The sequence below is a fragment of the Stylophora pistillata genome, chromosome 14 (genome assembly GCF_964205215.1).
Source record: "Stylophora pistillata chromosome 14, jaStyPist1.2, whole genome shotgun sequence".
Lineage (NCBI taxonomy): Eukaryota > Metazoa > Cnidaria > Anthozoa > Scleractinia > Pocilloporidae > Stylophora > Stylophora pistillata.
In genome coordinates, this window is record NC_142532.1 from 22,944,345 (window position 1) to 23,014,569 (window position 70,225).

The 70,225-nt window shown below is 43.0% G+C and overlaps 6 protein-coding genes across 6 annotated transcripts in view; 2 read left to right on the top strand and 4 right to left on the bottom strand.

Annotated features, from left to right (window-relative positions):
- Positions 1–1,763, top strand: part of LOC148717117 (uncharacterized) — a 4,531-nt gene extending 2,768 nt beyond the window's left edge. The window contains exon 1 of the mRNA XM_088744749.1: positions 1–1,763. This exon is cut by the window's left edge and continues 2,768 nt beyond it. Coding sequence (XP_088600875.1) covers positions 1–1,238 — 1,238 coding nt within the window. The 3' untranslated portion in view covers positions 1,239–1,763.
- Positions 1,764–12,127: 10,364 nt separating this feature from the next.
- LOC148717118 (sterol 26-hydroxylase, mitochondrial-like) lies at positions 12,128–14,172 on the bottom strand. Its single transcript, XM_088744751.1, has one exon. The coding sequence runs from the start codon at positions 13,804–13,806 to the stop codon at positions 12,688–12,690; it is 1,119 nt and encodes a 372-aa protein (XP_088600877.1). The 5' UTR covers positions 13,807–14,172; the 3' UTR covers positions 12,128–12,687.
- Positions 14,173–17,922: 3,750 nt separating this feature from the next.
- Positions 17,923–19,668, bottom strand: LOC148717119 (uncharacterized). Its single transcript, XM_088744752.1, has 3 exons — positions 19,153–19,668; positions 18,814–18,838; positions 17,923–18,358 (listed from the first exon to the last, which is right to left on the bottom strand). Exons 1-3 carry the CDS (start codon positions 19,244–19,246, stop codon positions 18,004–18,006), a joined length of 474 nt encoding a protein of 157 aa, XP_088600878.1. The 5' UTR covers positions 19,247–19,668; the 3' UTR covers positions 17,923–18,003.
- An 8,416-nt stretch (positions 19,669–28,084) lies between these two features.
- LOC148717120 (tetratricopeptide repeat protein 28-like) lies at positions 28,085–31,203 on the top strand. The gene has a single exon (XM_088744748.1). The coding sequence runs from the start codon at positions 28,536–28,538 to the stop codon at positions 30,822–30,824; it is 2,289 nt and encodes a 762-aa protein (XP_088600874.1). The 5' UTR covers positions 28,085–28,535; the 3' UTR covers positions 30,825–31,203.
- Positions 31,204–49,794: 18,591 nt separating this feature from the next.
- On the bottom strand, positions 49,795–51,703 carry LOC148717121 (cytochrome P450 10-like). Its single transcript, XM_088744754.1, has one exon. It carries the CDS (start codon positions 51,570–51,572, stop codon positions 49,941–49,943), a length of 1,632 nt encoding a protein of 543 aa, XP_088600880.1. The 5' UTR covers positions 51,573–51,703; the 3' UTR covers positions 49,795–49,940.
- Positions 51,704–53,240: 1,537 nt separating this feature from the next.
- LOC111325620 (histone-lysine N-methyltransferase SETD2) overlaps positions 53,241–70,225 on the bottom strand; it is an 18,774-nt gene continuing 1,789 nt past the window's right edge. The window contains exons 3-23 of the mRNA XM_088744753.1: positions 69,741–69,829; positions 69,586–69,644; positions 69,095–69,155; positions 68,961–69,012; positions 66,547–66,623; positions 66,063–66,186; positions 64,687–64,764; positions 64,064–64,161; positions 63,794–63,891; positions 62,426–62,508; positions 60,973–61,107; positions 60,431–60,541; positions 59,418–59,924; positions 58,407–58,442; positions 58,048–58,096; positions 57,711–57,735; positions 55,875–57,269; positions 55,300–55,423; positions 54,989–55,195; positions 54,656–54,757; positions 53,241–53,996 (exon numbers count right to left, since the gene is read on the bottom strand). Coding sequence (XP_088600879.1) covers positions 53,853–53,996; positions 54,656–54,757; positions 54,989–55,195; positions 55,300–55,423; positions 55,875–57,269; positions 57,711–57,735; positions 58,048–58,096; positions 58,407–58,442; positions 59,418–59,924; positions 60,431–60,541; positions 60,973–61,107; positions 62,426–62,508; positions 63,794–63,891; positions 64,064–64,161; positions 64,687–64,764; positions 66,063–66,186; positions 66,547–66,623; positions 68,961–69,012; positions 69,095–69,155; positions 69,586–69,644; positions 69,741–69,829 — 3,654 coding nt within the window. The 3' untranslated portion in view covers positions 53,241–53,852. The remainder of the gene's footprint in view (positions 53,997–54,655; positions 54,758–54,988; positions 55,196–55,299; positions 55,424–55,874; positions 57,270–57,710; positions 57,736–58,047; positions 58,097–58,406; positions 58,443–59,417; positions 59,925–60,430; positions 60,542–60,972; positions 61,108–62,425; positions 62,509–63,793; positions 63,892–64,063; positions 64,162–64,686; positions 64,765–66,062; positions 66,187–66,546; positions 66,624–68,960; positions 69,013–69,094; positions 69,156–69,585; positions 69,645–69,740; positions 69,830–70,225) is intronic.

A 70,225-nucleotide genomic window follows, 5' to 3' on the forward strand; every position in this document is an offset into this window, starting at 1 on the left:
CAGGCAATCCACAATCTTGGTGTGGCATTCAAGAGATTATCGCAAGAGAAGCAGACAGCGCATGCCTGTATATTTCGGTTAGTGAAGAGGAGATACGATTTTGGATTCTCAAAGCAATGGGAACTATTCATTTTTCAAAGGAGAAAGTGAGCCTTGAAGCAAACGATGTGACCGGATTAGTCCCTGATTTAGATGAGTTTTTTAAAGAAACCTTTCGCAGCTTCGCCATGTTACCGGCCGAACAGAAATGCGAAGATCGATCTTTGGATGAAACCGAACTGATCTCACTTCACGACGACAACCGTGCAATCTTACGTGACTACGATGCCAAAGATTTTAAACCAAATCTGCACTTGTGTTACAAGATACTCATCGCTCCTGTGGCTAGTTTACTGAAGCAGCCCGAGATCATCATTGTTCCTGATTCCTGCGTGTACCAAGTGCCATTTGCAGCCTTGGCTGACGAAGGAGGAAAGTTTTTATCAGAGACATGCAGGATTCGGATTGTTCCCTCACTGACCACTCTAAGGCTTGTGCAAGACAGTCCTCTAGACTACCACAGCCATACTGGGGCACTAATAGTGGGTGATCCTAAGGTTGGAGTGGTGATTTACAAGGACAAACGCAAGAACATAACACCATTGCCGTGCGCTAGAAAGGAAGCAGATATGATTGGAAGACTTCTTGGTGTAACGCCTTTGACTGGAGATTCCGTGAAAAAGCATGCTGTACTCCAAGCGATAAGTTCAGTGAGTCTCATACATATTGCTGCACATGGTGATGCCGAAAGAGGGGAGATTGCTCTTTCTCCTAAGCACCCTACACTAACCCCACCTTTTCCACGAGATGAAGATTATCTCTTGACCATGGCGGATATTTCAAAAACTCGGTTGCGAGCTAAACTAGTGGTACTTAGCTGCTGTCACAGTGCTCGTGGACAGATTAGAACCGAGGGAGTCATTGGAATCGCCCGAGCGTTCTTAGGATCCGGAGCTCGCTCAGTGTTAGCGGCACGATGGGCCCTGGATGACAACGCCACAGAGCAGTTCATGACTTGTTTCTACAAACATTTGTTTCGCGGTGAAAGTGCCAGTGAATCCCTCCACAAGGCCAGGAAGTGGATGCGAAATAACGGCTTTGACAAAATTTCTCAATGGGCACCATTTATGCTCATGGGTGACAACGTGACATTTGATTTTACCAATTGGCCAGTGCCCAGTGCACCTCAAGAACCATGACTTTAATTAATAAAACCCTTGTGGTGGAATAAACGGACTTCGTGAAGCTCGGAACTTTATAATAATTATTAGCCCTGTAGTAAGTCGGATACATACAAAAAGGAAAGCATTTCTGTAAAGAGCTCATTGGACATCTAAGTTTAATAATCTGAGACAAGGCAGTGTAAAGTTCTCTCTTACTAAGAATTGAAAAGTTAAAAAGCCTTAGGAGCCATTTTTTTTTAGCCATTATGGTCCAGCTAAGTTAACGACCCAAGCAGATTTTGACAATTTTTCAGTTTTCGAAAGAGATTTCTTCGTCAAGCGAAGAAAATTTTGATCCTTTTCCAAAGGTGATTGATTAGTTAGTCAATTCAAGGAAACTTTAATAAATTGTATGGAGCGGAATAGGATTTTTACTTCAATCATAAATTTCTTGGAGATTTTTGCAAAGCTTTTGACAAGAAATAATGTGGTTCAACATTCCAAAATAAAAATAACTTTCTTAAAACAGAAACATTTGTAATACTTATACAAACCCGTGTATTCTCATCAGTAGCTTATGTACTTATTGACTGAATTAGAGGGCTGGACGGCAAAATATTTGCCTCAAGGTCAGGACATAAGGACCGGGCGCAGCGAGGTCCATGTGTCATGAACGAGAACCAACTGCACATTTTCCTGTTCAGCCCGACCTCATTCAGTCAATAAGCATTTTATCATATGACCTCTGACTAAGTTTTGAACAATTCAATAAGGTTTGTTTTAGCTTAACAGGACGGGATTGACTGGCGCGCACGAGTAAACTAAAAAAAAAAATTCTACGATAAAATTTTCCCAATATTTTTTCGAGTCGGAACAAGAAACTCATAATTCATCGAAAACCGTGATTTGCTTTCTCTTTTTTTTCACTGCTTTTACTCGTTTTTTTGTAACGGAAGTGAGCAGTGTCGCGTTACAGGTACACTACAGCCGGACGGCTTTTTCTAGACCGGCTTACGTCAACCCGTCCGGCCCTTCACACGTGAGCTTTCCCTACGGTTTTCTATGGGATTGCGCGAGCGCAGCCGAACAGGTTGTATGATAAACCCTTGTAAATACCTGTAATTGTCTTGGTTTTGTTGATACCCTTAGATATAGATGCCCTTGAATGCATCCTCACACAGCCCCTTGGACGTTCATAGATACCCCTGTAATGTTATGAGCTTTGTTGATACCCTTTGTTTTTTATGTCCAAATCGAGCACTCTATTAGGATCACTCATGTCTTGCAATAGTGCGAAGCTCACTAGTTTCTAGTTTGAGCACTCTGGCATGGCCTAAATGGTACCACAGATGTGGAATCATTTGGGGTGACTTTATAGCTTGACCCCATACTAGAATCAGCACTGCACTGATGAGGCCCAGGATTTACTCCTTCACCTCCACAGTATTCACTCTACTTTGGGATTCTGCGCAGGATCACTCTTGGGGCACGGACTCTTGTGAGTATTTGTCTTTTGGTTGATTTTAGTCCTCTTTCGCCTTTTTATCTTTCGGCGTTTTTCGGACTTCTTCGGCAACCCTGCCGATTTCCGGCTTCGTGCCGATTTCGGAGGGTTTTTTCGGTCCTTTCTTCGGCCTTTCTCGACCGTGGTTTCCGGGTGTTCGGCGTTTTCCGATTTTTCCGGTGTGTTTTCGGCGAAACAAAATTTTTCGGTCGCCCATCCAGTTTTGGGCTGTGTTGCGTGGGGCCGAACTCACGTTTCTTGTTGAGTTCTGGGCACTACAAAATCTTAATTATGGTTGGTTTCCAAAGAACCATTGGCATACGTTGTAATTTGTTCCCTAATGGGACAAGTTCCACACAAATAATTAGTTATATAGATGCCCACTTCCAAGAGCAAACTGGGCATGTTGCTAAAGTTGTGTCTATCCAGCAGTGCCCCGGTTTTATTGCCAGGGTGACTTTTGATGATGAAAAGGGTGCGTTAGCTATGTTCCACTATCAGGAATGTGGGTCGGTTGTTCTTAATGGGGTCGAATGTGAGGTCATTTCTCCCCCCACCCCCACCACCCCCTCAAGTTAGTATGGTCGTCGTCCACTGGTTTCCTTATGAGGGCCCAGTGGAATCAGTTAAGAACGCGCTTTCAAGCTATGGTGAGATCAAGTCTGTCCGCCATCAAATGTGGCCTGGCAAGCCGTCAGTCTCTACTGGCTGCCGTCTTGTCAGAATGGTTGTAAAAAAGGAAATCCCTTGTTTCATTTCCATCGGGGGTATTCGCTGCAAGGTGTGGTACCGTGACCAGCCTTTGCGATGCGATATTTGTAGACAAGTTGGACACGCGGCAAAACAGTGCCCTGATAAGGGTAAGTGCCGCCGCTGCCACAAGGCGGGGCATTTTGCTAGAGAGTGTACATCTGCATGGAACCTTCCCCAGGCCCCCCCGGTGGCCCCTGGGGCCCCGGTTGGTAGCACTGGTGGGGAGGAAGGGGCTGGCGATGATGGGGGTGACATTGATGAGGGCGATGCTGCTGAGGCGGCTGGTGATATTGAGTGCGAAGACGCTGTCGATGGTGATAGTGAGGCCGAACCCTTGCTGGGTGAAGCGGCCTCCCAGCTGTCAGGCATGGAGTTGGGCACCCCTGTTTTGGACTCCAGCGGCCAACTGGTGCAGGCACAGATTCCTGTCGTCCCCCCGGCCAGTGGTGACCCTGTGGCCGATGGGATAGCGGCTAGTACCCAGGCCTCGGTGTCGGGTGCTCCTCTCTTTGAGGATGAGACTTATGCTACCCAGGCAGTCCAAATGCTGTCTGTTGCCGCTAATAGTTTCGTTAGACAACTTGCTGATAGTGCCCCACAAGAGGTTGAGCTCGCTGAGTATCTAGCCAATGCCAGCGCTAATACTGATCTTTCTCCTCGGACTGGGTCAGAGAGTAAAGTCAGTAATTGTAAAGGAAATAGTGAGGCTCCGAATGATGAGCAAACTAGAGGGGCAGACGCCTCGGGTAAGACCCCTTCTGGGTCAACTGAAAATAATGATAGAGAACTAGTGTCTAGTAATGAAGTAAATGGTGGTACTGACAGTGCCCCTAATTCAATTAGTGTAGTTAACGTTAATCACGGTAGCGCTACTGATAATTTATCTAGCAAAGGGGAAACTGCAAGTGTGGTCCCTGCTAAAGTAAATAGTAAAGAGGATAAGAATGCCAAAAAAGGCTCTACTAGTGGTAAAGGTACCAGTAAGAATAATGTTAGCTCTTTGGCCCTGGCCGACGAGCTTTCCGAAATGGATACAGCTCCGGCCATGGCTACTCGTAAGAGGCCTGCATCGGACGCTGGTTCTGAGTCAACCCCCCAAGACCCGGATCCAGAACCTCCGGCTACGTCGGCTTTGTCCCGGCGTAAGAAGCTTGCAAAACCATCTGCAGCAGCATTGGGTAAGGCTGGCAAGAGGTCCTCGGGCAGTAAGAAGAAGACCTAAGCATGATGGCTTCCCTTTTGTGCTGAGTGATGGCTCTTTCCATCCTTACCTTAAACTGTAATGGTCTGCGGGACCAGTCTAAAAGGTTTGGCTTTTTGCAGTGGTTGCGTTCCCTCCCCGTGAAGGTTGATGTTGTCTGCCTGCAAGAAACTCATTGTGTCACTCTGGCTGAGTGTTCTTTGTGGTTTTCATCGTCCGGCTTTTCGTCTGTGTTGGCTCCTGGTTCTGTTCACTCGTGTGGTTGTGTTATTCTCTATCGTTCTTCTTTATCTCTTCTAAACTCCTGGTCTGCCGATGGTCGTTATCTGCAATGTGAATTCTCTCTCTTTGGCAAAGTCTTCCGTGTGGTCTGTGTCTATGCCCCTAACTGCAACCCTGCGCGGAATAAATTCCTTGATGACCTCCATTCGAAAGTCGATCCATCTGTCCCTACTGTGCTTACTGGGGATTTCAACGCCGTCTTTGACCGAGCCCTTGACCGGCGTGGTTCTGAACCTGCAAGTTCATGCATAGACAGTTCCTCTTCGCTGGCCCAGCTTTTCGAGGCATGTTGTGTTATGGATGTGTGGCGTTACCTCCATCCCTCCTCCTCGGGTTTCACCTGGACCAGGTGGGATGGCAGTTTGGCGTCGCGCATTGATCTGTTTGGGGTGCCCTTTGCGTGGCTCCCATCGGTGTCCTCTTGCGCTATGTACTGCTGCCCCTTTTCGGACCACAGTGCAGTAGTGCTGTCTGTCTCTGTTCCCGACGTCGTCCCACCTGGGCCAGGCTACTGGAAACTGAACACATCCATGTTAGATGACCCGGAATATTGCCAGCTCGTTAGAGAAGAGTGGATTTCGTGGCGTCGTACCCTTCCTGGCTTCCCCTCTCTCGCCAAATGGTGGGACCGCGGGAAAGGTCGGATAAAAGGCCTTACCATCAGGTACTGTCGCAAAAAGTCATCTCAAACAACTGCATCGAGGGCTGCCCTCGTTCGCTTGATCGATCATCTTCGGGCCAAGCTGGATGCTGGCATGACCTCCTGCGCGGGCCCTTACCGATCTGCGCTGGCGGATCTGGCAGCTATGGACACCTACGTTGCCAAGGGTGCTCAAGTGCGATCAAGAGTTAAGTGGGTTGAGGAGGGAGAGTCCTCCTCGGCCTATTTCTCCCGCCTGGCTTCTCCTACTGACACTTTGACACGGCTTCTCCTACTGACACTTTGATCCAATCTTCTCTTTTGGGTAATCTGTCTTCTGTCCTTCCGCGAGATCGGGCTGATAGTTGTGAGGGCCTCCTCACCCCCCTCGAGGTCTATGAGGCTCTCAAGGGCATGAAGCGGAACAAGGCTCCTGGACTGGATGGCCTTCCAGCGGAGTTCTATCTTCGTTTCTGGGACGTAGTTGGTGCTGATCTCGTAGCTGTTCTTAACGACTGTTTTTCCTCCGGTTCTTTGTCTCTCTCTCAGCGTAGAGGTGTGATCTCGTTGTCTTTTAAAAAGGGGGATCGTCTTGATCCAAAGAATTGGCGTCCCATTTCGCTGTTGAATGTCGACTATTAACTGGCATCACGAACCATTGCTGGCCGGCTCCTCCGTGTCATTCACCTGGTCGTGCACCGGGACCAGACGTGTGGAGTGCCGGGTCGGCTCATAGGGGAGAATGTCACCTTTCTCCGTGATGTTGTGAGTTATGCTGAGTCTGCGGGCACCGCGGTTGCAATCTTATCCCTCGACCAAGAAAAGGCCTTCGACCGGGTGGATTGGGACTTTTTGCGATCTACCCTTGTCACCATGGGTTTCGGCCCCCAATTCATTGCTTGGGTAGACTTGTTCTACAGGCAGGTCCAAAGTGCCATTAATGTAAATAGTCATCTGACACCGTTTTTCGGTCTCTCGCGAGGTGTCCGGCAGGGGTGTCCCCTGTCTCCTCTGCTGTACGTTTTGGTTTCGGAGGTCCTTGCCTGTAGTACTCGCTCCAACCCCCGTATCGTTGGCCTTTCCCTCCCGGGGTGTCCCCCACTATCCCCCATATCTCAGTATGCTGACGACACGTCGTTAATTTTAACATCCGACGATGGGATCAAAGCTGCTCTGGAAGTTTATCATCAGTATGAGCGGGCGTCCGGGTCAAAGATCAATTTCGGAAAGTCCAAGGGCCTTTGGTTGGGCGGCTGGCGGGGCCGTACGGACTCCCCCGTCCCTTTCGATTGGACACCTTCGAAACTCAAGGTCCTTGGAGTGTTTATCGGTCCTGGTAACCTGGAAGAGGATAATTGGCGCCCGCGCATTTCTGCAGTGGACCATGTTCTCAAATCCTGGCGTTCACGTGTTCTGACCTTTCGCGGCAAGGCTCTCGTGTTTATGCTCTCGCCCTCTCCCGGGTCTGGTATGTGGCGTCACTCATCCACATGCCGGCTTGGGTGGAGACGGAGCTTACTCGACTTGTGTTTTCATTCTTTTGGTCTGGCAAGCGGGAGCTCGTCGCCCGCGCTGCAGTAGTGCAGCCAGCTCTTTTTGGTGGTTTTTCAGTGGTCAGTGTTCGCTTCAAGGTGTGGGCTCTTCTGGGTCAATGGGTGAGGAGGTTTGCCTCCTCTCCCTCCAGTTGGGTCACACCGATGTCGTTTTGGTTTCAATCTGCCCTTGGTGTCTCTCCTCTCGTTGCGTTTTCCCGCCCTTTTTCTGTTGACTCTAGAGCCTTGCCACCATTCTACCAGTCTCTGATCCTGGCGTGGCGGAAACTTGATGGGTCTTTTGCCACGTCCAGAGATTGCCTTGTTTATGCTTCTTCGTCTCCTTTGGTCTGTTCCCCTGTTGTCAGCATGTCTTCTAAGTCATGCTATTTGTATCTCCTTTCTGAGAACATGGTCCAGCCCCTTTGTGTGTACAAGTATGAACTTCAATTCCCTAATCTTGATTGTCCTGCCAGGTGGCGTACCCTGTCTATGTTCGACCTGGATCGTCGTGTCACCGACCTTAACTGGAAGATTGCGCATGGCGTTCTGTACACCGCTCGGCGTCTCTCTCTTTTTGGTTTGTCGGTTTCTCCGTTCTGTTTTTGCGGTCCCCAGGTTGAGTCACTTGAGCATCTGTTTTACTATTGTCCGCTTGCTCAGAGTGTTCTCTCCTGGGTCCAGTCTTTGTTGTTCGTTTTCTCCCCTATGAGTCCTGTCATTCTTTTACGTCATGTTCTTTTCGGGTTTAAAACGAGTGAATTGATTTCTGTCCCTTGGGGTTTCGTCTACCTTCTTAATGTTTCTAAGTACTATATTTGGTTGTGTAGGAACGATTACCGGTTCCGTAATGTTCGTCCTGGTGCCGTTGCGGTGATTGCGTCCATTAAAGCCCGCTTGAAGTTTTATCTACCTCTAGCCTTCAGGCGGTGCAAATCTAGCAGACGTCGTCGCTTCTTCCACAGACAGTGGTGCGCTCGTGGCGTTATTGCTTCTGTCTCAGGCAACTCTCTGGTCTTCAATCTTTAGTTCTCCCCCTTCTCCCCCGTGTGCTCCTGTGTCCGTCATGTTGCCTTTTGTGCTGGGTCTCCTTCATTGGTGTACTGCACAGGGGTTTTGTTCCGTCTCAGTCCTGTTGTGTCTGTCATGTAGCCACTTGTGCTGGGTCTCCTTCATTGGTGTACTGCACAGTGGTTCTGTTCTATTCATGTTTTGTCCATGTTTTTGTTTGCTTTTGTCCCTACTGTTGTAGGTAAGTGTGTCAGCGGGTATGCGTGAGTGTGGTATTTTGGTGCTTTGACTAACCATTATCACTAATCTGAGCATGGGAGTTTAATCTTTGAAAGTGTGTGATTAACCTGGGAGGTGGGGTTCGATCCCCCAGCGAGTTTGGCGTCCTGGTGGGCCCTCCGTTTATGGCGGTCCCAACCCTCAAGCCCTTGCACTCTGGCGGCGGGTTTGGATTAGACATTTAGGTCGGCAGGCATTGCACCGCCCTCACGGGAGCCTGGCCGTCCGCCTTAAACATAAAAAAAAACTGCACTGATGAGGCCCAGAAGGCCGAAACAGTGCAAAGTTGGTCGTGGTTTTTGGATTACCAAGCCAATATTCAAACTAGAGGTTAGTTTGCCCTTTGGGCCTTCATTTATTTGTTTTTGATTATGGAATCTACTGAGAATTTAGAGGGGATTGTCGAAGATATTTTGAACGCCGCGGATGAAAATGCCGAAAACTCGTCTATTGTCAATGGGGAATCATATGCATCGAGAGCTGCCCGTACTTCGGGCACAAGTTCCATAATTAGAGAACAACACGTGTGGCCTGTAGAGAATAACATGCCGCCTTCTTTACTCCCAACAAATTAACGACCGCCCGCTCTGTATTGGACGCGCTGGCATTTTACGAAGGTCGAACCGACTGACATCCAATGTCTACAAAGAAAACTCAATGGCGAAGGGGTTGTTACGTTTAAGTCCATCACTGCCGAGGAAAACTTCCTCCGTCTAAAGTCTCTACACATTAACTCGGAAAACTACCCCATTCAAGACGTGGACAAGCCCTTAACTTTCCTGGAAATTTACGATGCACCTTTTGAGCTGTCAGATTTGGCTATTATCAAACGACTTTCACCTTACTGCGAAGTGCTACATTATCGCCGTGGTAAACATTCCTACGCCCCGAATATCTATAACGTCATTATCGTGTGCGTGTGTGCAAGCCCATCCCTAGTTTTCTTCGCTTCGGCAAATTTCAAATCTTTGTCAATTACAGCAGCCAGATTCCTACCTGCCGTAAATGCAATTGCCCCGGTCATTTTGCTAATGTCTGCCCGAATAAGATATGCTTCAATTGCGATGTTACCGGACACGAAGCGTGGGAGTACCCACGCCCAACTCTTTGTTGTATTTGCAAGCAAGAAGGACACTATGGTGTTAATTGCCAATACTCATGGGTCTCTCCAGCGGTCCATGGCACCGCAACGGATGAATTGAAAGACGTACACATCGACACGTCTGATGACCAACAATGAATTGATGAAAATCTTCCACTCGCTTCCGCTCTTCCGCCCTTCCGCTCAGGAAATCCAGTAACGAAAATCTTACGCCCGAGAATCTTCCATCCACCGACGAAAATCTTACACCCGAAAATCTACCATCCACCGACGGCCCTTCATCTAGTGACGAAAACCTTACGATCGACCAATCTACCGATTCTTTGCCTGCCTCTTCTGAATTGTCACCAACACCACCTATTTCCTCTGATTCGCCGATCCTTGACCCTCAAGGCCTTACTACCTCAACTAAACCCGTACAGCTGCCCGTCTCACCGAACTATCTCTCGCCTGTTCCAGAAAACCAACTACACCTACTCTTGTCACCGGAAAACCTCGCTCAGAGATACCTGTTCCAACCTCAACACCCATCTCTTCTTTAGACACCCCTGAAAACGACATGGAAACTACACACGACCTGAGACGAACATCCTTTGACCTCTCTCTATCTCTGCACTTACGGGCAGATGATAGTTTGCTACCGACACTACATTTGTGAGTTCGGCCACTCAAGTACGACGAGAACCACTTAATAGCTGCCAGATCGACACCCAAGTGTGACATCTTGCGCAAGATTATTTCATGATCAATGGTGTCCGAATGCTTTAGTGAGGTCAATAAGGACAACGCCGTTTAAGATATCATTGTCGATATTTACCGACCAAGTAAGTCGAATGACCTGCCATCAGCCTTTTAACAAAGGTGGCCTCGGAATTTTCAATTTCCAAATCAAAGGTGACTCCTTAAAGCTAGCCCCTCTAGTGTCTAATCTCTCTAACTCCGAATCAAAGCCTTTTACCTAACCAAATACTTACTGGGATTTAGGCTTGCTTCGTTTCGGCTGGAGTGGCATTTTGTTTGCGTCAATTCCACTCCGAGTTTGCATGACTCTACACCATATTACGAAAAATGTTTTTCGGCGCTTACCACTCTTCGCGGGATTGTGTCCCGCAAAGATCTAGAGTTGCAAGACTTTGATTTTACCTCTAAGAAATGCTATCAGGCCCTGTTAAGAGAGAATTCTGCTTCCCCGATTCTTCACCGTTTTTGGTCCCCCTTTCTTCCTATCGATTTCAAACTTGACAATCTCTGGAAATTGCCTCGAGATGACTTTTCTGAAAACTACAAGAATGATTTGTTGCGGTCAATTGTCCTACGGGCCATTAAAGTCCGCGATTCCCTAAAACATTGGGGCTATATCAATTCTGATAAATGTGCCTACTGCTCTCGAAAAGAAACAATTGATCATTGTTTTATTAATTGTTCCCGTGCCAAAAAAGCGTGGTCCCATTTTTCTCCTGTGATCTCCTCTCCCTTAGTAATTTCTTCCCCTCTTGTACTTCTATTTTCTTCTTTCAGTGGGCTCCAGCCAACCCAAAAAATGCGCGACTGGCCCGTTTCCTTATCAGAACGATCTTGTATGGCATTCGGAAGTTTCGTAGTAATGCTACTTTTCGCAGTAGAAAGGAAAATCCTGTGAGTATAATCCGTTATATCCTCAATGAAATTAAGAAGAGAATTCTCTGTGACCACTTTCGTCTCCTTTTATCTGACTTTAAAAATTTGTGGGAAGCTCCAGCACTGTGTCAAGTAGACAATACTACTATTAAAATTCTCGTGTAAATAATTAATAGTTGATTTAGTAACTAATTTAATAAATAGATTAAATTTTTAACAGTTAGTTCCTTTTAAGTTTCTTTAAATTATCCCTAGCATCACTACATTAGTTTATTAGTAGCATTAATATTGTATTACTAGAAAATTACATTTATTGAACAGACCATTAGCATCACTACATTAGTTAACACTAAATAGATAAATATTAGCTCTACCTCGTCTTCTTTGATTATTAACTAGCCTATTAGCCGTACTTTACATTTGCGGAATATTGATAATAATCTCATTAGCATATTATATTAACGACCATTATAGACTGAACTTTTCCGAACTACTTAGTTAGTTGGGGCCAAGCCCACGTGCGTTAGCATTTTTATTTTGTAACCTAGGTGGTTTGTTCTGAATAAACCCTTTTCAAAACTGAAAAAAACTGACTGCAGTTACATAGAGATATATACTTTATTAGACGTTTTGATGTGTAGTATCGCTGAGTATTTTTACGTGTTGTGCCGTAGTTTGACGAGCCAGTTGGACCCATGGGGCTCGCCAAAATACGCAAAAATACTCAGCGACACTGCAAAACAAAACTTCTATTAAAAAATTTATCATCCAATACGCCAAGCTGTTATTTCAGTGCGGGCGAATTTTGCGGATATTTCTGGAGTACACTTATCTTGCGATATTTGTACACGTTTCGCGCTTCATTGGTACTCTACGAAACACAGTTGGATAATAAATCCTTCTATGCTTACTCAGACCCTTGTATGCTCATTGATACTTTTGTATTTCAAGTTCCTTTGCTTTCTCTCTATCACTACGATCGCGCTTTTCACCATTTCTCTCCATTTTACCGACTAAACGCCTGGAAAAGGCTTCTTTATTATCAAACGAAAATTCATCGGCACAGGATTTCTTTTGGTGACCAGAGAAACACTACAATAAATATATACAATGAAAACCGAAAGAATACGAGATACATGTATAAGACAAACATTTGCAAGCAAGAGAGAAATCCTTCATAAAACCATTAAAATGTATTTGAAATACACACATATTTACATGTAGTTTTGCGAGTCTACTTTTCTAGTTCGTCAAATCACCGAATAGCGAACTAGTGATAGGAATACACTAACCGTTGAGGGGAAGGTGTGACCTTCAAATAACATTATTGAATAATTCTGAAGAGAAATGAAATGTAAAACGATTGGCAGCCAGCGGTGAATATTGTTTATAAGATTTAGGGAATCACTGAAATTGTTGACACTTACTTATTAAACGTGACTTATTGAACATCTTCGATCCAAAAAGTGAGGTTTATTTAACGAGTTGTCATCAGAATTTGTCCTACTTTCAGCTGAAAACAGTCTTACAGTGCAAGGTGAACTTGGCCACAAGAAAATGGAACTCATTGTCTGTCAACGAACTGCACTCTAACAGGTCTGTCAGGAATGGTAACCCCTCTCATAAACGGCTCCACATCCTCTGCCTCCGGTGGGTAAGAGATGTCAAACTGCTGCACGATTCTGGCTATCAACAGATGAAGTTCTAACTCGGCAATACGTCGACCGAGGCACATACGTGTGCCGAATCCAAATGGAAGGGAAGCGAAGGCTTCTGTTGCTTCGATCAAAGCACTATCTTTGCTTCGCAGCCATCTCTCTGGTTTAAAGGCTTCAGCGTCTTCAAAAATACTCTCATCTCGCCCCATTTGGTGAACAAGGAACTCAACTTGAGCAGTGCCCCCAGGAATATGGTAGCCTCCTAATACTATATCTTCTTTTGGTCTTCTCGGAACGGCGGATAGAACAGGGTATAGGCGGAGGGTCTCTCGTAAGCAGGCCTTCAGGTATGGCATTCGAGCGAGAGTTTCCGGCGTTGCAAAGGTTGAATTTCCTACCACTGAGAGCACTTCCTGTCGAAGAATTTTCTGTTTCTCCGGGTTTTTGGCCAACATATAGAGAACCCATTGCATCGTATTGGACGTAGTATCAACTCCGGCAAACAGGACGTCGATTACGCTCGCCAACAGGTCATCCTTCGTCAGCTTTCCGCTCGACAGGAGGAACTCAAAGAAGCCAGCTCTGTCACGCTCGGTTTCCTTTGATGGTTTGCGTGACTTTTCTTCCAGTTCCTTGATTCGTCTACCGATAAATAGTTCGGCGTAATCGTACATCGTGTCGAAATTATCGAAAAATTTTTTAAATGTGTGTGTCTCGTAGATCCTGTAGAACCAAACAGGTAGTAAGCCAACCTCTACTGCAACCGCCAGAAAATCTCCGACAGCTGTTATGAAGGTCTGTGCCTCTTTGTTTACGTCCTCCTCAAGACAACCAAACCTTTTGTCAAACAACATCTCTGCCACGGACTCAAACGACCATTTGAAAAGTTCATTATCGAGTACACAGACTTCGTTCCCTTTCTCTGACCCTCTGGGCTCTCGAACTGATCGTAGTCGGTGAATAAAATCACTGATGATTTCATTGAAACCCGGAGAATAGTCGGCGACTTCTTTCGGTCGCAGCATTCGTTTGCTCAGGACGCTTCGTAACTCGTACCATTCTGCACCATCGGCAAAAAAAACACCAGGAATTTACTTTCTTTTTTCTCGGTAGAAGTTCAGAGACGGAAAGTCCAGTCTTTCTGGATATTTGGGTTCCGTTCGGAGTAACTTTGCAACATCGACAGGATCAGATAAACTAATAATATCGACGCCTGGCACTTTGTTGCGGAATACTTTCCCATATTTCTTGACATTTTCTGCTTGGATGTCATAAAATCGCTTTCCAAGGGGCTGGCCTTTCCTTCCCACGAAGAACGTCCAAACTGTTCCGAAAACAGGGATACAGAGCGGACCTGGGATTTCTGAAAAAGGTTTTGGTTTTGGTACATCTTCGACTGAAATGGACGAAAGAGAACTCATCGACGTCGATGGCACGAAACCACGGAGACCATGGTGTTGTTTACGCATGAAACGAATGGTTCGACCAGATGAGACAACGAGAGAGTGTGCAGTTTTCGTTTAAACAGTAAACGCCATTTTAAAGAACTTCAGCTAATCCAGGAAATGAATGATTCGCACGGTTTCGATTTCGATGTCTCACATGACCTTGACAACTATGGTTAGCCAAATGTTGGAAAATTCAACAACTTGCATATTTATATTTAACAACTTATATTTATGCTCAACAGAATATATTTTTATTCAGCAGTTTACAGTTATATTCAACATTTTATATTTGTGTTCAACGACACGTATTTTCTTTTCATATTCAACCAAAATTATTTTCATTCAACAACAATATTTATCCAACTTCAATAACTATCTTTATTTTACTCAACAAAATTAATTGTTCAACTCCAGTCCAAACTTTTTACTCAACAAAAAACAATTATTCAACTTCTACCATGCATAGTTATTTAATGACATACCTTCTATTATGACTAAGTGTTTGAAAGTTCCCGGACATTCAAAATATCGTCATTCAACAAAATTCCCCGCCCCTACCCCCGAACTACCCCCAAACATGAAACCCATTCCCTTCCATGATACGAAGATCATGGACTGGAACCCGATCATTCAATTTGCGCCAAAAATCACTGAAAATGGCAGCCATAACACTGAACGAAGATTCATTCTTCAATTGCTTTGAGGATATGAGCTTGTTAAGTGTTTGAGAAGAGGGAGAAGAGAGTATTTCCCGACCATTTATAGAGAGGGCGATCAGTGGTAAAATTTGTCGAGAACGTGTTACTGATTGCAAACGAGTGCAAAGGAGAGTTGACTGAGGTTGCTACTAATTTAAGGGTTTTTTTCCACAGTTGGTGCCGAAAACTGACAGAACTGGGGTTAAGGAATACTCCAAACCGTACTCACTTAGCAGTATATCTGGTACTTAATTTGGTCACTTAATTCATCTGGATATTTGAGATACTCTCTAACTATCGCTGGTGTCAGCTCAACAGGGTTAAAGGTGAACACACTCTCAAACAAAAGTGGGTGCTTTGACATCTCATCAAGAGCACCAAGGGTAATCAATCCTTTTCTCAACTGATCCAAAGCCATTTTACGTTTTGAAATGACCTCATACATGACCATTGATTGGATCATTTTCCCTTTGGTAGACATCTGAAATAAAATAATGTATTAACAGCAATGCCCGAATAGAATGGTCGGGAAATACTGTCTTCTCCCTCTTCAAAAACATTTAACAAGCTTATAACATCCTCAAAGTAATTGAAGAATGAGTCTTCGTCCAGTGTTATGGCTGCCATTTTGATTCTTGGCGCAAATTGAATGATCGGGTTCCAGTCCATGATCTTCGTATCATGGAAGGGAATGGGTTTCATGTTTGGGGGTAGTTCGGGGGTAGGGGCGGGGAATTTTGTTGAATGACGATATTTTGAATGTCCGGGAACTTTCAAAGACTTAGTCATAATAGAAGGTATGTCATTAAATAACTATGCATGGTGGAAGTTGAACAATCATTTTTGTTGGGTAAAAAGTTTGGACTGAAGTTGAACAATTAATTTTGTTGAGTAAAATAAATATAGCTATTGAAGTTGAATAAATATTGTTGTTGAATGAAAATAATTTTGGTTGAATATGAAAAGAAAATGCGTGTCGTTGGACATCAATATAAAATGTTGGATGTAACTGTAAACTGTTGAATAAAAATATATTTTGTTGCGCATAAATATAAGTTATTGAATATAAATATGCAAGTGGTTGAGTTTTGCAACATTTGGCTAACCATAGACAACGAGGGAACAATTCACCTTGATAAAAACAACAACAAAAATTCGTGACGTAATGATGACGCGACTTCATGGTTTGTTAGCCAATCAGAGGCGAGTATGTAAGAAACGAGGAAATCCTTATGTTTAGCAGAGTGCCTTCGTGTATCGACCGAGTGAAGTTGTGCGCTTCATGATCATCATAGTTAATAGAGTCCCCTCTATTAACTATGGTGATCATTTGTAATTTTTTCTAATGAGAGATGTCTGTTACTATTAGAATAACGTCTAGTTGTGAATGTACTAGCGTTTGTTTTTCAGTAACCAGCTGTTAAAAAGCCTTCAGCGATGCCGCTTGCTGCGAAGAGAACTAATCTGATCAAGTTTGTGAGCGAGGTTATTCATCCGTAGTTTTGAGAAACTGGAGTGTGTTATCGGTGGGAAAGTAAAACACTTGGGTGATTATCTAAAACTGCGTACGTTACAGCGAATATTTGAACGCCGAGTGATTTCGAACGTCAGTGGTATCGAAAAATTACCTTGAACGACAGACGATTGCGTTACGTCTGTTTTTCAAATGGTTTCGTTTGAATACTCACAATGTTCGTTTAAAGCCCTGATTTCGACTAGAAACAAAAAGAGAATATTACATAAAAAATGTCATGGAAAATAAAAGATTCACTTGCGTTCAGTTTCGATGGTCTTGGTGAAACATTCGGCCATCTGAATAAACTTTGAGAGTTAAAACCACGTGTACATTACGATACACTGCACCAAATCAGCTTTCATTTCACTGGTCAGAGTTAAATTTTTGAGGACTTCAAGTTAAGCATGATATGAGAGCCTTAAGTTTATATTGCTAAATATCTTCTGCTTGAAAGGTGTCACACTAGAACTTGTAGCCTGCGGCGCAGGCGTAATTTGGGAGGCGAGTGCTCATAACCTGCTTGGACGGAGGCGGTAGTTCCTGTTTTTTGAAAGCACGAAGTGCAGCACGGCGAGTATTCGGTCAGCATATCGGACCAAAAAATCTTCTACCCGTCCATTATGGCGACCTAATATTAGCCGTGCTGAATCTTGCGCTTAAAAATACAAACTACCGCCTGCAAACAGGCTAAAGTGCTCAGTGCTCTTTGAGTTTTACTGCAGAAGGCTGGGGAGAGTTGGGAGAGTCGGGAAAGCCTTCTAGTGGTGCTACTTACTGGCTTTCACGAGAATAATCACACACCAGGGTTTGACTCACAGTCTTAATTAAAGTAAAACCTCTTGGGACCGAAGAATAAACGGTGGCGAATGAAAGAGCAGCTAAGTTTCCTTCGCGTAAATGTGAACGGTGTTATCCGCAGAGGTTAATTAAAGGAAGACTCACCTTCTACAGCAGAATAACCAGTCCCACATGAAAGGGCTTCTCTGTAGCTTTCATTTAAATGGTCAAACAATAAAAGGTTCTAGTTTAAACAAAGAGCCTAACCCTGCAGGAGACGGGCCCTCCATTTATTCGTCCCTATCCCAGAAGACTAGAATATTTAACCGTTTCTTGATGTTTTAGAAAGGTAGCATATTCTTCTTAATTATTTTAAGACCTTTAGTGTTGGTCCTGCCGAAGCTCGAACCCTCGAGGTAATGGTGGAGGCTGTTGAAAGAAATTTCCCAAAAATTTCCTGAAACTATGTTCTGTGCCCTTGGTCCTTGATCTTGCCAGCTGTTGGTCCGCTGCTGCAAAAGAATTGGTTTCCAACTTGGAAATTTGCGGGTGGGTTTTGCGACTGACCTCTCGACTGGGTTGCCGCAGCTTACTGCGGTCTTAAGTTTGTTTCAGGGTTTATGTTAAAATTCCCACTGTTTTTATCTACCATTCCTTGAGGATTTCTCCCTGTTGCTGAAAAATGTTATGCAGTTCATTCCATTTTGTCTTTTTCTTTTTGCTGCGGCTAAGTTTATGTTGGAACGCGCCCAGCCCATGCTCCACACTGACGCTCATGCGCTGTTAATAACCGGAAGTTTGCATCGTGTTCTGTGACTTCGAATCTTGTTTCTGAGGTACTTCAACAGAATCCGACACCTGTGAGCTTGGTTGAGCTCCTTCTCCTTTATCAGGAGTTGAATCCGCTTGGATATCCACGTCTTCTCCGAATTCCAAAGCACTGAAGTCGCCAGTTTTTGACGGAGGGGTAGCACTGGAAGAGTCTTGAGGCATTTCAGTGTCTTCACTAAAGATAGAGAATGCCTGAGAAAAGGGCGGAGTTCTGGATTCAGAAGGAGACAGGGACCTGGAGGAGTCTTCCAAACTCTTCATTATGGCATGTAATTTTCCTGAAGAACCGATATTCTCAATAGGAGTCCTACAAGAATACAAGCAGAAATCAGATCACAGATTCAAAGACCATTAATACAGAAACTTTCAACTGAATGTCAAAAGTAACCCGGGATTGCATTGCTTTTGCCTTACTCCGCTGTGATTGGTCCAAACAACTCGCGTCACTGTCTCGACCAATCAGATGCAAAACCAAAATCAAGCACGACTTGGTCGCCCGCGTTTTCCCACGCCTTAGGCGGTTTGCTTGTTTTTGTTCTGAGTTCTCATTGGCTCTTCGGAATTTTTTTCTGTCTTCTGACTGGCCGTTACGATTATACTTTGGTTTTGGTTGAACGACACTCAATTTAAAAACGCACTAACAATGGAAAACCATTATCTCTAAGCCTGGAAAGTACCAAATTTCATCCTTTCAATTTAGAAATTCTGAAAACCTGTTTTTTTTTTATGATCAATGTTTACTTTATAAGAATCTTCTCTTACCTGGCATGATCACCGTCACCACTTCCTGCAAAAGAAAATCAAATCAGCCAAATCAATCTCGTGTTATAATCAATTTCTGAATAGTACACAATTATTTTGAAACAATATTCAGAGGTTTCGCGATAGGCATGGCAATGGAAATGAAAGGGTATGAGGTTCAAATTCCTCATGGAAGTCAATTTTTCGGTGGTCCCGAGCTCGTGACACGACAAATTACATCTGAAAAAACACCTTGTCGCACGCACGCGGTTTAAATAAAATTCACCCTCTGAAGGATATGTTTAACTATATCGGTTCCATGGTCAAAAACTGAACAATCAAGTTTATCATGAGATTTACCTGCTGGGCTGGCTGCGACTAACAATTCGGCAACACGGTCTTGCTTGGCCTGAACATAGAGGATCGGACGATCATGCAATCCAATGTTAAACATCAACAACACCAACCATTGAGACCATCTCCCAAATTGCAAAACTTAAAAGTAGCAACATTTCCGTGCAATGTGATACCACTCTAGCTAACTAAAAATAGACCCTTTTTAACTGAAACGGAGACTTTCACCCTCTCTCTATACGAAGACTTTTGAAAAGACACCAATTAATTGTTATCACAATCTCCCTCCACTTCTCCCGTAACCAGCCGTGAACATATCTTGTTCCGAAAAGTATCTGGTTGGCAAAAATGTCATCACCTTCAGCAAACTCCATGTTTTCAACAGCTCATTCGCCATCAGCACGATGCCGATTTTAGGCAATCGCTCGTCCTCAGACTTGAGGTCGTCTACTGAAAGGTTATGAGAAGACTTCTCAAAGTTCTCTGATAGCAGTTTGTTCTTCATGGCCCTGCTGTCTAGAGTCTTACCGACAACAAAACTGGCCACTTTTGCATCCAATGATTCATCATCTGACTGATCCTTGTCAGAGCTTTGCCGTTCAAATAGGGACACTGGGATATAATTAGCTTTCTTGTCCCCATTAATGGATTTGGATAACTGCTGGCTTTCCTCATCATTATCTTCTGTTCCTGCCGTACATTCTGAATCCGCCGGACTGTTGCCATGCGACTCCTATCCGCTGCTGGACCCTGCTTCGACGGTTGGACAGAATGATGACGCCCATTTCCTAACCACTTTTATTACCTTGCTGTCCTCGAGCTGGTTCTTTGTTGCAATAGGAAAGCATTTCATTGTCTCTAGCAACTAGAAATCAGAATATTTGAAAATAACAGTTTAGTTGTTCCTTGAAATAATAATAATAATAATAGGCTTTATTTATTGAGGGTGCATATAATAGTGTGAACTGATAAATTAATGGCCCTTAACAAAAAGAGTATATAAAAAACATTTGTATAAAACAGTTGACATTGAATAATACTATACATATAGCAAAAAAATATGACTCTATAAACACTCTTCAAGAATACTACTCCACAATCTTGCATTTGTGACTTCAAAGGTTCTTTCCCCCAAATATCATTATATATGTATATTATGCATGTTAATAGTTGCAACATTAACAAATCCTTGCTGTGTATACAATTCTTACAACACTAGTGTAGCAAATATGCTCTCTTGTTGAGCAATTTTCCTGCCCATGCATGATCACTTCTGCAATTCTCATGTACAGCTGTACTTAATACATCTAATAGGAGAGAGTACATATTGATCATCACCTCTAATTGAAGTTTCGTTTTCTTTCCTTCACCATCCACCATCCATCTCCAAAGCAGAGACAGTCCCTGATACCTGAGCTACCCTTTTAAACATAACTGGTCTGTGGTGTGCTATATAACAAAAAAAAAAACCAAAAAAACAATTAAAGAAACTTGCGAAGAAACAGCTCAAAATTATAGAATTGAATAAACCACAGCTATAAGCTGCAAAACGTTTTGATTGTATTCCTTTATCTGATAAATACTGGTCACTCCCAGTGTTTTGCCGTCATGTTCAGCGGGTCTGGGGTAGAATAGTCAGTTGAACAGACTCCACGTAAGAAACAGGTAACGAGATTTTATTGGCTGCCCGATATGACTAACGCATGACGTAGGCAAAAAAACACTCGAAGGACGAGAAGAGATTGTTAACTTTACTTTTAAAGCAGGACACTGAAGGCTATAGGTCGTGGTAAGTATTGTCTGTTAAAAGAACTGATTCACTTGCAATAATTTTTTACTGTTGCTTTGACAATATATGATATGATATGATTAATAACTTGGCATGGCGAAAGAAAATTCTGATATGTGAGATAAAAATTGAAAGAAAGTCATGAACGGCGAGGTCGGTTTGACGTTTCGAACTTCATCTTTTCCAGATCTTCTTTTTCAAATTTCCACCACTCAGGGTGAGGTTGAGGATATTTTAGTTAATCTGGACGCTAACAAGGCAACTGGTGTCGATGGCATCCCTGCAAGAATTTTGAAATCATGTGCCCGAGAGTTATCGATACCCCTGACCAAGTTGTTTAACCTGTCATTTAGTTTGGGTGTAGTCCCCATGACTAGGAAAAGAGCCAATGTTACACCAATTTTTAAAGACAATGCTAAGGAGAATGTTGGGAACTATAGATCCATTTCCCTACTATCGATCTTAGGAAAATGTCAGGAAAGAATTGTCCATCGTGCCATCTACTCTAGTCTCGCACCTTTTCTTACTGATTGGCAGCACAGCTTTGTGAAAGGGCGTTCCTGTTTAACCCAGCTGGTCCTCACTAACCATATGTGGAGCAAAGCGCTGGATGATGGTCTCCAGGTTGATGCTGTGTTTTTGGACTTTGCTAAGGCGTTCGATCGCGTAAACCATAAGATTCTTCTGCATAAACTGCGTAACTTTGCAATAGTAGGGTCACTGCTAGCCTGGTGTGGTGATTATTTATCGTGTCGTAAGCAGACAGTTGGGATGGATGGCAAAAGTTCTAGCTGGCTGAATATCACATCTGGCGTGCGCAGGAGTCCATTTTGGGCCCCTTGTTTTTTTTTTATTTTCATCAGTGATTTGCTTGAGGCAGTCCAAGAAAGCTCTGTGGCACTTTATGCAGATGACTGCAAGGTGTCTAGGGTGGTAAATTGTCCAAATGACCAACTGATGTTTCAAGACGATCTAGATAGTCTGTGCGCTTGGAGTCAACGGAACAGAATGACCTTCAATGTTAAGAAATGCAAGATGATGCGCATTACCCTGAAGAAACAACCATTTAAATCTAGCTTCACCCTAAACGGATCGGACATAGAAGAAGTTTATGAGTTTCGCGACCTAGGTTTGCTTATGAACCAACATCTTTCCTGGAACTCTCATGTTGATGCTATTACAAATAAAGCTAATAGAATCTTGGGCCTGCTAAGAAGAACCTGTAGAGGCTGGAAGGACACCGAAACTCTGAAGATGCTGTACTGCACGTTGGTTAGATCGCAAGTGGAATATGGAACAATTGTGTGGTCGCCACATACCAAGAAAGAAACACTGAAAAGCTTGAGCGCATACAGCGGAGGGGAAAAAAATTTATTATCGGAAAAAGGAATTTTACTTATGACGAGCGCCTGAAATGTCTCAATTTGCTTTCACTTGAAAAGAGACGTTATCTTTTTTATGTTACATTTTTGTATGGATGCTTAAATGGGGATGCTTTTCCGTTTTTGAGTTTTTATTCTCGGGACGATCCGTACAGATTTAGACATGTTAATGACTATTCCTTGAAGATGAATTTTGCGACAACGACTAATTTGAAATCCACTTATTTTAATAGAATTGTTGAAATGTGGAGTTCGATACCCTTAGATATTAGATTATCTCCTAGTCTTGCAGTTTTTAAGTCTAGAGTGAGGAAGTTTTTAAGTGAGGAACATTGACGTTTTTAATGTTTTTATTTTTGATCTAAAATTTTTCTGTCCCTCATTATATTTGACTTATTTAGATTAGCTACACGGTGATCTGTCTTGCATGGAGTGTTCCATTCTTTTACAGATTATCCTTATGGCTTTGTTTGTTTGTACATTTAGATTTATTTATTTGTCATCATTGCCATTAAATTATAATAAATAAATAAATAAATAAGTAAATAAATCTTGACCTACCAAACACTGAGTAAATTCGATGAATTGACTAGTATGTTAACCAGCATTGGATATGATGATTTCTTTAAAGCTACCTTCTCGGAGGATTATATTCCGTCATCCTCTGAGTTAGCCGAAGGGCTATCTGCTAACGCATCAATCTCGAGCATGATTCCGACCGTTGCGCGGAAATTTTTAATACCAAATGTCCATTACAAAAGCTTAACGGAAAATCATCTTGTTCCCTCCACTGAAGGAAAATTAAAAGGAGACGGATATTTGTTACCCTTCTTTTCAAGCACCATCTGATGTACATACATGTATTTCGGTTTTGCACGTCCAATCTTTTTTTATCGATGATGGATTTGAGCATGCAAAAATGAAACAATTTACTTTTTTTACAGGTAACATCCGGTCTCAGTACATACTGTTTTGCAAGAACTGTTGGATTTTTATCACAAAATCACATTTAAGACTTGTTACAGCGCAATTAGAGCCTCTATCTTGTAACGGTAAGCTATCTGTGCGTGACGATCCACTCTTCATGAGCTATTCATTTTCCACTTACGGTGGCTGACAAAGTTGGTAAATAAGAGAAAAGGCTTTGTTTGATCAGTGTTGTACTCCTTGCAGACAGTACATTACTATCTACGTTTATTTCTTTGGGATATTAATCTAATTAAACGGTAATATTGTAAGAATTACGTGATTGGAAGATCAAGAGGCTTCGTGCAAGTGATGATCAACAAATGATACCTCTTTTAGGGAGGGGAGAGAAAGGGGGATAACGACCCTAAATGAATTTGACTTAAAAAGACTGCATTCTCATCAGGTCCAATTTATTTTTGTTTAGTCTTTCTGCATCTTATCGAAAATTCCTTTAAAGAACGGGTTATTTTTCTCCTTTTGCTGCCAGAAAAATCTGATTTCTCGGAAGTTACTTTGAGGTTTCACTTTCCCAGGCTGTCATAAACTTTTAAAATCGGATGAGCGGCGTTTTGGGAATGAGGGATTTTCTGATAACTCGGCCGAGTAAAAGATTGTTTTCTGTGTTCCATCATAACACTTACAAAATTCATGTACCGTCAAATTCCTTAGGGGTGGGCAGGTTTTCTCGAATGTGGGATTGGTCAGGCGTTCAAAAACATTGTCTTATAACAGCATCCCAGTATTAGGAGAAAAGTGGAATGTGTTCTTCACATGACATCGTGATTTGTGGGGGAGGTGGTTACACCAAACACCGCTTAATACAGGTTCGACTGAACGGAAAACTGAAAATCGCGATCAAAGGTATTCAACAAAAACAGTGAAAACAGGAACTGATAAATTATCAGATAATGATGAAAGGAGTTGATCTTTTTTATTCTAAACTGATGCATGATGTACGGGCCGTTAATATGAATACAACAGAACTGAGAAAAAGCGATTTTAGAGTTTATCATCACGCGAACACTCAACGGAAGATTGCGCCGGTCGAAATCCTTTGTTTTCGCTTGACGCCATAAATTCCAAAAATTAAAAATATTACGGAATACAAGAGCATTGACGGTTTACCTAGAAAGGAAAAGACCTTTGAAAAATGAAACTTTTTGCTACTCGTTAACATGACCTCCAATGCTATTCCTAGATATCAAAATGGCGGACCGAGAAAGCTATCTTGAATGTATAAAAATGATGGTTTCAAGTGACTGTTGTCTCTTGATCATTTTCAGTACGCAATTGGTATCTTATCGTTTTTTAAGGCGAAAAGAAAAAATATACGTTTTCCGTATGGTAATCATATTTGCAGTCTAGCGTTGAAAGGGACCAACATTAGCCTCCACAAACTACACTCAGTAATTTTTTTGGGCGAATATCTTATCGTCGGAAAATATTTGACTCTGACAAAAGACTCAGGCAGGTTCTTATTTCTCAATGTCCTAAATTATCTCAACGATTCTTGGCCTCAAGCTAATTCAATGGGCTTGCTTTCAGTTTGAGGGCGTGACAAGGAAGAGCAAAAATGTCCTTTTGATGATTTTCCAAATTTTTTACTTTGGAAATTTTTTCTTCTTTTCCAGGTGAAAAGTTGACCTCCATCACAGGATCGTAAACAAGTTGCTATGCCTTCATAAAAACGAACAAGGAACGTTTCTAACGTTAGAAGGTGAGTTGTACCGGTGCTGTTTTCAAGATAAAGTTAACATAATTATACCGTTGAGAAAGCTACAGGAAAAAATTCAGAAAGAATAAATACATTTTCAGAGTACAAAAAGAAAAAATTTGTCCATGGAACGAGATATAAAAAGAAATAAGGATGGTTTTTTTTCATTATGATACCCTAAAATTAATTAATAATAGGAATCTAATTGTTTTCTACAACAAAGAAGCTCTGAAAACAGTAAAGTCAACTCTATTTCTTTCCTCCGATAGATCATGAGTAAGAACCAATCAAAATCGGTGTAAGATTCATTTTATCATATAGATAACTACTTTTTTGATGGGTCTGGAATGGAAACTTCTTGTCGCAAATCGTCTCCTCTGATTTTAAGAATACTTTTCATGCTTAGAACGGAACTAACCAGGTTCAATTGAGCACCAACCAAAAAAGGATATGAAATTTCAGCTCCCTTTTGTTGTTAGGGCTCTTTGTTGAGAGATTGCGACAATTGCAATATCTGTCGGAAATTGAAAACAATAATAAGCGCCCACTGAAACAACATCGGGTAGTCACAGACATGGCTGAAATATAAAATCTCCTTTTTACCTAGTATTGCTATCGAAAAGACAAAGCAAAACAAAACAAAAGCAGCAATGAGGACAAAATCTCTCAAATTTCCTATCTCGTTTCAAATGTAAGATTTCAATTACTGTGATCTACCTACCGATCAGCACATATTGAGAAATTGAAAAGAGAATCACATTTGAAATATAAGTTGTGTCGCCCGAAACTTTTAGTCATGTCCGATTTTTATTACATGTAAAAACACAACAATGGAAAATTAAGACAAAGCCCTGAAGCTACCAATCGATTGGACAACTCTTCTGGTGCATTTCCTTACGTCACCGGACTTTCCACAGTGAGATTTCGCTGTAAATACTGCCTGATTCAAGCGTTACGTTCAGTTTCGAACTTAAGACCTTCTCTATTCCTGTTAGAATCTCATGTCTTTAGACCGAAAGGAAGCTTCGTCGAGCAATACTATTAATCATTAATTAATTAAAGTTTGAATCGCTTATCTGTGGTAAATGAAGTTTTTTTTTATTTCAAATGACAACCAAGAAGATCAACATGGACAGCAGAGAAGTTCTAATTACCGTTTACATGGGTTTGACAATCGCACTCTTCCTTCTCAACACAAGTCGTGGGTTACAAGCCGTCGATTTATGTATAGAATGCTTGAGAGTACTAAACAATAAGGCGTTAAACATCAATAGTTCATTGGCAAACTTGATGTTCGGAGGCATTTACAATATAATGCTCCATGCTTACCATGTCATGGGAGATTACAAAAGTGAAGAAGTATGTCTCAGGAAACTTCTCCTGTACCACTCTGATGACACTAAAAAAAGGGTGGGTTAATTTAAGGCTGGCAGAAACACTTCACGCACAAAGTAAGTTTATACAGGCCAGGACATTCTATGAGCAAGCAATAAAAATTATGGAATCAATTGGCGACAGAAAAGGCAAAGCACAATGTTACGGTAACCTGGGAGTGTTATTCCAATTACTTGGTCAATATGACAAGGCCCGAGAATATCAGGAGAAAGCACTCGCTATCAGAATAGAAATTGGCAACAGGAAGGGAGAAGCAAGAAGCTACGGAAACCTAGGAACATTGTTCCAATCGCTTGGTCAATATGACAAGGCCCGAGAATATCAGGAGAAAGCACTCGCTATCAGAATCGAAATTGGCAACAGGAATGGAGAAGCAACAAGCTACGGAAACCTAGGAACATTGTTCCAATCGCTTGGTCAATATAACAAGGCCCGAGATTATCAGGAGAAAGCACTCGCTATCAGAATCGAAATTGGCGACAGGTATGGAGAAGCAAGAGGCTACGGAAACCTAGGAACATTGTTCAAATCGCTTGCTCAGTATGACAAGGCCCAAGAATATCAGGAGAAAGCACTCGCTATCAGAATCGAAATTGGCGACAGGTATGGAGAAGCAACAAGCTACGGAAACCTAGGAACATTGTTCAAATCGCTTGCTCAGTATGACAAGGCCCGAGAATATCAGAAGAAAGCGCTCGCTATCAGAATAGAAATTGGCGACAGGCATGGGGAAGCAACAAGCTACGGAAACCTAGGAACATTGTTCCAATCGCTTAGTCAATATGACAAGGCCCGAGAATATCAGGAGAAAGCACTCGCTATCAGAATCGAAATTGGCGACAGGTATGGAGAAGCAAGAAGCTACGGAAACCTAGGAACATTGTTCAAATCGCTTCCTCAGTATGACAAGGCCGGAGAATATCAGGAGAAAGCACTCGCTATCAGAATAGAAATTGGCGACAGGTATGGAGAAGCAAGAAGCTACGGAAACCTAGGAGCATTGTTCCGATCGCTTGGTCAATATGACAAGGCCCGAGAATATCAGGAGAAAGCACTTGCTATCAGAATAGAAATTGGCGACAGGGATGGACAAGCAACAAGCTACGGAAACCTAGGAACATTGTTCGAATCGCTTGGTCAATATGACAAGGCCCGAGAATATCAGGAGAAGGCACTCGCTATCACAATAGAAATTGGCGACAGGGACGGAGAAGCAACAAGCTACGGAAACCTAGGAGCATTGTTCCAATCGCTTGGTCAATATGACAAGGCCCGAGAATATCAGGAGAAAGCACTCGCTATCAGAATAGAAATTGGCGACAGGCATGGAGAAGCAACAAGCTACGGAAACCTAGGAACATTGTTCCAATCGCTTAGTCAATATGACAAGGCCCGAGAATATCAGGAGAAAGCACTCGCTATGACAATAGAAATTGGCGACAGGAATGGAGAAGCAACAATCTACGGAAACCTAGGATCAGTGTTTCAATCGCTTGGTCAATATGACAAGGCCCGAGAATATAAGGAGAAAGGACTCGCTATGGAAATAGAAATTGGCGACAGGGATGGAGAAGCAACAAGCTACGGAAACCTAGGAACATTGTTCCAATCGCTTGCTCAGTATGACAAGGCCCGAGAATATCAGGAGAAAGCACTCGCTATGACAATAGAAATTGGCAACAGGGATGGAGAAGCAACAAGCTGCGGAAGCCTAGGAACGTTGTTCAAATCGCTTGCTCAGTATGACAAGGCCCGAGAATATCAGGAGAAAGCACTCGCTATCAGAATAGAAATTGGCGACAGGGATGGAGAAGCAACAAGCTACGAAAACCTAGGAGCATTGTTCCAATCGCTTGGTCAATATGACAAGGCCCGAGAATATCAGGAGAAAGCACTCGCTATCACAATAGAAACTGGCGACAGGGATGGAGAAGCAACAAGCTACGGAAACCTAGGAACATTGTTCGAACTGCTTGGTCAATATGACAAGGCCCGAGAATATCAGGAGAAAGCACTCGCTATCAGAATTGAAATTGGCGACAGGGATGGAGAAGCAACAAGCTACGGAAACCTAGGAACATTGTTCCAGTCGCTTAGTCAATATGACAAGGCCCGAGAATATCAGAAGAAAGCACTCGCTATGAAAATAGAAATTGGCAACAGGGCTGGAGAAGCAACAAACTACGGAAACCTAGGAACATTGTTCCAATCGCTTGGTCAATATGACAAGGCCCGAGAATATCAGGAGAAGTCACTCGCTATCAGAATAGAAATTGGCGACAGGGCTGGAGAAGCAGCAAGCTACGGAAACCTAGGAGCATTGTTCCAATCGCTTGGTCAATATGACAAGGCCCGAGAATATCAAGAGAAAGCACTCGCTATCCGAGTAGAAATTGGCAACAGGGATGGAGAAGCAGTAAGCTACGGAGAGCTAGGACAATTGTTCCGATTGCTTGGTCAATATGACAAGGCCCGAGAGTATCAGGAGAAAGCACTCGCTATCAAAATAGAAATTGGCGACAGGGATGGAGAAGCAGCTTGTTATAGAAACTTAACAGCCTTGTTTTTTTGCCTGAAAAAGTATGCAAAGGCCGACGGCTATCGAGAGAAGGCAAGGGAAATTGGATTGGATATCGGTGACAGAGGCGGAGAAGCAACAGATTACGGACACCTTGGGGAAATTTGTGTTCGGCGAGGCGAATTTGACAAGGCTCTAAAACATTACGAGAAAGCCCTTGCAATTCACATGGAAATCGGTTACAGAGAAGGAGCAGCAGTCGATTACGTAAATTTAGGATTTTGTTTCCGATCCCTTGGTAACTATTCTATGGCCGAAGAATACCTCAAGAGGGCTCTCCTATTAAGCAGGGACATTGGACATCACTTGAACGAGTTTCAAACCCTTTGTGATCTATCGGTGTTGAAGGTGTCACAATCTCATCTTGAAGAAGCCTCCTCGTATCTTTTTCAAAGCATCGATAAATTCGACACTTTGAGAGGTTCTCTCAAAGACAACGATGGGTTTCAAATATCTCTTTTAGAAGAGCACGGCGCCTTTCCCTACAAGTTGCTAAGTCACTTGCTCTCTTTCACCGGAAAGTCACAAGACGCCCTTTACGTCGAAGAGCTGAGACGGGCAAGAGGCCTAGCTGACTTGATAGCAGCTCGGTACTCTGTTCAAGAGCATATCTCAGGAAATCCACAATCTTGGTGTGGCATTCAAGAGATTATCGCAAAAGAAGCAGACAGTGCATGCCTATACACTTCGGTTGGTAAAGATGAGGTACGGTTTTGGATTCTCAAAGCAATGGGAGCTATTCATTTTTCAAAGGAGAAAGTGAGCCTTGAAGCAAACGATGTGACCGGATTAGTCCCTGATTTAGATGAGTTTTTTAAAGAAACCTTTCGCAGCCTCGCCATTTTACCGGCCGAACAGAAATGCGAAGATCGATCTTTGGATGAAACCGAACTGATCTCACTTCACGACGACAACCGCGCAATCTTACGTGACTACGATGCCAAAGATTTTAAACCAAATCTGCACTTGTGTTACAAGATACTCATCGCTCCTGTGGCTAGTTTACTGAAGCAGCCCGAGATCATCATTGTTCCTGATTCCTGCGTGTACCAAGTGCCATTTGCAGCCTTGGCTGACGAAGGAGGCAAGTGTTTATCAGAGACATGCAGGATTCGGATTGTTCCCTCACTGACCACTCTAAGGCTTGTGCAAGACAGTCCTCTAGACTACCACAGCCATACTGGGGCACTAATAGTGGGTGACCCTCAGGTTGGAGAGGTGATTTACAAGGGAAGACGCAGAAACATAACATCATTGCCGTGCGCTAGAAAGGAAGCAGATATGATTGGAAGACTTCTTGGTGTAACGCCTTTGACTGGACACTCCGTGAAAAAGCATGCTGTACTCCAAGCGATAAGTTCAGTGAGCCTCATACATATTGCTGCACATGGTGATGCCGAAAGAGGGGAGATTGCTCTTTCTCCTAAGAACCCTACACTAACCCCACCTTTTCCACGAGAAGAAGATTATCTCTTGACCATGGCGGATATTTCAAAAACTCGGTTGCGAGCTAAACTAGTGGTACTTAGCTGTTGTCACAGTGCTCGTGGACAGATTAGAACCGAAGGAGTCATTGGAATCGCCCGAGCGTTCTTAGGATCCGGAGCTCGCTCAGTGTTAGCGGCCCGATGGGCCCTGGATGACACAGCCACAGAGCAGTTCATGACTTGTTTCTACAAACATTTGTTTCGCGGTGAAAGTGCCAGTGAATCCCTCCACAAGGCCAGGAAGTGGATGCGAAATAACGGCTTTGACAAAATTTCTCAATGGGCACCATTTATGCTCATTGGTGACAACGTGACATTTGATTTTACCAATTGGCCAGTGCCCAGTGCACCTCAAGAGCCGTGACTTTAATTACTAAAACCCTTGTGGTGGAATAACCGGACTTCGTGAAGTTCGGAACTTTGTATTAACTATTAGCCCTGTAGTAAGTCGGATATATACAAAAAGGAAAGCATTTCTGTAAAGAGCTCATTGGACATCTAAGTTTAATAATCTGAGATAAGGCAGTGTAAAGTTGTCTCTTACTAAGAATTGAAAAGTTAAAACGCTTTAGGAGCCATTTTGTTTTAGTCATTATAGTCCCGCTAAGTTAACGACCCAAGCAGATTTTGACAATTTTTCAGTTTTCGAACGCGATTTGTTCATCAAGCGAAGAAAATTTTGATCCCTTTCCAAAGGTGATTGATGTAGTTAGTCAATTGAAGGAAACTTTAATAAAATGTATGGAGCGGAATAGGATTTTTAATTAAATCATAAATTCTTAGAGATTTTTGCAAAGCTTTTGACAAGAAATAATGTGGTTCAACATTCCAAAATAAAGATAACTTTCTTAAAACAGAAACATTTGTAATACTTATGCAGACCCGTGTATTCTCATCAGTAGATTATGTACTTATTGACTGAATTAAAGGGCTGGACGGGAAAATATTCGCCTCAGGGTCATGACGTAAGGACCGGGCGTAGCGAGGTCCATGCGTCATGATCGAGAACCAAACATTTTCCTGTTCAGCCCGACCTCATTCAGTCAATAAACATTTTATCATATGACCTCTGACTAAGTTTTGAACAATTCGAAAAAGTTTGTTTTAACTTAACAGGACGGGATTGACTGCCGCGCACGGGTAAAGTAAAAAAAAAAAAACAATAAAATTTTCCCTATATTTTTTCCAGTCGGAAGAAGAAACTCATAATTCATCGAAAACCGTGATTTGCTTTCTCTTTTTGTTTCACTGCTTTTACTGGCTTTTTTGTAACAGCAGTGAGCAGAGTCGCGTTACAAGTACACTACAGCTGGACGGCTTTTTCTGGACCGGCTTACGTCAACCCGTCCGGCCCTACACACGTGAGCTTTCACTACGGTTTTCTATGAGATTGCGCGAGCGGAGCCGAACAGGTTGTATGATAAACCCTTGTAAAGACCTGTAATTGCATTGGTTTTGTTGATACCCTTAGATATAGATGCCCTTGAATGCATCCTCACACAGCCCCTTGGACGTTCATAGATACCGCTGTAATGTTATGAGTTTTGTTGATACCCTTAGCTTTTATGTCCAAATCGAGCACTCTATTAGGATGACTCGTGTCTTGCAATAGTGCGAAGCTCACTAGTTTGAGCACTCTGGCATGGCCTAAATGGTACCACAAATGTGGACTCATGTGGAGAGAATTTATAGCTTCAGCCCCATTCTAGAATCAGCACTGCACTGATGAGGCCCAGGATTTACTCCTTCACCTCCACAGTATTCACTCTGCTTTGGGATTCTGCGCAGGATCACTCTTGGGGCACGGACTCTTGTGAGTATTTGTCTTCTGGTCGATTTTAGTCCTCTTTCGCCTTTTTATCTTTCGGCGTTTTTCGGACTTCTTCGGCAACCCTGCCGATTTCCGGCTTCGTGCCGATTTCGGAGGGTTTTTTCGGTCCTTTCTTCGGCCTTTCTCGACCGTGGTTTCCGGGTGTTCGGCGTTTTCCGATTTTTCCGGTGTGTTTTCGGCGAAAAAAATTTTTCGGTCGCCCATCCAGTTTTGGGCTGTGTTGCGTGGGGCCGAACTCACGTTTCTTGTTGAGTTCTGGGCACTACAAAATCTTAATTATGGTTGGTTTCCAAAGAACCATTGACATACGTTGTAATTTGTTCCCTAATGGGACAAGTTCCACACAAATAATTAATTATATAGATGCCCACTTCCAAGAGAAAACTGGGCATGTTGCTAAAGTTGTGTCTATCCAGCAGTGCCCCGGTTTTATTGCCAGGGTGACTTTTGATGATGAAAAGGGTGCGTTAGCTATGTTCTACTATCAGGAATGTGGGTCGGTGGTTCTTAATGGGGTCGAATGTGAGGTCATTTCTCCCCCCCCCCCCACCACCCCCTCAAGTTAGTATGGTCGTCGTCCACTGGTTTCCTTATGAGGGCCCAGTGGAATCAGTTAAGAACGCGCTTTCAAGCTATGGTGAGATCAAGTCTGTCCGCCATCAAATGTGGCCTGGCAAGCCGTCAGTCTCTACTGGCTGCCAACTTGTCAAAATGGTTGTCAAAAAGGAAATCCCTCGTTTCATTTCCATCGGGGGTATTCGCTGCAAGGTGTGGTACCGTGACCAGCCTTTGCGATGCGATATTTGTAGACAAGTTGGACACGCGGCAAAACAGTGCCCTGATAAGGGTAAGTGCCGCCACTGCCACAAGGCGGGGCATTTTGCTAGGGAGTGTACATCTGCATGGATCCTTCCCCAGGCCCCCCCGGTGGCCCCTGGGGCCCCGGTTGGTAGCGCTGGTGGGGAGGAAGAGGCTGGCGATGATGGGGGTGACAATGATGAGGGCGATGCTGCTGAGGCGGCTGGTGATATCAAGTGCGAAGACGCTGTCGATGGTGATAGTGAAGCCGAACCCTTGGTGGGTGAAGCGGCCTCCCAGGTGTCAGGCATGGAATTGGGCACCCCTGTTTTGGACTCCAGCGGCCAACTGGTACAGGCACAGATTCCTGTCGTCCCCCCGGCCAGTGGTGACCCTGTGGCCGATGGGATAGCGGCTAGTACCCAGGCCTCGGTGTCGGGTGCTCCTCTCTTTGAGGATGAGGCTTATGCTACCCAGGCAGTCCAAATGCTGTCTGTTGCAGCTAATAGTTTTGTTAGACAACTTGCTGATAGTGCCCCACAAGAGGTTGAGTTCGCTGAGTATCTAACCAATGCCAGCGCTAATACTGATCTTTCTCCTCGGACTGGGTCAGAGAGTAATGTCAGTAATTGTAAAGGAAATAGTGAGGCTCCGAATGATGAGCAAACTAGAGGGGCAGACGCCTCGGGTAAGACCCCTTCTGGGTCAACTGAAAATAATGATAGTGAACTAGTGTCTAGTAATGAAGTAAATGGTGGTACTGACAGTGCCCCTAATTCAATTAGTGTAGTTAACGTTAATCACGGTAGCGCTACTGATAATTTATCTAGTAAAGGGGAAACTGCAAGTGTGGTCCCTGCTAAAGTAAATAGTAAAGAGGATAAGAATGCCAAAAAAGGCTCTACTAGTGGTAAAGGTACCAGTAAGAATAATGTTAGCTCTTTGGCTCTGGCTGACGAGCTTTCCGAAATGGATACAGCTCCGGCCATGGCTACTCGTAAGAGGCCTGCATCGGACGCTGGTTCTGAGTCAACCCCCCAAGACCCGGATCCAGAACCTCCGGCTACGTCGGCTTTGTCCCGGCGTAAGAAGCTTGCAAAACCATCTGCAGCAGTATTGGGTAAGGCTGGCAAGAGGTCCTCGGGCGGTAAGAAGAAGACCTAAGCATGATGGCTTCCCTTTTGTGCGCAGTGATGGCTCTTTCCATCCTTACCTTAAACTGTAATGGTCTGCGGGACCAGTCTAAAAGGTTTGGCTTTCTGCAGTGGTTGCGTTCCCTCCCCGTGAAGGTTGATGTTGTCTGCCTGCAAGAAACTCATTGTGTCACTCTGGCTGAGTGTTCTTTGTGGTTTTCATCGTCCGGCTTTTCGTCTGTGTTGGCTCCTGGTTCTGTTCACTCGTGTGGTTGTGTTATTCTCTATCGTTCTTCTTTATCTCTTCTAAACTCCTGGTCTGCCGATGGTCGTTATCTGCAATGTGAATTCTCTCTCTTTGGCAAAGTCTTCCGTGTGGTCTGTGTCTATGCCCCTAACTGCAACCCTGCGCGGAATAAATTCCTTGATGACCTCCATTCAAAAGTCGATCCATCTGTCCCTACTGTGCTTACTGGGGATTTCAACGCCGTCTTTGACCGAGCCCTTGACCGGCGTGGTTCTGAACCTGCAAGTTCATACAGAGACAGTTCCTCTTCGCTGGCCCAGCTTTTCGAGGCATGTTGTGTTATGGATGTGTGGCGTTACCTCCATCCCTCCTCCTCGGGTTTCACCTGGACCAGGTGGGATGGCAGTTTGGCGTCGCGCATTGATCTGTTTGGGGTGCCCTTTGCCTGGCTCCCATCGGTGTCCTCTTGCGCTATGTACTGCTGCCCCTTTTCGGACCACAGTGCAGTAGTGCTGTCTGTCTCTGTTCCCGACGTCGTCCCACCTGGGCCAGGCTACTGGAAACTGAACATATCCATGTTAGATGACCCGGAATATTGCCAGCTCGTTAGGGAAGAGTGGATTTCGTGGCGTCGTACCCTTCCTGGCTTCCCCTCTCTCGCCAAATGGTGGGACCGCGGGAAAGGACGGATAAAAGGCCTTACCATCAGGTACTGTCGCAAAAAGTCATCTCAAACAACTGCATCGAGGGCTGCCCTCGTTCGCTTGATCGATCATCTTCGGGTCAAGCTGGATGCTGGCATGACCTCCTGCGCGGGCCCTTACCGATCTGCGCTGGCGGATCTGGCAGCTATGGACACCTACGTTGCGAATGGTGCTCAAGTGTGATCAAGAGTTAAGTGGGTTGAGGAGGGTGAGTCCTCCTCGGCCTATTTCTTCCGCCTGGAAAAGAAGCGGTCTGCCGACCGCCGCATCTCTGCGCTGAGAGAGCCCGGTGGCTCTATTGTTTCTTCTTCTGTTGCTTTGTGTGCCACTCTCGGCTCTTTCTATTCCGACTTATATACGGCTTCTCCTACTGACACTTTGATCCAATCTACTCTTTTGGGTAATCTGTCTTCTGTCCTTCCGCGAGATCGGGCTGATAGTTGTGAGGGCCTCCTCACCCCCCTCGAGGTCTATGAGGCTCTCAAGGGCATGAAGCGGAACAAGGCTCCTGGACTGGATGGCCTTCCAGCGGAGTTCTATCTTCGTTTCTGGGACGTAGTCGGTGCTGATCTCGTAGCTGTTCTTAACGACTGTTTTTCCTCCGGTTCTTTGTCTCTCTCTCAGCGTAGAGGTGTGATCTCGTTGTCTTTTAAAAAGGGGGTCGTCTTGATCCAAAGAATTGGCGTCCCATTTCGCTGTTGAATGTCGACTATAAACTGGCATCACGAACCATTGCTGGCCGGCTCCTCCGTGTCATTCACCTGGTCGTGCACCGGGACCAGACGTGTGGAGTGCCGGGTCGGTTCATAGGGGAGAATGTCACCTTTCTCCGTGATGTTGTGAGTTATGCGGAGTCTACGGGCACCGCGGTTGCAATCTTATCTCTCGACCAAGAAAAGGCCTTCGACCGGGTGGATTGGGGCTTTCTGCGATCTACCCTTGTCACCATGGGTTTCGGCCCCCAATTCATTGCTTGGGTAGACTTGTTCTACAGGCAGGTCCAAAGTGCCATTAATGTAAATGGTCATCTGACACCGTTTTTTGGTCTCTCGCGAGGTGTCCGGCAGGGGTGTCCCCTGTCTCCTCTGTTGTACGTTTTGGTTTGGGAGGTCCTTGCCTGTAGTATTCGCTCCAACCCCCGTATCGTTGGCCTTTCCCTCCCGGGGTGTCCCCCACTATCCCCCATATCTCAGTATGCTGACGACACGTCGTTAATTTTAACATCCGAAGATGGGATCAAAGCTGCTCTGGAAGTTTATCATCAGTATGAGCGGGCGTCCGGGTCAAAGATCAATTTCGGAAAGTCCAAGGGCCTTTGGTTGGGCGGCTGGCGGGGCCGTACGGACTCCCCCGTCCCTTTCGATTGGACACCTTCGAAACTCAAGGTCCTTGGAGTGTTTATCGGTCCTGGTAACCTGGAAGAGGATAATTGGCGCCCGCGCATTTCTGCGGTGGACCATGTTCTCAAATCCTGGCGTTCACGTGTTCTGACCTTTCGGGGCAAGGCTCTCGTTATTAATGCTCTCGCCCTCTCCCGGGTCTGGTATGTGGCGTCACTCATCCACATGCCGGCTTGGGTGGAGACGGAGCTTACTCGACTTGTGTTTTCATTCTTTTGGTCTGGCAAGCGGGAGCTCGTCGCCCGCGCTGCAGTAGTGCAGCCAGCTCTTTTTGGTGGTTTTTCAGTGGCCAGTGTTGGCTTCAAGGTGTGGGCTCTTCTGGGTCAATGGGTGAGGAGGTTTGCCTCCTCTCCCTCCAGTTGGGTCTCACTGATGTCGTTTTGGTTTCAGTCTGTCCTTGGTGTCTCTCCTCTCGTTGCGTTTTCCCGCCCTTTTTCTGTTGACTCTAGAGCCTTGCCACCATTCTACCAGTCTCTGATCCTAGCGTGGCGGAAACTTGATGGGTCTTTTGCCACGTCCAGGGATTGCCTTGTTTATGCTTCTTCGTCTCCTTTGGTCTGTTCCCCTGTTGTCAGCATGTCTTCTAAGTCATGCTATTTGTATCTCCTTTCTGAGAACATGGTCCAGCCCCGTTGTGTGTACAAGTATTAACTTCAATTCCCTAATCTTGATTGGCCTGCCACGTGGCGTACCCTGTCTATGTTCGACCTGGATCGTCGTGTCACCGACCTTAACTGGAAGATTGCGCATGGCGTTCTGTACACCGCTCGCCGCCTCTCTCTTTTTGGTTTGTCGGTTTCTCCGTTCTGTTTTTGCGGTCCCCAGGTTGAGTCACTTGAGCATCTGTTTTACTATTGTCCGCTTGCTCAGAGTGTTCTCTCCTGGGTCCAGTCTTTGTTGTTCGTTTTCTCCCCTATGAGTCCTGTCATTCTTTTACGTCATGTTCTTTTCGGGTTTAAGACGAGTGAATTGATTTCTGTCCCTTGGGGTTTCGTCTACCTTCTTAATGTTTCTAAGTACTGTATTTGGTTGTGTAGGAACGATTACCGGTTCCGTAATGTTCGTCCTGGTGCCGTTGCGGTGATTGCGTCCATTAAAGCCCGCTTGAAGTTTTATCTACCTCTAGCCTTCAGGCGGTGCAAATCTAGCAGACGTCGTCGCTTCTTCCACAGACAGTAGTGCGCTCGTGGCGTTATTGCTTCTGTCTCAGGCAACTCTCTGGTCTTCAATCTTTAGTTCTCCCCCTTCTCCCCCGTGTGTTCCTGTGTCCGTCATGTTGCCTTTTGTGCTGGGTCTCCTTCATTGGTGTACTGCACAGGGGTTTTGTTCCGTTTCAGTCCTGTTGTGTCTGTCATGTAGCCACTTGTGCTGGGTCTCCTTCATTGGTGTACTGCACAGTGGTTCTGTTCTATTCATGTTTTGTCCATGTTTTTGTTTGCCTTTGTCCCTACTGTGGTAGGTAAGTGTGTCAGCGGGTATGCGTGAGTGTGGTATTTTGGTGCTTTGACTAACCATTATCACTAATCTGAGCATGGGAGTTTAATCTTTGAAAGTGTGTGATTAACCTGGGAGGTGGGGTTCGATCCCCCAGCGAGTTTGGCGTCCTGGTGGGCCCTCCGTTTATAGCGGTCCCAACCCTCAAGCCCTTGCACTCTGGCGGCGGGTTTGGATTAGACATTTAGGTCGGCAGGCATTGCACCGCCCTCACGGGAGCCTGGCCGTCCGCCTTAAACATAAAAAAAACTGCACTGATGAGGCCCACATAGGTCGAAACAGTGTGCGCCCTACTTACCTGACGCGGGATTTCATCTTTGCAAGGGAAAGTGTCGGTCCGAAACCTCATCTTGGGCAAGGATTTTGTAAGTATTCTCTCATTTTCAATTTATTCGACTGTGCTAAGTACCTGCCGGGAGTGGAACGCCAGTCTTTTTTTGTCTTGTTGTTTTCGGTCACCCATCTCTTTTTTGGTTTTTTTCGGTGGGTCCGAACTTTGTTGGGAACCCATCCAGGTTTCAGCTTTGCTGAACTTGGTGGGTTTTTTGCCTTTTTTGGCAATTGTTGTAGTCCTTTTTCTCTCCTTTCTTTCCTTTTTGTTTTTTTTCTCTCTTCTTATTCCTTTTCAAAATGTTAATTTGTGCTAGAACTTGTGTTGTCCATGCTACGGCGGCAGTTACGGTCCACCCTAGACCAGCTGTTCTCAAAATGTTAGAAAAAGTAATCGACTTTAATAAACTATCTGCGGTTCAGTTCGTTCCGGGAGGCCTTATTCGCCTCACTTTTAAAGATCCTGATGATATGGCGAGTCTTGTTGAGTCCGGTTTCATCAATCTCGATGGCGTAGAATGTAGCGTCACTAATTCTGATCGTCCGCACACGCTCGTCTACATCCATCATTACCCCGCTGAAGGGGATGATGAGATCCTTTGCGAGGACTTCAAGATTTTCGGGAAAGTCTTCTTATGTAAACGTCAGGCATTCATGGGGCGACCAGATCTTCTTACTGGATCGCGAATTCTTACTATGTCCATGGAAAAACCAATCCCCGCACAAATTACCATCGACGGCTATCCTGTGCGTATTTGGTATCGTGGTATCAAGCCATTCTGCTTTATCTGTAAAATCATGGGCCATAAAGCTGCTGACTGTCCCTACAATGGAAAATGCAGGCAATGTGGGGAAGCTGGTCATCTTGCCCGTAACTGCCCTTCCCGCCGTACCGGAAATGTCTGGGGCTCTACGGCCCATGTTGTTCCCCCGGCCGCTGATTTCCCGCCCATTTCTTCTGGAGATGTGGCCAATCTGCCGGGCAACGTTCCTTGTCCACCCAACGATTCTGTTGATCTTCCGTCTGAAGAAATGGTCATCTCTACTCCTGGAGAAGCCAGTAATAATGAAATCAATGTTTCAATTAACGTATCTAATTCATCTGAGGCCTCAGGAATAAATTGTACTCCTAATAATAGTATCGCTGGTCAAAGCACCAGTTTAGTCAATAATAGTGAGACCGGTCAAAGTACCGGTCCTTTAGTTAATAATAGTGTTAAGTCTGGTCAAAGTACCAGTCCAATAGTTATTGATAATGTTAAGTCTGGTCAAAGTACCAGTGAAATAGTTAAGTCTGGTCAAAGTACCAGTAAAATAGTTAATGATAATGTTAAGTCTGGTCAAAGTACCAGTTCTTTAGTTAATTCTGGTCAAAGTACCAGTGAAATAGTTAAGTCTGGTCAAAATACCAGTAAAATAGTTAAGTCTGGTCAAAGTACCAGTACCAGTAATACTAGTGTTGGTCAAAGTACCACTAAAGTAGTCAATTTGGGTGATGTCGATGATGATATCACCGAATTCTCCTCTCAGGACTCTACCCCTGTTCAGGGCTCAGAGTCTCCTGATATTTCTGAATTCTCCTCTCCTCTCACGAGGAGCATGTCATCGGACGGTTTTGAAGTTGTCTCCAGGAAACGTTCTAAGAAACGTGTCATGGTTCCTTCTCATGCTCAGGTGGCGAGTGGGGTCTCTAAGCGTACGAAGGCTGTCCCCAATCTTCCCAGTAGGAAGGGGAAACCCCAGCCCCAGCCCTGGCTTTCATGAGGGTCATCCATCTCTTCCTCATGGCCTTGTCTCTGCTTACTTTGAATGTCAATGGCATCAGGGACCGGTCGAAGCGTGATGGTCTCGTGCAATGGTTGCGCTCTCTCCCGGTGAAGGTGGATGCTATCTGCCTTCAGGAGACTCATTGTGTTTCCTTAACTGAATGTTCATCGTTGTTTTCCTCGTCTGGTTTCTTGTCTGTGCTAGCCCCGGGTTCTATTCACTCTTGTGGGTGTGTTGTTCTCTATCGTCCCTCTATCTCTCTTCTAAACTCTTGGTCTGCTGATGGTCGTTTCTTACAATGTGAATTCTGGTTTCATGATAAAATTTTCCGAGTTGTCTGTGTCTATGCTCCTAATTGCAACCCTGCACGAGACCTGTTTTTCGATGGCCTTCATTCAAGGATCGACCCTTCCATCCCTACGGTCCTTGCTGGAGATTTCAATGCTGTATTTGATAGGGCTCGAGATAGGCGTGGCCCAGACCCCGCCTCCTTGTCTGGAGATAGTTCTCCCACACTAAACCATCTTTTTGAGGCGTCCTGCGTCATTGACATCTGGCGTTATCTCCACCCCACTACTCCTGGGTTGACCTGGACCAGGTGGAATGGCAGTTTAGCGTCGTGTATTGACCTTTTTGGGGTTCCATTTGCGTGGGTCCCATCAGTGTCGTCTTGTTCCGTGTATGTGTGTCCGTTCTCGGACCATCGCGGTTTGTGTTTGTCTCTGTCTGTTCCCGATGCCGTTCCACCTGGCCCAGGCTACTGGAAGCTGAATACTTCCATCCTCGACGATCCGGACTATCGTCAACTAGTCCGTGATGAATGGTCTGCTTGGCGCCTTGCCATCCCCCGCTTTCCTTCTCTAGCTAAGTGGTGGGGTCGTGGGAAAAGTAAAATCAAGGGGCTTACTATCCGCTTTTGTGCAAATAAAGCCCGCACAACATCTTCATCCAGAGATGCCCTGGTACGTCTTGTCCAGCATCTTCAGGCCAAAGTTGATGCTGGAATTACTTCCTGCATTGACCCTTGGCGGTCTGCTTGTTCCGAGCTTGCCCGGCTTGATTCCCATGCTGCGAGGGGGGCTCAGGTGCGTGCGAGAGTCCGATGGGTTGAAGAGGGTGAGTCTTCCTCGCAGTATTTTCTTCGTCTCGAGAAAAAACGTTCCGCTGACCGTCATATCTCTGCGCTGAGAGAGCCTGATGGCTCTATCGTCTCGTCTTCTGCGGATCTCTGTGCGTCTCTTGGTTCCTTCTATTCTAGTCTTTATACAGCCTCTCCTACTGACCCTGATGTTCAATCTTCTCTTCTTGAAAATTTGTCTTCTGTTCTCTCTCAAGATCAGGCCAACAGTTGTGAGGGCCCTCTTACATCATCAGAGGTCCTCGTCGCTCTCAAGGGCATGGCTCGTAACAAGGCACCTGGTTTAGACGGCCTGCCTATGGAATTCTATCTCCGTTTCTGGGACGTGGTTGGCTCTGATCTTGTATCTGTTCTTAACGAATGCTCTTCCTCTGGTTTTCTCTCCCTCTCTCAGCGCAGAGGTATCATCACTCTGTCTTTCAAGAAGGGGGACCGCCTTGACCCCAAAAATTGGCGGCCCATATCTCTTCTAAACGTTGATTATAAACTTGCTTCTCGTGCCATAGCTGGGCGTCTCCTCCGGGTAATACACCTCGTTGTCAGCCGTGATCAAACATGCGGAGTCCCCGGCCGTTTCATCGGAGAAAATGTTGCTCTGCTTAGAGACGTTGTCAGCTATACTGAGTCTTCTGGCACCCCTGTCGCCATCCTGTCCCTCGATCAAGAGAAGGCTTTTGACCGTGTGGATTGGGGCTTCATGCGGTCCACTCTTGTCACCATGGGCTTTGGCCCTTCCTTTGTCGCGTGGGTCGACTTGTTCTATACTCATGTTCAAAGCGCGGTCAATGTGAATGGGTTCCTGACTCCTTTCTTTAGCCTTTCTCGTGGTGTCCGGCAGGGGTGCCCTCTTTCTCCCCTCCTATATGTTCTTGTGTCTGAGGTTCTTACGTGTAGTATCCGTGCAGACCCCCGTATCAAGGGTCTGTCTCTCCCTGGGTGTCCCGTACTGTCTCCCATCTCGCAGTACGCGGACGATACATCTTTAATCCTTACCACTGATTCTGGCATTCTGGCTGCCCTTGAGACTTACAAGCTTTTTGAACTAGCTTCTGGATCTAAGATCAACCTTTCTAAGTCCAAGGGTCTCTGGTTGGGTTGTTGGCGGGGTCGTACGGACCCCCCAGTTCCTTTTGACTGGTCTCCTGCTAAGCTCAAGGTGCTGGGGGTGTTTGTCGGCCCCGGTAACCTTGATGAAGACAACTGGCGTCCTCGCATTAATGCGGTGGACCGTGTTCTCAAGTCTTGGCGTTCTCGTGTTCTCTCTTTTCATGGCAAGGCCCTAGTCATTAACGCTCTCGCCCTCTCCCGGGTTTGGTATGTGGCCTCTCTTATCCACATGCCGGCCTGGGTGGAGGCGAAGCTTTCCCGTCTTGTTTTCTCGTTTTTCTGGTCTGGCAAGTGTGAGCTCGTCTCCCGTTCGGCCGTGGTTCAATCTCCTCTTTTTGGTGGTTTTTCTGTGGTTAATATTCAGTCCAAGGTGAGGGCCCTCCTTGGTCAATGGGTGAGGAGATTCGTCTCCTCCCCATCCAGTTGGGTCGCTCTCATGTCCTTTTGGTTTAACTCTTTGTTTGGTGTCTCTCCTCTTGTTGTGTTTTCTCGTCCTTTTAGTTTCGACTTCAGGGTCTTGCCGCCCTTCTATCAAGCTCTGGTTTTGGCCTGGCGTAAGCTCGACGGGGCTTTCGCCACGTCAAAAAACTCTTTAGTCTACGGCTCTTCATGCCCTCTTGTTTGTTCTCCCGTTCTTACTATGTCTACCAAGTCTTGCTACCTATATCTTCTCTCTGAGAACATGGTCCAGCCTTATTGTGTCCTTAAGTTTCTATTCATCTATCCCAACCTTGACTGGCCTGCCACGTGGCGTGCCCTATCCTTCTTTTATCTTGACCGTCGAGTCATCGACCTAAATTGGAAGATTGCGCACGGCGTCCTGTACACCGCCCGGCGTCTCTCCTCTTTTGGTTTATCTGTTCCTCTCTCGTGTTTTTGTGGACCCACGGTCGAGTCACTCAAGCATTTGTTCTTCTACTGTCCACTTGCTCAGAGTGTTCTCGCCTGGGTCCAGTCCTTGCTGTTTTCCTTCTCTCCTATGTGTCCTGCCATCTCTTTACGTCATGTCCTCTTTGGTTTCAACTCTAGTGAACTGGTTTCTGTCCCGCGTGTCTTTGTCTATCTGCTCAATGTTTCTAAGTTTTGTATTTGGCGGAGTAGGAACGATTTCCGTTTCCGTAACGTTCGTCCTGGTGCTGTGGCGGTGATTGCTTCTATCAAGGCCCGCCTGAAGTTTTATTTACCAATTTCCTTCAGGCGGTGCAAGTCTGACAGGCGTCGTCGCGTCTTCCATCGTCAGTGGGGCGCCCGTGGCATCATAGCTTCAGTGGTAAACGACTCCCTTGTCTTTTCCATTTAGTCCTGCTCCCCGTAGTTATTTAGTTTCCTTTTTTGCTCGAATGAGTGTGTCTCGGTGCTGCTCGTGCTGGGTCTCCTTTAGTGGTGTACTGCACAGTAGCCTCGCTCTTCTTTTGCTTGAGTGACGTGTGATCTTTTGCTTGAGTGAGCGTGTCTTTGTGCTGCTTGTGCTGGGTCTCCTTCATTGGTGTACTGCACAGTAGCCTAATTGTTAGTATCTGTTTCGTAACCCATATGCTGGGTCTCCTTCGTTGGTGCACTGCACTGGGCTAGTATCGTTCGTTCTGTCTACTTTGTAAGTGTGTCTGTCCGCTGCTTGTGCTGGGTCTCCTTTGTTGGTGCACTGCACAGTAGCCTTTCGTGAGTATTTGTTTTGTTGTCTATGTGCTGGTCTCCTTTGTTGGTGTACTGCACTGGTCTGTTTGTCCTTGTTCGTTTTAGTTCTGTGTACCCAGTTTTTGGTTTCTGTGAGGTGGGGTTCGACTCCCCAGCGAGTTTGGCGTCTGGTGACCCTCGTTTCTGGTGGACCCTAACCCTAAGGCATTGCACGCAAGCCATGGGTGGGATTAGTCCTGTTGGTCGGCGGGCATTGCACACGCCCTTCATCGGGGGCCCGGCCGTCCACCTTAAACATAAAAAAAAAAATGCACTGATGAGGCCCAGCAGGCCGAAACAGTGCAAAGTTGGTCGTAGTTTTTGGATTACCAAGCCGATCTTCAAATTAGAGGTTAGTTTGCCCTTTGGACCTTCATTTATTTGCTTTTGATTATGGAATCTACTGAGAATATAGAGGGGATTGTCGAAGATATTTTGAACGCCGCGGATGAAAATGCCGAAAACTCGTCTTTGTCAATGGGGAATCATATGCATCGAGAGCTGCCCGTACTACGGGCACAAGTTCCATAATTAGAGAACAACACGTGTGGCCTGTAGAGAATAACATGCCACTACGGCCGAGAACCGCCTTTTCTACTCCCAAGAAATTAACGACCGCCCGCTCTGTATTCGACGCGCTGGCATTTTACGAAGGTCGAACCGACTGACATCCCATGTCTACAAAGAAAACTCAACGGCGAAGGGGTTGTTACCTTTAAGTCCATCACTGCGAAGGAAAACTTGCTCCGTCTAAACTCTCCACACATTAACTCGGAAAATTACGCCATTCAATATGTGGACAAGCCCTTAACTTTCCTGACGATTTACGATGCACCTTTTGAGCTGTCAGATTTAACTATTATCAAACGACTGTCACCTTACTGCGAAGTGCTACATTATCGCCGTGGTAAACATTACTACGCCCCTAATATCTATAACGGCCTACGTCATAATCGTGTGCGTGTGTGCAAGCCCATCCCGAGTTTTCTTCGCTTCGGGAAATTTCAAATCTTTGTCAAGTAGAGCAGCCAGATGCCTACCTGCCGTAAATGCAATTGCCCCGGTCATTTTGCTAATGTATGCCCGAAGAAGATATGCTTCAATTGCGATGTTACCGGACAAGAAGCGTCGGAGTGCCCACGCCCAACTCTTTGTTGTATTTGCAGGCTAGAAGGACACTATGGTGTTAATTTCCACGAATACTCATGGGTCTCTCCAGCGGTCCATGGCACCGCAACGGATAAATTGGAAGACGTACACATCGACACGTCTGATGAGCCAACAATCAATTAATGAAAATCTTCCACTCGCTTCCGCTCTTCCGCCCAGGAAATCCAATAACGAAAATCTTACGCTCGAAAATCTTCCATCCACCGACGAAAATCTTACACCCGAGAATCTTCCATCCATCGACGAAAATCTTACGCCCGAAAATCTTCCATCCACCGACGAAAATCTTACGCCAGAAAATCTACCATCCACCGACGGCCCTCCACCTACTGACGAAAACCTTACGATCGACCAATCTACCGATTCTTTGCCTGGCTCTTCTGAATTGTCGCCAGCACCACCTATTTCCTCTGATTCACCGATCCTTGACCCTCAAGGCGTTATTACCTCAACTAAACCCGCTAAACCGACATTTCGCCGTACAGCTGCCCATCTCACCAAACCATTTCTCGCCTGTTCCAGAAGACCAACTACACCTACTCTTGTCATCGGAAAACCTCGCCCTGGGATACCTGTTCCAACCTCAAACCCATCTCTTCTTTAGACACCCCTGAAAACGACATGGAAACTACACACGACCTCAAACGAAAATCCTCCGACCTCTCTCCATCTCGCAAAGAAACCTCTACCCCTGGAAAGAAAAAGGAAAAAATAGAAACTGAAAAAAAAAACCAAATAATTCCTTTGATGTTTTTTCTGAAGCGAGTCTTTCTTCCTAAACATCTTTTAAACTATTAACTGTCAATGGGAGGGGCATGGGTAGTCCCCTCACCTACAACTATTTACTTGATTTAATTGAAAAGAAGTCTTTTGATTTTTGTTTTGTACAAGAGACGTTTATTAGTTCTGAGTCTCTGATCAAGGCCGCGTCTCATCTGTGGCCGGGACGTAGTTGCTGGACCCCTGCCATCGGCCGACATGGCGGAGTGGCAACTCTGAAATCCCCTAGAATTTCAGATGAAGTCATATCTTGGAAGAAAGACTCGCACGGTCGTATCGTCAGTATCCTGATCAGGACCAATGATGTTGATTTGAACTTAGTAAATATTTACGCTCCCACCAATCCATCTGAACGGAAAGTTTTTTTCAACTCTCTCCATGACTTTTTTTATTCCATCCTCGGCGACTATCATTAGCGGGGATTTTATCTGTTATGATAACACTTTAGACAAATGTGGGGGTAATGTCTCTATTCATAAAGATTACGAGCCATTGAAAAGTGTTTTCACTCTTACCGATGTATGGCGTAAATTGCACCCTAAACAAAGGCAATTTAGGTGGTTCAATTCCACCTCAACAATTGCGAGCAGCCTCGATAAATTTCTCATCTCTAAAGATTTGCTCTCCCCGGAGAGGAAGTGTGATATTTTTCCTTGTTCATTTTCTGATCATAACTTTGTCGCATTTGTTTTCGACTTTCCTTGTAGCATAAAACGCAGTCCTGGTGTATGGAGTTTTAACAACCCCCTTTTGAAAGACAAAGATTTCTGTATTGCTATAGAAAATTTAATCGATGATCACATACGTTTCTTACATGCTTTCGTTTGCATCCGGGATTGGTGGGAGTTTCTAAAACAATCCGTTAAGGAAGAAGCGATCTCCTTTTCCCGTAAGAAACGGAGACGGTTACATAGAGATGAAATTTTCTTAACTAATAAATTAATTGGACTTAGACAACGTCTAGTTAATGGTGAGACAATCGTCTCCGATTCTATATCCAATACGGAAAGTCGCCTGAAAGCTCTCCGTACCAAAAAAAAACAGAAGGAATTATGATTCGTAGTCGTGCCAAATGGTTAGAAGAGTGCGAACGCCCCAGTCGATTTTTTTTTAATTTACAGCGAAGTAAAGTGCAAAGATCGCACATCTCCCCAGTGTACGATTCAGACGGCAATGAGGTTTCCTCTCAAGAGGAAATTGCGAAAGTGCACGTGGATTTTTACTCTCGACTCTTTTGTGAAGAGCCGGCAGATTCCGCAATGCAAACCGATCTTTTAAATTCTTTGTCTCGTCAACTCACATCCAATCAGGCATCCTCTTGTGAAGGTGACTTGACGCTCGAGGAAATTACTGTCGCTCTGAATAAAATGAACAAAAACAAAGCTCCCGGCCCTGATGGCCTTTAGGTCGAATTTTACTCAAAGTTCTGGGACCGTTTGGGTCCATATCTGTGCCAAGTTTTTAGTGCATACTCCCAACCTAGAGAGATGTGCGAGTCTATGAAAACTAGTAATAGTCGAGTCCTTTTCAAGAAAGGGGATCGCAAAGATCTTAAAAATTGGAGGCCAATTTCTTTACTAAATGTCGATTATGAGATATGTTCCAAGTCTCTTTCTCTCCGTCTCTCTAAAGTTTTACAGTTTATCGTTGATCCTGATCAAACCTGATATGTGCCCTGTCGGAAAACTACGTCAAACCTACACCTATTGCGGGATATTTTAGACTATATTGAGCGCACTAACGAAATTGGCATTCTACTCAGCCTCGATCAAGAGAAAGCCTTCAATCGAGTTAGTCGCACCTTTTTATTTAATCTGTTAAACCGTTCTGGTTTTGGTTTATCATTCTGCAACTGGGTTAGCACACTATATAATGGTGCTAACATGTAAGTCATCGTTAATGAATGGTTAACTGAAGCGATACCTTTGTCTCGCGGATTGAGACGGGGATTCCCTGTCACCTTTGTTGTATATTTTATGTGTTGAAACTTTCCCCTGTAAAATCCGAAAAAATCCCGCCAAAGAAGGCTTTCTCTTTCCCGGCGCACGCGGAATAAGATATAAAGTTGGGGTATATGCTGATGATACGACCTGTACTGTTAAATCTACTCGTTCGCTGGCATCTCTCTTTGATAACATTAATATTTATGAACGCGGCTCTGGAGCGCGCCCAAATGTCGCCAAAATGGAGGCCATGTGGTTGGGCGCGTGGCGTACACGGTGCGATCAACCATATGGCCTCAGGCGGTTGACAAAAATGAAAATCTTAGGAGTTATTTTCGGCAATGATACTGAAGAGGATAACTGGCAACCAAAACTTGAGAAGTGAGAAAAACAACTTAATCTCTGCAAATCTCGTTACGCGGCTCGTTGGCTATCTATCATCTCATATCCAACGCGCGCTCGTGGTATAATTGTTAAATATCCTCAATGATATTAAGAAGAGAATTCTCTGTGACCACTTTCGCCTCCTTTTATCTGACTTTAAAAATTTGTGGGAAGCTCCAGCACTGTGTCAAGTAGACAATACTACTATTAAAATTCTCGTGTAAATAATTAATAGTTGATTTAGTAACTAATTTAATAAATAGATTAAATTTTTAACAGTTAGTTCCTTTTAAGTTTCTTTAAATTATCCCTTGCATCACTACATTAGTTTATTAGTAGCATTAATATTGTATTACTAGAAAATTACATTTATTGAACAGACCATTAGCATCACTACATTAGTTAACACTAAATAGATAAATATTAGCTCTACCTCGTATTCTTTGATTATTAACTAGCCTATTAGCCGTACTTTACATTTGTGGAACTAGACTGAACTTTTCCGAACTACTTAGTTAGTTGGGGCCAAGCCCACGTGCGTTAGCATTTTTATTTTGTAACCTAAGTGGTTTGTTCTGAATAAACCCTTTTCAAAACTTAAAAAAAAACTTACTGCAGTTTCATAGAGATATATACTTTGTTAGACGTTTTGATGTGTTGTATCGCTGAGTATGTTTACGAGTTGTGCCGTATTTTGAAGAGCCAGTTGGACCCATGGGGCTCGCCAAAATACGCAAAAATACTCAGCGACACTACAAAACAAAACTTCTATTAAAAGATTTATCATCCAATACGCCAAACTGTTATTTCAGTGCGGGCGAATTTTGCGGATATTTCTTGAGTACACTTATCTTGTGATATTTGTACACGTTTCGCGCTTCATTGGTACTCTACGAAACACAGTTGGATAATAAAACCTTTATGCTTACTCAGACCCTTGTATGCTCATTGATACTTTTGTATTGCGAGTTCCTTTGCTTTCTCTCTATCACTACGATCGCGCTTTTCACCATTTCGCTCCATTTTACCAACTAAACACCTGGAAAAGGCTTCTTTATTATCAAACGAAAATTCATCGGCACAGGATTTCTTTTGGTGACCAGAGAAACACTACAATAAATATACCATGAAAACCGAAAGAATACGAGATATATGTATAAGACAAACATTTGCAAGCAAGAGAGAAATCCTTCATAAAACCATTAAAATGTATTTGAAATGCACACATATTTACATGAAGCTTTGCGAGTCTACTTTTCTAGTTCGTCAAATCACCGAATAGCGAACTAGTGATAGGAATACACTAACCGTTGAGGGGAAGGTGTGACCTTCAAATAACATTATTGAATAATTCTGAAGAGAAATGAAATGTAAAACGATTGGCAGCCAGCGGTGAATATTGTTTATAAGATTTAGGGAATCACTGAAATTGTTGAAACTTACTTATTAAACGTGACTTATTGAACATCTTCGATCCAAAAAGTGAGGTTTGTTTAACGAGTTGTCATCAGGATTTGTCCTACTTTCAGCTGAAAACAGTCTTACAGTGAAAGGTGAACTTGGCCACAAGAAAATGGAACTCATTGTCTGTCAACGAACTGCACTCTAACAGGTCTGTCAGGAATGGTAACCCCTCTCATAAACGGCTCCACATCCTCTGCCTCCGGTGGGTAAGAGATGTCAAACTGCTGCACGATTCTGGCCATCAACAGATGAAGTTCTAACTCGGCAATACGTCGACCGAGGCACATACGCGTGCCGAATCCAAATGGAAGGGAAGCGAAGGCTTCTGTTGCTTCGATCAAAGCACTATCTTTGCTTCGCAGCCATCTCTCTGGTTTAAAGGCTTCAGCGTCTTCAAAAATACTCTCATCTCGCCCCATTTGGTGAACAAGGAACTCAACTTGAGCAGTGCCCCCAGGAATATGGTAGCCTCCTAATACTATATCTTCTTTTGGTCTTCTCGGAACAGCGGATAGAACAGGGTATAGGCGGAGGGTCTCTCGTAACCAGGCCTTCAGGTATGGCATTCGAGCGAGAGTTTCCGGCGTTGCAAAGGTTGAATTTCCTACCACTGAGAGCACTTCCTGTCGAAGAATTTTCTGTTTCTCCGGGTTTTTGGCCAACATATAGAGAACCCATTGCATCGTATTGGACGTAGTATCAACTCCGGCAAACAGGACGTCGATTACGCTCGCCAACAGGTCATCCTTCGTCAGCTTTCCGCTCGACAGGAGGAACTCAAAGAAGCCAGCTCTGTCACGCTCTGTTTCCTTTGATGGTTTGCGTGACTTTTCTTCGAGTTCCTTGATTCGTCTACCAATAAATAGTTCGGCGTAATCGTACATCGTGTCAAAATTATCGAAAAATTTTTTAAATGTGTGTGTCTCGTAGATCCTGTAGAACCAAACAGGTAGTAAGCCAACCTCGACCGCAACCGCCAGAAAATCTCCGACAGCTGTTATGAAGGTCTGTGCCTCTTTGTTTACGTCCTCCTCAAGACAACCAAACCTTTTGTCAAACAACATCTCTGCCACGGACTCAAACGACCATTTGAAAAGTTCATTATCGAGTACACAGACTTCGTTTTCTTTCTCTGACTCTCTGGGCTCTCGAACTGATCGTAATCGGTGAATAAAATCACTGATGATTTCATTGAAACCCGGAGAATAGTCGGCGACTTCTTTCGGTCGCAGCATTCGTTTGCTCAGGACACTTCGTAACTTGTACCATTCTGCACCATCGGCAAAGAAAACACCAGGAATTTTCTTTCTTTTTTCTCGGTAGAAGTTCAGAGACGGAAAGTCCAGTCTTTCTGGATATTTGGGTTCCGTTCGGAGTAACTTTGCAACATCGACAGGATCAGATAAACTAATAATTTCAACGCCTGGCACTTTGTTGCGGAATACTTTCCCATATTTCTTGACATTTTCTGCTTGGATGTCATAAAATCGCTTTCCAAGGGGCTGACCTTTCCTTCCCACGAAGAAAGTCCAAACTGTTCCGAAAACAGGGAGACGAAGCGGACCTGGAATTTCTGAAAAAGGTTTTGGTTTTGGTACATCTTCGACTGAAATGGACGAAAGAGAACTCATCGACGTCGATGGAACGAAACCACGGAGACCATGGTGTTGTTTACGCATGAAACAAATGGTCCGACTAGATGAGACAACGAGAGAGTGTGCAGTTTTCGTTTTCACAGTAAACGCCATTTTAAAGAACTTCAGCTAATCCAGGGAATGAATGATTCGCACGGTTTCGATTTTGACGTCTCAAAGAAGGATCACATGACCTTGACAACAACGGAATAATTCACCTCGGTAAAAACAATAATAAAAATTCGTCACGTAATCATGACGGGACTTCATGGTTTGTTAGCCAATCAGAAGCGAGTATGTAAGAAACGAGGGAATGCTTATGTTTCGCAGAGTGCCTTCGAGTATCGACCGAGTGAAGTTGTGCGCTTCGTAATCATTTGTAATTTCTTCTTATGAGAGATGTCTATTGCTATTGGAATAACGTCTAGTCGTGAATGCGCTGGCGTTTGTTTTTCAGTAACCAGCTGTTAAGAAGCTTTCAGCGATGCCGCTTGCTGCGAAGAGAACTAATCTGATCAAGTTTGTGAGCGAGGTTATTCATCCGTAGCTTTGAGAAACTGGAGTGTGTCGTCAGCGGGAAACTAAAACACTTGGGTGGTTATCTAAAACTGCATACGTTACAGCGAATATTTGAACGCCGAGTCATTTCGAACGTCAATGGTATCGAAAAATTATCTTGAAGGACAGACGATTGCGTTACGTCTGTTTTTCAAATGGTTTCGTTTGAATACTCACAATGTTCGTTTACAGCCCTGATTTCGACTCGAAACAAGAAGAGAATAATACATAACAAATGTCACGCAAAATAAAAGATTCACTTGTGTTCAGTTTCGATGGTCTTGGTGAAACATTCGGCCATCTGAATAAACTTTGAGTTAAAACCACGTGTACATTACGATACACTGCACCAAATTAGCTTTCATTTCACTGGTCAGAGTTAAATTTTTGAGGACTTCAAGTTAAGCATGATATGAGAACCTTAAGTTTATATTGCTAAATATCTTCTGCTTGAAAGGTGTCACAGTAGAACTTGTAGCCAGCGAACCAGGCGTAATTTGGGAGGCGAGTGCTCATAACCTGCTTGGACGGAGGTGGTAGTTCCTGTTTTATGAAAGCACCAAATTCAGCACGGCGAGTATTCGGTCAGCATATCCCACCAAAAATCTTCCACCCGTCGATTACGGCGACCTAACATTAGCCGCGCAAAATCTTGCGCTCAAGAATACAAACTACCGCCTGCAAACAGGCTAAAGTGCTCAGTGCTCTTTGAGTTTTACTGCAGAAGGCTGGGGAGAGTTGGGAGAGTAGGGAAAGCTTTCTGGTAGTGCTACTTACTGGCTTTCATGAGAATGATCACACAGCATGGTTTGACTCACAGTCTTAATTAAGGTAAAACCTCTTGGGACCGAAGAATGAAAGAACAGCTAAGTTTCCTTCGCTTAAATGTTTAACGGTGTCATCCGCAGAGGTTAATTAAAGCAAGACTCACCTTCTACAGCAGAATAACCAGTTCCACATGAAAGGGCTTCTCTGTAGCTTTCATTTAAATGGTCAAACAATGTAAGGTTTTACAAACACAGTGACAGCACAACTTAAAATATAAAGGTAGAGTGGTGCAGGATTAATTTACAAACTAGAAGGGGAGTCGGATTCGCTTCTATCTCTAGTTATCTCCAAAGTTACAAAGTTAGCCCTATCTTTCAAAGCAAAACGCACAGCATCGACAGTAAAAATAAACGCGAGACATTCTCAAGAGCACATAGATAGCAACCAGCGGAAAACTGTCAGAACAAACGAATGAAATATTTTACAAGGATGCAATTGAGAAGATAAATTATTTCACATCCTGATACAACGAAATAACAAAAACGACAAAACTTTGTATTTACAATTTTCATCCGAGATTTCAAATGTTAAAAACGCCTAAATACAAGCTGAGACTATCTTGAACTAATCTATATCAAACTAAAAGTTAAAAGCAATTTCCAATTGAGTGTCCAACATATAAATCCTAGACTACCTTTGCTTTGCATTAACATCCTCTGTGATTGGTCAAGAAAACTCGCACCATCCTCCTCACCAATGAGATCCAAAGTTAGACACCAATCGTTACTTTGGCAACGTGCGTTTTCCCGCGGTTGCAGTTGATTGGTTGTTTTACTTAAAGATTTCATTGGCTCCTTTCGGGAATTTCCGTTTGTTCTCATCGTCCGTTGAGGTTACAAGCCATAAGTCTCCGATCTTGCATTGGCGACCTCAATTGAAAAGTGCTCTTACAAAGCATGCTAAAACTTACACCCTAAATAGTATTAAGGACATCTTTTAAAACTGTTTTTCGGCTAAGAATAATATCTACAAAGTAAAACTTAGGTTTATCTCTAGCTAGGTTGCTAGCTAGGATCTCTTGTATACAGGTCCAAACTTCTTCATATAGTTCTTAATGTACTCTTTAGTTTTGATTTTGACCGAGTCATTGCACTGCAATGTGTCGTCATCTTTTAAGTGGCTCATCTCCTTACTCAGGATTCCGTGTGTTAACTGCCAACAAAAACAAGAACGTTCCTCAGCAAGGTTAAGTTCAGAAAGGAGACACTTGACTTGTGTAAATTGCATCATCGTTGGGATGGGTCATTATTGATTGCAAGGGGGGAGAGGAGGTCGGGGGCTTTAGTAATGTCACAATAAAACTTACCTTTGCCCCCCCCCCCAGGCTTTGTAAAATTCTAATGATTCCTCCCACTGACACTCAATTGTCTTTAGTCTCCCTTTGTACTCCGTTAGCGATTACTGATACTCCCCTCCTTTCCCCCTGAAAACCCTGTGAGCCCCCCCCCCCCCCTAAAAAAATCCTCTCAAGCTCAACGTGAGAAATAATAACTGGTGCCTTGTACAGCACAGTAAACATTTGAATGGTCAGACACTAGGATCTCATCTAAAGATTTTATAGGTAAACCACCTTAAACAGCAAAATAAACAGAACCACATGAAAGTGCCTCTCATTAGCTTTCGCTTTGATGGTCAAACTAGGGGTTTCGTCTGAACACTTAAAAGTTGATGCCACCTTGTTGAGCTTATTGCACAGTACCACGCGAGCAATAACTTTCGGTACTTTTCAAACTACCACTGACTCAAGTAACGCTTACTTCATTTGAACAAAATAGTTAAGAATAAAAAGGTTTACAGACAGGAACACTCACCTTCCGGGCCAAAAACTTGAAGTCGTCGGTGTTCAGGATCCTGCCTGATTTACAGTCGACTTTGAAGAAAGGATTTAGGCAGTTAACTACCACATTAGAAAGCTGTGGAGCAAAAAAATAAAAAATGAAGTATCATTTAGTCCACTGATATATAGTAAATCCGAAACAATGATAAAGTGTACTCGAGTGAACAAAAAAACTTGAAAAATGTGTTTCGACAGGGAAGAGAAAAATAGAACGAAATATTGAGAGGACATGGCCTAACAAGCGTTGATAAGATAGCGTGACAAATCTTGAGAAGATAGCGTGACAACTGAGACAAATTCAACTGACCTTCATTCTAAAGAGCTCCCTGTTCTTGCTTTGGTGTGACGAGGAGCTACTTGAAGTGCTATCCCTCAGCAAGTGACCTCCTCTCCTGTGTGCAGTGGTGTCTGCTGGAGCTGTAGTATAGGTGAGTGTCGGGCTTTCAGGGGGGGTCTCTGGAGGTGTTGAAGGAGCCTTGGCTAATTTCTTTATTTTTGGTTTTGGCGGTGAATCCTGGAGGAATAACAAGGAAAGTTAACGTCACATTTCACCCTCATCTCATTGGACTGAGTGGACAAGGAAATAGTAATCGCAATAAAGTTGCTGGTTTTCCTTACCTCGTCCATATCAATGTAGCTGTGAGAAGAAATACTGGTATGATCAGGTTCTGGGACTTTATAAGGGTGTTCTTCTTCTGACGAGGGGCTGCTGTCCCAGCTTGGAACATCCCACTGGGTTTTCCTACAAAATAAAACGAAAGTCAAGGATCACTAAGTTAAGGGGCAACAAAAACCCACTCTCATTCTGTGGGAAAATTTCCAATATACAGGAGTCCAAGTTCACTTTTTTTTCTGAAGTTGCTCTCTGGCGACATTGAATCATGAGGTAATCGCCTAAAACAGGTAAGACAGAAAGGTAATATTCAGGGCCGTAGATAGCTAGCATGAGGCAAGACGAGGCAATTGGCTCGTCTTGATTTTGGCCTTTTTTTAATTTTTTTTTCTTGAAGATTGACTTTTCTGAAGAAAATGCCACGAAAAATCCTTAAAAAAGCATTTCTGAACCTCTAGATTTCAAAACTTTTCTGGGGGGGGGGGCATGCCCCCAGACCCCCCTAGCGGCTCGCGCCTTCGGCACTCGAAAATTGCCTCGTCTTGTCCTGAAGTCTGGCTACAGCCTTGATATTCCTCACCTTGTCAGGGCATGATAGTAGTAGACTTTGCCTTGGCTATCGGTGGCTGATTTCCAATGCGGAGGGAGATGGTCTGGTGGTTTGTGTTTCACAGGTGATGGCGTGCAAGGCTCTGAATCTGAAGGAAAGCCCTCTCTGCTTTCAAAGGTCTCTGACATCGATGTTGTCACGGCTCCAGTTTGAACAGAGAGCGACCCTACTTCGGGGTGCGACACACTTTCCATTGGACCACTCTGCCGCTGAAGAGAACCTGTAACAATTCCAACCGAATTCCCCTGTTGCGCAGCCGTGATGCCGAGGTTTGGCGGGGGTGTATTGAACTGGAACTGATTCTGCTGTGGTGGGAAACCAGCCTGCATGCTCTGAGGAAACTGCTGTTGAATAGGGTTAGGGTTGGAGTGTGAAAACTGTGTTGGTGGTGGAGTCGTTACATTGGCTTGGAAAGGTGGCGGGGGTGGAAGCCGAGAGTAGGGAGGGGTTGGTTGACTGGGTGGAAAGAACTGCGATTGATTATTTTGAAGGGGTGGCGGAGGTACTGGCTGAGGTGGTGCTATAAGAGGACTTGGCTGTAGCTGCTGAGGAATCATTGGGTGAGTCTGCTGACGGAGATTAGGTGGTGGAACTTTGCGAAAAAATTCCATAGGTGACATATTTGGTGGAGGAACATTAAAGTTTGGTAATGGTGGAGGCTGTTGAGAGAAATTTCCCAAAAAATTTCCTGAAACTATATTTTGTGGCCTTGGTCCTTGATCTTGCCCAACTGTTGGTCCGCTGCTGCAGAAGAATTGGTTTCCAACTTGGAAATTTGCGGGTGGGTTTTGCGACTGACCTCTCCACTGGGTTGCCGCAGCTTGCTGCGGTCTTAAGTTTGTTTGAGGATTCATGTTAAAATTCCCTCCGTTTTTATCTACCGATCCTTGAGGATTTCTCCCTTTTTGCTGAAAAACGTTATGCAGTTGATTCCATTTCTTCTTTTTCTTTTTGCTGGGTTTATGTTTGAAAGCGCCCAGCCCATGCTCCACACCGACGCTCATGCGCTGTTGATAACCGAAAGTTTGCATCGTGTTCTGTGATTTCGAATCTTGTTTATGAGGAACTTCAACAGAATCCGACACCTGTGAACTTGGTTGAGCTCCTTCTCCTTTATCAGGAGTTGAATCCCCTTGAGTATCCACGTCTTCTCCGAATTCCAAAGCACTGAAGTCGCCAGTTTTGGACGGAGGGGTAGCACTAGAAGAGTCTTGCAGCATTTCAGTGTCTTCACTAAAGGTAGAAAATCCTTGAGAAACGGGCGGAGTTCTGGATTCAGAAGGATACAGGGGTTTGGGGGAGTCCTGCAAACTCTTCATGATGGCATCTAATTTTCCTGGAGAACCGATATTCTCAATAGGAGTCCTACAAGAAAACAATCGCAGATCAAATCAGAGATTCAAATACCATCAATACAGAAACTTTCAACTATATGTCGAAAGTAACCCGGGATTGCATTAGTTTTGCCTTACTCCGCTGGGATTGGTCCCAACAACTCGCGTCATTGTTTCAACCAATCAGATGCAAAACTAAATTCAATCACGACTTGGTCGCCTGCGATTAGGCGGTTTGCTTGTTTTTATTCTGAGTTCTAATTGGCTATTCGGAATTTTTTCCTTTCTTCTGATTGGCCGTTGCGATTACTTTGGTTTTGGTTGAACGACACTCAATTGAAAAACGCACTAACAATGGAAAACCATTATCTCCAAGCCCGGAAAGTATCAAAATTCATCCTTTCAATTCAGAAATTCTGCAAACCTGTTCTTTTTATAATAAATGTTTACTTTTTTAAAAATCTTTTCTTACCTGGCATGATCACCGTCACCACTTCCTGCAAAAGAAAAATCAAATCAGCCAAATCAATCTCGTGTTACAATCAATTTCTCAATTACACTATTATTTTGAACAAAGATCAGAGGTTTCGTGATGGGCATGACAATGCAAATGAAAGGTCTGAGGTTTAAATCCTCATGAGAAATAAGCTTTTCCTTTGTCCCGAGCTCGTGACACGACAAATTACATCTAAGAAAAAAATTGTCACACACACATGGCTTAAATAAAATTCACTCTTCGAAGAAAATGTCCAACTTTATCAGGGTTCCATGGTCAAAAACCGAACAATCAAGTTTATGATAAAATTTACCTGCTGGGCTGGCTGCGACTAACAACTCAGTAACACGGTCTTGCTTGGCCTGAACAAAGAGGATAAGACGATCATGCAATCGAATGTTAAACATCAACAACACCAACAACCAGTGAGACCCTCTCCCAAATTGCAAAACTTAAAGGCAGCAACATTTGCGTGCAATGTGATACCAACACTCTAGCTAACTAAAAATAGACCATTTTTATCTGTAAAGGGGACTTTTACTCTCTCCTTTTGAGAAGACTTTCGAAAAAGAAAAAAAAAGCAAAGACAAAATACAAAGAATAAATGCATAAAAAAAAGAAACGGGAAGGAAAAATGTCAATTGTTGCCAGTGTCACTTAAACAATACTTACTGGAGTTGCAGTTTTCTTCGGTATTCTGTAAACTTCCTATAAACAAACACAAGCCAAAAATAACCCTAGTTATAGCCCGTTAGACTCTGGCTCAAGGGATCTGAGTTCAAGCTTTAGGATGCTCTGTCGTGTTCAATACAGCAGTCAAACGTCTGAACATGCGCGAACGTTTTAAAAGCTAGATGGCTTGCTTTCAGGCTGTCAGAGCAAGGTTGTCTCACACAAGTTACAAACAACCACACAAGCCAGCAAGTCACGTTGTTCTTAAGGGGTATAACATTTCTGGTAAGGCTCAAAAACAAAGTGGCAAATCAACAGGATACCTGTATTTTGATTGAGCTTTGTGTTCGAAAATTCTCAAGGTTTCCATTTCCCTCTCTTTGTTTCCTTGTAGATAAAGATTGCTGATAACGTTCCAATTTTCTTTCGCTTATTTTGCGAGACAGCGGGTGTTTCTTATGTTTTCCATTGACGTTTTGCGCGGAAAATTGATGCACGGCTGGCAAAAATTGATCCCTTCGCGCATCCCGTCATTTGACCGCTGTGTTGTCGTGTTCAAGGGCGAGATACACTTCTATTACTGCCACAATCCTTTTCTTCACCCAAAGTTTAAACGGGACTGGTAAGTTATAAGGGAAACTTGAGCAAATGCGGGGAGGTAACCTGTGATGGCTAAATAAACTTACTCCTAGTTATTTGACGTACAAACAAGCAGGATTAAGCACAAGCAGTCGTGGGCCTCTTGGCCTGTAAGAATGCAGCCCCGCTCCACCCTCCTTTAGGTGACAGACAAAAAATTTTTAGTGTACTAGTGTGCATAAACATTTCCTTTTTCCTTTGAGTACATGGTTGGCAAGATGTTTTAAATAAGAGACAAAGAAAGTTGTTATTTTTGGAAATGAAGTCAAAGACACCAATTAATTAGTATTGCAATCTCCCTCCATTCCTCCCTTAACGAACTATGGACATCTCTTGTTCCGAAAAGTATCTGGTTAGCAAAAATGTCATCACCTTCAGCAAACTCCATGTTTTCAGCAGCTCATTCGCCATCAGCCCGATGCCGATTTCGGGCAATCGCTCGTCCTCAAACTTGAGGTCATCTTCTGAAAGGTCATCGGGAGACTTCTCAAAGTTCTCTGATAGCAGTTTGTTCTTCATGGCCCTGCTGTCTAGAGTCTTGTCAACAATAAAACTGGCCACTTCTGCATCCAAAGATTCATCATCTGATTGATCCTTATTAGAGCTTTGCCGTTCAAATAGGGACACAGGGATACCAATAGCTTTCTTGTCTCCATCAATGGATTTTGATAGCTGCTGGCTTTCCTCATCATTATCTTCTGTTCCTGCTGTACATTCCGAATCCGCCGGACTGTTGCCATGCGACTCCTGTCCACTGCTGGACCCCGCTTCGGCAGTTGGACAGAATGATGACGCCCATTTTCTCACCACTTTTATTACCTTGCTGTCTTCGAGCTGGTTCTTTGTTGCAATAGGAAGGCATTTCAGTGTTTCTAGCAACTAGAAATCAGAATATTTGAAAATAACAGTTTAGTTTTTACTTGAAGTAATAATAATAAACTTTATTTACTGAGGGTGCATATAACAATATGAATTGAAAAATAATGGCCTTAGACAAAAATTAGTATAAAAAATGCGTTTGTAAAACAATTAAAATTGAATGACACTATAAATGAGATAAATATATAATCATTAGCAAAAAACATAACTCCATAAATACTCTTCAGGAACATTACTCTACAATCTTGCATCTGTGACTTCAAAGATTTTTCCTCCTTTGATCTCTCCTTTGAATCTTGGACAAACCAAATATCATTGTACATGTATATTGTACATGCTAATAGTTGAAACACTAACAAATTCTTGTTGTGTGTACAATTCTTACAACACTACTGTAGCAAATATGCTTTCATGTTAAGCAATTTTCCTGCATGATCACTTCTGTAATTCTCATGTACAGCTGCACTTGATAAATCTAATAAGAGAAAGTACATATTGATCATCACCTCTAATTGAAGTTTCGTTTTCTTTCCTCCACCATCCACCATCCAGCTCCAAAGCAAAGACAGCCCCTGATACCTGAGAAACCCTTTTAAACATGACTGGTCTGTGGTGTGCTATAAAAAAAAACAAACAAAAACAAACTGAAAAACAATCATACAAACTTGTAGTCAAACAGCCCAAAACTATAATAATTAAAAAACCACAACTATAAGCTACAAAATGTTTGTATGACTGTATCCCTTTCTCTGTACACAGCTGCTTTGAGAAGGTTTATCTATAACTTTTTATGCACTCCCCTTTATGAAATGCCTCCTCTGAAATTTTTAATTAGTGCCCAGGTTCTTATTCCAGGAAATAGAGTACGTTTCATCCTTTAAACCCAAAGAGTGATCAATAGGTATTTTCTCCTTCCCCCAACCTAGGAAGCTTTTATTGTTAAACCAATTCTCTTACATGGCTTTGCTAAAATTGTATTTGACATCACAGCCTTTTGAGATAAAAATCAATGAGGGACACGCACAGCATGGAACTAACTAAAAAATACCTGAAGGATTTTCAGCAGCATTATCCTCTGTTCCATTGTCTCTGCTTGTACCATCAGCCTTGACAGCTTCAAGGCCTGGTCACTGTGCACTAACCCTCTGTGCTCCCCCAGAAGTTTCTCAACCTCATCTTCCAACTAAAAACAAAATTAGAGAAAAACATGTTTTGGTTAAAGATGATTGTAATTATTATAGTTTTGTTGGACAGAAAAACAAAGTGCAATTGCAAATTCATATAAAGGATATCAACTTGCAGCCAAGGGGAGTTCCCCTTCACTTCCATGTAGACATTACCTATGAGAACATATATGTAAGCTATAACCAGTTGCAAAAGTAGCTAAAACATGTTACCACAATAAGAGATAATGGTTCATAATTTGATCCAACATAAATGTAGTTATTTTTTATTTAACCTACAGTTAATAACTTAGGTTAAATTTTCATAATTTGATCCAATATCATGTATCCTCCACTCCTCCCTTTGCAATGTTGGTAGCTAAGCAGTACCATGTATAAAACTTTGATGGACAACATTGAATCGCTTCTTCACACTTAATTTCTTCCATCTGATGAAGTCGGTAAATGCACTTTTTGTTCCAAGTGTCTCAACATTTTTGCAACTGGTTGTAGCTGTTACAGGTCAAATTTGATTCCAGGTTATTTTTTTATTTAACCTACAGTTAACAACCTAGGTTAAATTTCTTCACCTAGGTTGATATCTTTTTACCAAGATTAACTTTCAATCATGGTTTCTTTACTAGATAATTCCTTAGTTCAAAAGCCTGTTTGGGATAATTTTATCTAGTATTCTCTTTAGAGCATCCTATCACAACGATGTAGACAAAAATATTATGCTGGATTTTCTTTTCAAGCTTTAAGATCTCAAATCAAAATTAATTTACACTAGCAGCCTTCTCATAAAGATTTCAAGGAGTAGATTAATGGACTGGAGGAGTGGGTTGAGCTGCCAACAGCACCCCTTCGAGTGCCCTGTGGGCACGAGCCTGTAGGGGGGTCCAGGGGCATGCTCCCCAGAAAATTTTGGAAATTTAGATGCTCGGAGATCCAATTTGGTGCATTTTGGGTGTGTTGAAAGGGAAAAAAGTCGTGTAATTATTATATAAGATTTAAGCAGATCACGCAAGCTAAACGCACTCAGGCGGCTTTACTTCAATTTTCTCTGTTTGTGTTTAGTTTTTCTTGTTTACTTTTTTATTTGTTGCCGTTGAAAATTATATTTTTTGACTGAAAAGAGACGGCCAAGATCGGAAAGGAAGCGGCTTGTTGAGCCGCCGACTGGCCGGTTTCGAGAAGGCTGACTAGTCCTATGTTACCTGAACCTAGCTTTGAACAACCTAGCCCCATTTAAAGACCAACCCCAAGATAGACTTTACAAAAGAGTTATTTCTACGCTGCCATGACAGTACAAATTAATAAATATATTATTCATCTCACCGTCATATCATCAAACTCATTTGTCAAGTTCCTTGTTTGCTTTTTACGCCTCCTTCTTGGGGAGCTTGTGATAGGTGGGGTTGCTTAAATAGAGGAAAAAGAAAAGCACGAATAAGATACAAAACATGTGATCCTAACCCTATATCAGTATGCATATTCTTCAAACCATTCTCTCTACAATTTTTAAGGCAGGGCTTGACATTAACTTTTCAACTTACTAGCCAGGTAGCTAGTGACATCTTAGATGTTATGACAATTTTTAGTTCGTTTACTAGCCAAACTGGTTAGTACAAATCAAAAACCACTAACCAAAACTGGATTTCTTCTAGTCTATGGCTAGTTGGCTACCATTAGTGTTACACATGGCAATCTGCGGTCTTTCCTTACACTTAGGTAGCACGGAAAGCCAGAAAACTCTTGAACAAAAGCTCATCTTTCAAACCGGCAGTCTAAATCCCATAGGTACCAACGAACGCTTTTCATTCCACTAATTTATTTGTGTTTCTCTCGTTCACATGTTCCCACCAATCACGTAGCTCCTTTTTCTGCCTTTAAAAGCACACACAACCCACAATTCCTCTATTCGCTGCGACGAAGGGCTAACGCTCGAAACGTCAGCTTTTATAATCGTAATGGAGGCCAATTTACCATTTGAACTTTGTTGATATATTCAATTTATTTCGTTACCCCCACAGACGCAGCGCCACACAGTTTCTTTAGAAACTATCATCTTTATTCATTTGAATTTCTACCAGTCTATGGTAAGGATACAATGAATATATATGAGATTTTCGCTATTGCATAAATAGCGCTATCTACTGCAAAGGACCGTGCATCAGACGTAGTCTATGGTTAGTTGGCCACAGTACCATAAGTGTTGACCCCCCTGTAAGGATCGTGCATCAGACGTAGTCTATGGTTAGTTGGCCACAGTACCATTAGTATTGACCCCCCTGTAAGGATCGTGCATCAGACATAGTCTATGGTTAGTTGGCTACAGTACCATTAGTATTGACCCCCCTGTAAGGATCGTGCATCAGACGTAGTCTATGGTTAGTTGGCCACAGGACCATTAGTATTGACCCCCTGTAAGGATCGTGCATCAGACATAGTCTATGGTTAGTTGGCTACAGTACCATTAGTATTGACCCCCCTGTAAGGTACTGACAAGGGCAATCTGTGTAACAAGCAACAGCTTCTGTAGTTGGTGATCATTTTCTCTATTCTCTCTACCTCAAATGTTTGATTCAAGGGTGATATTGTAAAGAGAAATTACATTGTAGATGCTATTAATAGTCACTCTCAGAGGTCAGAGGGTCAAGAAAATGTAGATCATGCTAATTCGTAATTAAAGATATTTTTGCATACCTATTCTTTCTACAGTATTCTTCAGAGGTGTTTGCTTGTCTCCTCCAATAAATCCACGACAATTTGGTGCTTCACAATGGCAAATCTGAGCAACTTTCCTGATAAATGACAAAAATTATTATTCAGTTTTCATAAACCACTCATCCCCAGTTTAAAAGGGATTAATTACCTTTGGGAATGCTACATAACTCTTATAATTTCGAGATCTCTCAGTTTGGTGTTGCCTATTGACATGAACCTTTGACAGTAGGATGTACTTTGTCCACCTACCCATAGCGCTGCAGTTTGTAATCAAACGTGAGCTCGGCACCAGCTGGGATGGGTCTCTGAGTAAAAAATCCAATTCTCAACAAGCCATGGACAGTCCACTGGAAGAAGCAAAAGAAAAACCCTTTGCAGTTTTCATCTTAACCCTTTCCACCCTAACGTCAGTATGCATATTCTCCATACTGTTCTCTATACATTTCCTAAGGCACTGACAAGGAGAATATATTTGACATATATATTTGACAAATATATATGACAAATATACATATATATATGACATATATATATGACATATATATATGACATGTATGACATATATGACATATATATATGACATATATATATGACAAATATATTTGATATATTTGACAATCAAGAGCTTCCTTAATTGCTGATCATTTCCTACATTCTCTTAACCTTACTAAGTAATTCAGGGGTGATACTGAAAGGAGAAATTAGATTCTAGTCACTCTTGGGTTTAAGGGTTTAAGTACAGCTGTATATGTGTTTTCATTCAGTTTCCTGTCAATCAATCTACTGTAGGTTACTTTAGGAATCAAAGTGAAAAGCTGACTTTATCGATCATAATAAAAAAAATGATAAAATGGTCTGAAAAACTAAATTACCTTTTGAGTTTCACAGTTTGAGTCACAACTGTGGTTGATAAACCGAGACAAGTTGCCCTTGTAAGTGGCATCAATTAACTGAACAAAGAGAGAATTAAAAAAACTGATAACTCATCAAGTAACAAAACCATAAAATACTGTCATTTGTCCACCTTCATGTACCATATTTCCTTGGATATCTAATATTTCTGCTATTAAAGGGGTGCTTATTATTCTCCTTTATTACACGACTCGGGCAGTCAGAGTGCCAATAACTAAAATCAACCAATCAAAATGCTCTATTGCCAGTCAATATTCTCTCAGTATTGGACTGGGCACCGTCCCGAATGGTCCCAAATGATACCGCACTTGTATCCCTTTGAACTTCAGTCGTATAATAAATCTCTTATTAACCAAGCTTTTGTACGGACCTCGCTGTGCTCGGTTCGTACTGTCAAGACCTCGGGCCAATATTCTCCCAGTACGGCCCTCGCACTTGGTTGATAAGATATATGAACTGATTCTGCTGGTGGTAGAAACACATTTTCCTTGTGTCCTTGCTATTTAAGAAAGCAAAGGACCAAGGGAGTAGCGTTTTTTATTTTGTGAGGGGCACTTGTTTGCTACTATGGCCAACAGGATGGACACTTATTCAGGGAAAGGTGCTCATTGGAGCATGGGGGCTTGTTCGCGGAATTACTGTACATTAAAATTTCCCATAGAAGATGATTTCAACATTGCTTATCCAGGCAGTATGCTAGATGTAAGTCAGATATGAATCTTGTAAACAACCTGGCTGGCTATGGAGTTCCTCATAACTTGGTTGACAAAGAACTTGAAAATGATAATGGGCTGGAGCTCGTGCCATTACACTGGCTGGAGTATATGCCATTAAAATGTGTTCTTTTTCCACACATGACAATTGTGTAACAATTTAGCAGGGTTTTATATAAATATCAGAGATAATAGTAAGGAGGTTCTAAGCAGAGAAGGGACACCTTACGACCAGAGCCCGACCACTCAAAGGGGTCTAAGGGCAAACCTACCCCCATTCCACCCCTCCCTCCAAAAAAAGCTAATTAATGGGCCTCAGAGATTGCATTTCCTACACTCTGGATTATGAATTAGATTATTTCAATACAACCACTCATTGTCACTTCATTCAGCAAAAGAGACAAACTCATATGAAGGAGCCTGCTAGCTTAACAGGCCAGCAGCCCTTCTGGGAAACCCTGCACACTTTTTTTTTTTTTAAGATGTCATTACTGTTGAGAGAAGCTACCTGATCAATCCTTGGATTGAAAAGTTATTGAATAACCCATAAATCTACCAAACCTCATCACATAAGTGCTGTTAGTGTCTCTATTTAGAAAAATATTACGATTTCCACTCCTTACCTCGTCTGCTCTCAAAGTCATGAAGTAGTAGTGTCTTCTGTTCTCTCGGTCATAACGCTCTGCTCTCTCCTGGAAATCCTTGTAGTTCATGACTTCTCCACAGTACTCCATAACAAACTGATTCCTGAACAGTAGAAGCAATTTTGTAATTAGTAATAAAAAAAGGAATGTAAAAATGAGACATTTAAGACTGACAAAATTATCAGCACCAATAAGGTATTTTATCCCCAAGATACATGTTTAACAAATCATTCTGATGACGAATACCATTGTCAACAAGAGTGCAGTCTTCACTAAACCACTCTCAATTTATTTTAAATTTTTCTCCCAGTATCAACTTCAAATAAAATGATTCTTTCAGTGTACAACATGTTGCAGGACACGTTAACCCAAGTAACGTGTCTTATTAAGAATAGCAAATTGGTCAGTCAGATTTTGACATAACTGCCACTTGTGGTAAAAAAAAAAATAATAATAAACTTACGATTCCAGATCTTCAAGAGTCCTTAATCCCCAGCCTTTCTTCTCTGTTTTGAACACTTCAACTTTCACCTTACAGCCCTGCAAAATGATTGTACATGTACATGTATTTGAAATCCTCTCAGGGCTGATATCAGCATATATGTATCATCTCTCATGAAAGCATATTACATGTAACTCGCAGACATGATAAAGATGTTACCTCTCCCTATTATATCTATATATCATTAAAAACTGGATCATTGGATAATGCAATTCAAGACTTTTTATTGGCTTAGCCATTATGGTATATGAGCCAATATACCATAATCTAATATCTGTACATTGTAACATCCGGTTTCTTCTTACAAAATAAAGTCAAGAAGATTTGTCTAATATCTTGAGGGCATTTTTTTAACAAAACAATTATTCCACTCGCACTTGCTGGATATGAGATGATTATAGCCAACTCAGCGCTACACGCCTCGTTGGCTATCTATCATCTCATATCCAACGTGTGCTCGTGGAATAATTGGTAACTATTTAGCAAACAGACAATGAGAATACTCAAACTCATTAGTCAGCATTTGTCTTGATCTAACACCAGATTCTTGTAATTTATTTAGGAGATGGTCAGCAGGGAGAGTTAACAATCAGATCTTGAGAGTTGTTAAGCCAATGAACTCATTATCTTTGTTGGCTACCCTACCTGGCTCACTCACTTTCCAAGATTAGACATAATTACTCCTTTTTGTTAAGTAATAATTACATACAAGAAGCCATACAAGCCTAGTTTGCATTATCAAGATCTTTCAGGAACTCAGATCTCAGTTGTCAGCAGGGCTGGACACTAACTTTTCAACTTTCTAACCAAGTGGCTGGTGACATCCTAGATGTTATGACAATTTCAGTTTGTTTAATAGCCAAACTGGCTTGTGGATATCAAAACCACTTGCCAAAACTGAATATCTATGGTCTGTGGCTAATTGGCTACCATTACTGTCAAGCTCTGTGTCAGGCTAGAAAATTTTACTCATAAAAACTCCTGTTCAATAGCTGGGATAACACTAAGTAAATGAACTGAATTTTCTTGTCTGAATAGTTCCTGAAATGGATTCTGCCTTATAAACAGAGGACAAAATTCATTCCACCAAGCTGGCCAGCTCAGTTCCCATGCTTATAATAAGAGGCCATTTCACCCTTTCGCTGGCAAACTACGAATTCGTACCCTCTGACCCTATCCATGATAAAAACCTCAGGGGACCCCCAGATACTATTGTTTTGAGTTCTTAAAGATTACTATGGTTTGTCAAGTCACGTTCCTTCATTCGTAGCCGTTTTTCTCAGTGTTTATAGCTAAATTTGACCGGTTTTTCACGAAAAAAATTTGTTCACGCAATACTATCCTTTTAAAAATAGCGTCTGCATGGATTCAGTCGAGGAAGCACGGTGAATTGTGTTAGAGGATGATCCTAACGAAGTTTTCTTTTGAGGGAAAAGGACCATGACTATTTACACTTGTGAACTGTACCTTTGAATGTATGTCAAGTATTTCATACTGCATTTTTTCCTGTGCCTACACTCTTGAAGGTTGCTATGGATTGTAATTTTTTGATAAGAACAGAACCATTTTTACCTTATTGTCCATTTATGGTTCTTTTGTGTCCTTTGTGGTTACTATTTTGGTGATTTCAAGTGAAGCTAGCTACTTGTTACTCAAGTATAGTTCTGCAATATCACATATCCTCAAAATTTTGAAAATTGCTCAGCCACACCTTGATGAACAGTAAAAGGCATAACTTTGGTTGAAATCAAGATAATTGGATGGAATAAAAAGTGTTTGGTTCCTGAAATAATACACTTTTGCATAATACAAAAGTTATGGTCACAAGTACGTTGATGCCTTGTCTTAGTAGAGCAGGAAAAACAACATACTCTTCACACATTTTGTTATGCTTGGCTTTTCTTGCCCCAAATTATGTGCACAAGGACCCCTATGTAACAAAATAGTCTTAAAATGATGATAAATTTTCTGCTGATTAAAATGATATATAGTTTGTTGGGGTTGAACTTAAAATGTGATGAGCTGTGGCCTGATTTGTCAGCTTACATCATAGAAAAATACTGAGTCCCCAGAAACCTGCCAGCGAAAGGGTTAACTAAATCACTCTATAATAAAAATATCAACTCTCCCAAATGTTTGCTGTACAGTTTATATAATTAAAGCTTTGAGAATTTGGTCACAAATCAATCAATATCCTTTTGTGATTATTCTTTCTTCTCGTAACCTTGATGTTTGAGAATGTATAGATATTGTAAGGAGAAATTCTTCTTTGGTCAGTCTAAAGAGCAAAAGGTTAAACAGTCAGTTTCCTCAATGGATAAACCTTACCCTTTCAATAATATTATTCTTGAAGCTACAATGGTAGTTTCACTAACCTGTTGAAAACGTTTGTTGCTACACATCTCTCCACAAGCACATCTGCTGTTACTGTTTGGAGATAAAATGCAGAAAATGTAAGAAGGACAATTTTTGACAAAATAGACCAAGAAGAGTAGAAATGAACACAAACCATTCTATCATCAACAATCTGTTGAGGCAGTCCTCGCCACAACCACTAGAACTTGGATCATCTGTAAAAAAAAATAGTGTAATAAGTTCAACAAAAACATTCCATATTGCCCTATGTCTGTTCAATGACAGATCAGATGAGCAACTATATACCGAGGAAAATGTGTAGCAGTGAGAGGGGAGAATTAACAATCAGATCTTGGGAGTTTAGGGTTAACAATGGCTTATGTTCATGTAGAATGCACATACATCGGCCTCAACACTAACGGTAGCCCACTAGCCACAGACCAGTAGAAATTCAGCTTTGGCTAGTGGTTTTGAATTTCCACTAGCCAGTTGGGCTTGTAAACAGACTGAAATCGTCATAACATCTAAAAACATCGAAGATGTCACTAGCCACTTGGCTCGTAAATTAAAAAGTAAGTGATAAGCCCTGTACATGTAACCACATTCTGCATCAAGTGAAGTCTGTGTGTCAAAACCACATCTTACCTGAATCTAAGGTACAATCACACTGCATTCTGCGTACTTCCTTGTTTACTTTCTTCTTTCTGAAATAATAAAATTATATAAAAAACATACTAACAAGTTGTTTGAAGGGTAGAAACAATTAAAAACTGGATATAAAAATTAGACATACAACCCACCTGTCAAATAAGTACTCATTCTCTTCAATATGCTCATAGTAAGGTGGTTGACATTCCTCCGTCGAAGAAATGACATGCTCCCCAGACACCTGGGAAAGTAACAGTATTAATTGATATTAATTTTTAAATGTTACAAATGGAAAATTTGAGGAGGATCTATGAACTTCAAGACCTGCTGTAAACAGTTGCTGCTTCAAACATAAAGTGACAGATTCAACATTGCCATACATCTGAACAGTAACAGATTACAGATGATGTTAAAATACAGAATGTACGTGAGAAAACAAATGTTAACACATAAGGCACAGTCCTGTGTGTCACTATTGTTCCTAGCACACTTTGATGTCATCTGTGATCCATTACATTACAGACCCACAGCAACACGGAATCTATTTGTTTTCTATAATACCAAAGCAAAATTTTGTTAATGGTTGTCTCATAGGGCTCTGTCCTCCAATAGATCTTAAGAAAATACCAATCAAAAT

What these genes read in the sequence shown, in the direction of transcription:
- LOC148717119 (XM_088744752.1), bottom strand. Translation starts at nt 19,246, where the DNA reads ATGTTTAACATTGGATTGCATGATCGTCCGATCCTCTATGTTCAGGCC. An exon ending in AGTCGCAGCCAGCCCAGCAG is followed by an intron (nt 18,839 to 19,152) that starts GTAAATCTCATG and finishes TTTCTTTTGCAG; the next exon opens with GAAGTGGTGACGGTGATCAT. An exon ending in GGTGACGGTGATCATGCCAG is followed by an intron (nt 18,359 to 18,813) that starts GTAAGAGAAGAT and finishes GTATTCTTGTAG; the next exon opens with GACTCCTATTGAGAATATCG.
- LOC148717120 (XM_088744748.1), top strand. Translation starts at nt 28,536, where the DNA reads ATGAAAATAGAAATTGGCAACAGGGCTGGAGAAGCAACAAACTACGGA.
- LOC148717118 (XM_088744751.1), bottom strand. Translation starts at nt 13,806, where the DNA reads ATGCTGCGACCGAAAGAAGTCGCCGACTATTCTCCGGGTTTCAATGAA.
- LOC148717121 (XM_088744754.1), bottom strand. Translation starts at nt 51,572, where the DNA reads ATGGCGTTTACTGTGAAAACGAAAACTGCACACTCTCTCGTTGTCTCA.